Here is a 60,948-nt window from a genome sequence, read left to right on the forward strand (position 1 = left end):
TGAGGCAGCACTGTTAACTGTGAGCCACTATCCTATCTTTGACCGGTAGCACCTTGTCAATTTCACAGAAATGGGACAATTGAAGGTGAATAATTATCTCTTTTACCCTGAAAGCAAAATCCTAGTAGCTCCTGACATTTACCTCTGTAGTCAGTATGCCAATGTCTGTGTGAGAGGTGGAGATAATGTGTATATTCAACTTCTCAGGGAATTTCTCCCCCATTAGCAAGACCTTGAACATCATCCACCCTCAGGCTCCCACTGCCTCCTCCACTCTCAAACCCGCACAGTGTTGCAAAGCTGTGGAGAATTGCTTTCTCTTTCCCTCACCTCTCGGAGTTGTTTCCCATCGTAACTGCTCAACACCAATAATATTTAACTGAGAGTGCGATAGATAGATGGAGGTAGGGGTAATGGTGATAGATCAGAGGGGAGGGTGGATAGGTGGGGAGGAGGATGGACAGGTAGGACAGGTCATGAGGTGCCACGTTGGAAGGTTGGAACTGGGGTAAGGTGGGGGGGAGGAGAAATCGGGAAACTGGTGAAATCCACATTGACCCTATGTGGTTGGGAGGTCAGAAGATGAGGTGTTCTTCCTCCAGGCATCGGGTGGTTCGGGTTTGGCGATGGATGCAGCCCAGGACCTGCATGTCCTTGGTGGAGTGGGAGGGGGAGTTAGTGTTCAGACACAGGGCGGTGGGGTTGGTTGGTGCGGGTGACCTAGAGATGTTCTTTGAAATGATCCACAAGGTGGTGTCCTGCCTCCCTGATGTAGAGGAGGCCACATCGAGAGCAACGGATAGAGACAATGATGTATGCGGAATTGCAGATAAAACTCTGACAGATGTGGAAGGATCCTTTGGGGCCTTGGATGGAGGTGAGGGGGGGAGGTGTGGGTGCAGGTTTTTCACTTCCTGCATCGGCAGGGAAAGATGCCGGTGGGGAGCATGGATTGGTGGTGGAGGCGTGTGGACATGACAAGGGAGTCGCAGAGGGAATGGTCTCTCCGAGACCACTTCAACTCCCTCTCCCACTCCAGTAAGGACATGCAAGTCCTGGGCCTCCCCCGTTACCAAACCCTAACCACACGATGCCTGGAGGAAGAACGCCTCATATTCTGCCTTGGGACCCTCCAACGGCAGAGGATCAACGTCAATTTCACCAGATTCCTCATCTCTCCTTCCCCCCCACCTTATCCCAGTCCTAACCTTCCAACTCAGCACTGCCCTCATGACCTGTTCTACCTGTCCATCATCCTTCCCACCTATCCGTTCCACCCTCCTCTCTGACCTATCACCATAACACCATAACCCCCGACCCTCCCCACACCTATTGCAGTCTCAGCTACCTTCCCCACAGCCCCACCCCCCTCCCATTTATCTCCCAGTCCCCTCAGCTCACATGTCTCATTCCTGATGAAGGGCTTTTGCTCGAAACGTCGATTCTCCTGCTCCTCAGATGCTGCCTGACCTGCTGTGCTTTTCCAGCGCCACTCTCTTCGGTTCCTGTCAATCAGCCAATTGCATGTCTGCGTTGCTATCGTCCTCCCCACTCCTTGAGCAGCCAAACCTCAGCTTGCAGGCAAAATGGCAGGAATATTTGTGTCTTCAAGAGGAGTGCTCCCTCAAGGAAGTATGAGGTTCTTTGGGAAACAGTGTGAGACACTGCACCTTGGCAAAGTGGCATTCAGTGCATGCAGGATGGTGAGAAACTTGACCCATCTCGCAGAAGGGAGATGGTCGAATTGTGGTCATTGTGGCCCCTTGACTGAGAATCAAGTGTTGTGACCATGGTTAAAATCCCACCTCCACAGCCAGAGGATTTTAAATTCTGGGAATGAATCTGGAAAATAAAGCTATTTGATTTATTGGTTTATAAATTGACATAAAACTGGTCTCAGTATTAGACAGGCAGTACCTAATCCCCATATGGCTCACTAATGTGGTTGAAGGATGGCAGATCTCCTTCCCTCTCGGTCTGAGTGTGACCCCATAGTAACAGGATTGACTCTTAACTGCACTCTGAGGCTGAGCAGTCAGTCAGTCACCTCAAAAACAATTGGGGATAGGCAACACCCACAACCCAATCCATGAAATAATTCAAATACATCTTCAGTGACAACTTCAGACTGGTCCAATATCCATGATAACTAAAGCAGGCCTATTCCCTGGATCCATGGCTCCCCGATGCAGACCTTCTCTAGGACCTGACAGCTCAGGCAACAGGGAAGAGCAGGAATCCATCAGGAACCTTACAGCCACATGGGGAATGGCCAAATCGGCAAGACCGCGGGGAGAAATAGACAGCGTTGCATGACCTTACCAAGCACAAAGGGAGTTGGGAGCCCTTGTTTTGGATTCTCTTCAGATTATCATGGAGATTCAGCTGGCAGCTAGGAAGGCAAATGCATTCATTTCAAGACAACTAGGATACAAGAGCAGAGATGTCCTGCTGAGGCTGCATAAGGCTCTGATCAGACTGCATTTGGAATATTGTGAGTAGTTTTGGGCCCTGTATCTAAGGAAGGATGTGCTGCTGTGAGAACAGTCTAGAGGAAGTTTTTAAAAGAATAACTCATGGGTGAAGGGCTTGTCATATAAGGAATGGCTGAATACTCTGGGTCTGTACTCAATGGAGTTTAGAAGGATGAGGGAGGGATCTGGTTGAAACTTACAGCATACAGAGAGGCCTGGACAGAGTGGACGTGGAGAAGATGTTCCTGCTTTTAGGAGACACTGGGATCTGAGGGCACAGCCTCAGGATGAAGGGACGACCCTTTTGAACTGAAATGAGGAGGAATGTCTTCAGCCAGAGGGTCGGGAATCTGTGGAACTCATTGCCACAGGGGGCTGTGGAGGGCAAGTCATTGACTGAGATGGGGAATCAAGGGTTACTGGGAGAAGGCAAGAGAATGGGATTGAGAAACATATCAGCCATGATCTAATGGCAGAGTAGAAGCGTTGGGCCAAATGGTCTAATTCTGCTGCTGTACGTTACGGTTTATTTTAGGTCAGTTTCCTCATCCCAAATCCACACATAACTTCAAGGAGCAACAAGTAATGATCTACTTTGAAGATCTGACAATGGTGACCATCACTTACATGCGAGATCACCAGCAGCGTCTTTGTTAACTTCTGATCCACTGGCTCTCCTTCACACGGCAGAGAGCTCCATCAGTGATTTGTTCTGTCGGACCCTGAAACTGACATGTTGGAAGAATGTCCCTCAATCGTCTTCAATAGAGAGGAACCTCCTCTGGGACATCAACCATCCAACAGGGCAAGTGTCACAAGGTGAAGCCTCCATCATGGCCCCAGGAAAGCTGGTCTGGTTTAGAACCTCACCATGCAGCAGGCCACTCAGCCCTTTGTGAAGCATCTATCCAATTCCATATTACAGTTGAATCAACTTGCATCAGACCATTCCAGATCACAATTCACTTGATGAAAACAGTTCGGATCCTTTTCGCTTTTAAATGGTGGCTCAGTGGTTAGCACTGCTTCCTCACAGTGCCAGGGACCTGGCTTCAATTCCAGACTCGGGTGACTGTCTGTGTGGAGTTTGCACATTCTCCCTGTGTCTGTGTGGGTTTCCTCCGGGTGCTCCGGTTTCCTCCCACAATCCAAAGATGTGCAGGTCAGGTGAATTGGCCGTGCTAAATTGCCCATAACGTTAGGTTCATTAGTAGGGGAATGGGTCTGGGTGGGTTACTCTTCGAAGGGTGGGTGTGGACTGGTTGGGCTGAAGGGCCTGTTTCCACACTGTAGGGAATCTAATCTAATCTAAAAGCCAAATTATCTGAATTCTTGAGTGCTCTGGTTACTGATCCTCCCCATAAATGAGAACAGTTGATCAGATCACAATCCTTTGCAATATCAAATTCCTCCAATAAATCTACCATTCACCCTTCCTGTCCGAAGCCAGTGGTTTTCATAAATATGAAGTAATGGTAGTCTAAAAATAGTATGCAACTCTAAAGCCAAGACCCACGGCGAAGGTGATGACATGGCGGTGATGTCGGCAATCAAGACACCCAGGTTAAGGTTCTAGGGACACAGGTTCAAATCCCACCACAGCAGATGATGGAATTTAAATTCAGTTCCAGAATTAAGAGTCTAATGATGACTATGGAACCATTATTGGATGACAAGAGATATTGAGGCTTTGACCAGAAAAAAAGGTGTGGCTCAGGTATGGGCAGATGGGATCAAGGGAATCCCAAGAGCTATACAGAGTTAATCAAGAAAGAAATCAGGAAGACAAAAGCGGGTACGAGATAACCTTGGCTGAGAAGATTCAGGTGAATCTGAAGAGGTTCTTTAAATATATTAAAGGAGAAAGATTAACTTGAGAGAGAATAGGGGTCCTCAAAGACCAAAGTGGGCATGTATGTGTAGAACTGCAGGGGATGCCGAGCTCCTCAATGAATATTTCTACTTTGTGTTTACCGTGGAGAAAGACGTGAACACTTGGGAACTTGAGGAAGTTAGTGATCATATATTGGTGACAGTCCAATTCACAGTCAGAGAGGTGTTGGATGTGTTAGAATGTATGAAGGTGGATAAATCTCATGGTCCTGACCAGATATATCCAAGAAAACTGCAAGAGGCTAGAGAAGAAATTGCGGGAACCCTGGCTGATATTTTTGCATCATCATTAGGCAGGGGTGAGGTGCCAGGAGACTGGAGGGGAGCGAACGTTGTGTCTTTATTCAAGAGGAACTGCAAAGAAAAGCCTGGGAACTGTAGGCCAGTAAGTCTAACATCTATGGTGAGTAAGTTACTAGAGAAGGTTCTGAGAGATAAGATAGACATACATTTGGAAAGACAAGGTTTGATTAGGAGTAGTCAGCATGGCTTTGTGCATGGGAGAACATGCCTCACAAAGTTGTTAGAGTTCTTTGATGAAATGACCAGGAAAGTTGATGAGGGCAGAGCAGTAGATGTAGTCTAAATAGATTTCATTAAGGCCTTTGATAAGGTTCCACATGGTGGGCTGCTCTGGAAGGTTAGATCCCATGGAATCCAGGGCCAGCTGGCAAATTGGATCCACAATTGGCTTGATGGTAGGAGGTAGAGGTAATAGTGGAAGGATGCTTGTCGGACTGGAGGCTTGTGACTAGTGGAGTGCCTCAGGGGTTGGTGCTGGACCCATTGCTGTTTGTTCTAATATCAATGATTTGGATGAGACTATACAAGGCATAATTAGCAAGATTGCAGATGACACTAAAACAGGCAGTATCCTGGACAGTGAGGAAGGTTATCAGCAATTGCAGCAGGACCTTGATCAGCTGGGGAAGTGGGCCAAGAAATGGCACATGGAGTTTAATATCGATAAGTGTGAGATCTTGTGTTCTGGAAAGTCAAATCAATGTAGGAGTTTCATGGTGAATGGTAGGGCCTTAAGGAGTGGAGTGGAACAGACGGAGTTCATATGCACATTTCTCTGATAGTGGAGTCCCAGGTGGACAGGGCACTGAAAGCGGCTTTTGGCACACTGGCCTTCATCAGTCAGGGCATTGAGTATAGAATCGGAGATGTTATGCTGCAGTTAGAACGTAGAACATAGAACATTACAACGCAGATCAGGCCCTTCGGCCCTCAATATTGCGCTGATCTGTGGAACCAATCTGAAGCCTATCTATCCTACATTGTTCCATTTTCATCCACATGACTATCCAATGACCATTTAAATGCCTTAAAGTTGGCAAGTCTACAACTGTTCCATGCTCTTACTACTATCTGAGCAAAGAAACTACCTCTGACATCTGTCCTATATCTATCATTCCTCAATTTAAAGCTATGTCTCCTCGTGCTAGCCATCACCATCTGAGGAAAAAGACTCTTACTGTCCACCCTATCTCACCCTCTGATTATCTTATATGTCTCAGCTAAGTCACCTCTCTACCTTCTTCTCTCTCATGAAAACATCAGGTCCCTCAGCCTTTCCTCGTAAGACCTCCCCTGCATACCAGGCAACATCCGAGTAAATCTCCTCTAAACCCTTTCCAAAGCTTCCACATCCTTCCTATAATGCGGTGACCAGAACTGTACGCAATACTCCAAGTGCGGCCGCACCAGAGTTTTGTACAGCTGCAGCATAACCTCATGGTTACGAAACTCAATCCCTCTACCAATATGCCTTCTTAACAACTCTATCAACCTGGTGGCAACTTTCAAGGGCCTATGTACCTGGACGCAGAGATCTCTCTGCTCATCTACACTACCAAGAATCTTACCATTAGCCCAGTACTCTATATTCCTGTTGCTCCTTCCAAACGAATCCCTCACACTTTTCCACATTAAACTCCATTTGCCACCTCCCAGCCCAGCTCTGCAGCTTATCCATATCCCTCTGTAACCTACAACATCCTTCTGCACTATCCACAACTCTACTAACCTTCGTGTCATCCGCAAACTTACAAACCCATCCTTCTACGCCCTCGTCCAGATCATTTATAAAAATGACAAAAAACAGTGGACTCAAAACAGATCCATCCAGTACCCTACAAGTGACTGAACTCCAGGACGAATATTTCCCATCAACCAAAACCCTCTATCTTCTTTCAGCTAGCCAATTTCTGATCTAAACTGCTAAATCACCCTCAATCCCATGCCTCCGTATTTTCTGCAATAGCCTACCATGGGTCATCTTATCAAGTGCCTTACTGAAATCCACATACACCACATCAACCATTTTACCCTCATTCACCTGTTTGGTCATCTTCTCAAAGAACTCAGTAAGGTTTGTGAGGCATGACCTACTCTTCACAAAACTGTGTTGACTATTTCTATTCAACTTATTCCTTTCTAGAGGATTATAAATCCTATCTCTCTTATAACCCTTTCCAACACTTTTGCCATAATCAAAGTAAGGCACACTGGTCTATAATTTCCAGGGCTGCCTCTACTCCTCTTCTTGAACAAGGAAACATTTGCTATCCTCCATTCTTCTTATGCCAGTCCTGTAGATAATGACAACATAAGGATCAAAGCTAAAGGCTCTGCAATCTCCTCCCTGGCTTCCCAGAGAATCTTAGGACAAATCCCATCTGGCCCTGGGGACTTATCTATCTTTATGCTTTCCAGAATTGCTAACACCTCGTGAACCCCAATCCAATCTGGTCTAGTAGCCTGTATCATAGTATTCTCCTCAACCACATTGTCTTTTTCTAGTGAATTCTGACAAAAAATATTCATTTAGCACTTCCCCTATCTCCTCGGACTCCACGCACAACTTCCCACTATCCTTGATTCACCCAAATCTTATTCTACCCATTCTTTTATTCCTGATATACCTACAGAAAGCTTTAGGGTTTTCCTTGATCCTATCTGCCAATGATTTCTCATGTCCCCTCCTGGCTCTTCTTTTCTCTCTCTTTAGGTCTTTCCTGGCTAACTTGTAACTCCCAAGCACCCTAAACCTTCACATCTCATCCTAACACAAACCTTTTTCTTCCTCTTGACAAGAGATTCAACTTCCTTAGTAAACCACGGTTCCCACCCTCGACAACTTACTCCAGTACATACTTAGTAACTGTAGCTGGTCCTTGAATAAGCTCCACATTTCAATTGTGACCATCCTCTGCAGTTTCCTTCCCCAGCCTATGCATCCTAAATCTTGCCGAATCGCATCATAATTGCCTTTCCTCCAGCTATAACTCTTGCCTTGTACTATACCTATCCCTTTCCATCACTAAGTTAAATATAATTTAATTGTGATGTACTGGATTTTGGTGAGGATGCACTTGGAGCATTGTGTTCAGTTTTGGTCACTTTGCTATTGGAAGGATGTCATTAATCTAAAGTGTGAAGAAATTTCCAGGGAATGCGCCAGGACTTGATGGTCTGAGTTATAGGAAGAGGTTGGATAAACCAAGACTTTCCTCGTTGTAGTGTAGGAGACTGAGGGGAGATCTTGTAGAAGTGTACACGATCATGAGAGGCATGGATAGGGCGAGTGCATTGCATCTTTTTCCCAGGGTTGGGGAAATCGAGGACTAAATAGTTTAAGGATAGAGGGGAAAGAATAAACGGGAACCTGAGGGGCAACATTTTTACACAGAGGGTGGTACGCATATGGAATAAGCTGCTAACAGAAATGGTTGAGGAGAGTCCATTAACAATAGTTAAAAGGCATTTGGACAAATAAATAGATAGGACAGGTTTGGAAGTATATGGGCCAATTGCAGGGATAGTGTGGATGGATAGTTTGGTCGGCGTGGACCAGATGGGGCCAAAGGGCCGGTCTATGTGCTGTCGGACTCTATAACCCATCTGATTTCCTAATGCCCTGGCTTCAGGGAAGGAAATCTGGCCTACACGTGACTCCAGGCCCACATCGACGTGGTTGAATGCCTTCTGAAACAGCCAAGCTGCTCAGTTATAACTTTCAGTTCAAGTCACAAATGGTTGGCATAGCTCACCGTTACCTTTGCCAGGAGATGGGCATGACTCAGCCAGCGATGCCTACATTCGGCAAGTGAATATTTCAAAAAGGTGAAAATGGAGCAGACTGCTGAGAGCTCTCCTGGTCTCCAACACTGCATTATTGTTACATAATTATAGCATCACCCCACACAACCCGAGAGACCCTAAGCAGCAATGAGACAGTTTTATAAAGACCATTTAAATGCCCCCAATCATGCTGCTTAATACTGAAGCAAACATTTGTCTCTCTAATCCACTCATGTCCTTCAAACAATTGGACTGTAGCATTAATTTTATAATTTTTACACTTTCGCTTTAGCTGAACAATTCACCGATATTGGATTTTAAAAAGGTGCTAAATGCTCACATTTAGAATTGGAAAACCAGCAAAATATAGCCAGGGTCTTTTCCCCAGGGTGGGGGAGTCCAAAACTAGAGGGCATAGGTTTAAGGTGAGGGGGGCAAAATTTAAAAGGGACCCAAGGGGGGGGACAACTATTTCACACAGAGGGTGGTGCCTGTGTGTGGAATGAGCTGCCAGAGGAAGTGGTGGAGGCTAGTACAATTACAACATTTAAAAGGCAACTAGATGGGTTTATGAATAGGAAGGGTTTAGAGGGATATGGGCCAAATGGGACTAGATTAGATTAGGATATCTGGTCAGCATGGACAAGTTGGGCCGAAGGGTCTGTTTCCGTACTGTGCAGCTCCGAGAGTGAAACTCCGATGGGTTTTATTTTGCAAATGTGGAATGGAAGCTACTGGAGTGGAATGAGTGGATGGTCTCTGGGCTTCTTAAACCCCAGTGTTACTCCAGGTAACTTCACCAGACTCCCTCATCCTACATCAGCAAGCTCTGAGGTGACCTGACATCCATCTTAAAAAGCAAGGAGCTAAAATGACAGTAAAAGGCAAGGTGCAGTCAGACTGAGGTGACGGGTCAGCCCAAAGAGATTGCAACTCACTAATCCCTAAAATTAATACACTCGAAAGATGAACTTTAATGTCAACCCGCGATGTCAGTCAGCCATCCCTACCACAGTTGCATGAAACCAGACAGAAAGTTTATTAAAAATGTACTTTTAATTATTCTGATTGACATTTACAGTGAGGGGACTACACCCCAGCCAGTAAAACACATTGTACCTCTAACTGTACATTAAAAGCCAGTATCTAACAATCGTTAAAGGCAAATTATTCAAATTATACAGACAGCAGCCAACGCCATTTACAGTCACTGTGCATGAGTACACTGCTGTAGGAACAGACAGACAGTGGAGTTGTATCTCCAAGGTGAGGGTGTTCCTGGGTGTGGAGTGACTTACAGAAGACTGTATCTCCCCATCGCACAGATGGAGACATTCCCTCTTGTCACCTTCCTCTCTTGCACATGGACAAGCTTGGGTTAATCTCAGAGCTGGAGACTGGCAGATTCTCGCCCCTCAAGCCTTCACACTTCTTCTGCCACTTCCTACCACTGGAGTGGCCTCACCTTTGAGCAGAAAACAACCATTGTTGTCCTGCAGGAGGAGACCAGGGCGCTGGCTTTTAAGGGGAGGGGTTGAAAGCAGGGGGGCAAGGGGGGAGGTTGGAGCTTGGACATGTGTTGATAGTTGGTAAGGCCATTGAGAAAAATGAACCAGTAGTTCCTCACGATTCCTAAATTCCAAAGTTTTGTTCTTTAAAAGACAAACAAAAATCCCCTCCCACTTGACGCCAATGAGAACTTTCAAAATGGTCCCAGTTATCAACTGCCAGCTCAACGGAGAAGTGATACATCCCCATAACAGCGATAGCTCTCCATACAACTACCAGCAGTACCACAGTCTCCAGGGCATGGGGCTGAACATGGTTCCAGACACACAGAAGCGGAGACCCAGACTACACACATACACACACACACACACACACACACAGAGACCCAGACAAACAAATACAAACTCACCCAGATAAACACACACACACAGACAGAGACGAGACAAATATGTACACAGACCGATAAACATATACACACACAAGCCAAGATTCAGACACACATGCAGAGACAGAGACACATGAACTGACACACAATCTCTCTGGAGGTGATGGTTTCCTTGGCTGTCTCGTGGAGAGTGAGCAATTGCAGCCTTTCTATAAAGGAGCATTAAGTGACCAATCGATGGCCCGTGCTGCCAAGAGACTGTGCAGAGATTGTCACAGCTCCCCCACCCACTCCACAGAGGGTCTCAACCCAGACTTGTCAAATAGAGAGAGACAAAGAAAGTCTTCCTCACAGAAGACAGTGAAAGTGTGTTAATGTTTAATATCTCTCACCATGCAGCAGCACACTCACCTGAGGGACACTGCAGCTGCACAGCCCCCTGACCAGCAAACACATCCAAACAGTGGTGTGTGCACGTGTGTGTGTGTGTGTGTGTGTGTGTGTGTGGGGGAGGGGGGGGGGGGGTGTGGGGTGCGGTAAGAGATAGTGTATACTATGCATGGACCCCTCGAGCTCACGTGGTCAGCACTCCTCCTTCTATTTACAGGTCTATGGATAACAGGGTTAGACAACACCTCAATCAGACAAATTCAGGGGAGTGTGGCCCCAGGGACTGAAACACAGCCAATGCTCAGCGGCCCTGTCATTCACCTTAAAAGAAGCTGTTACAAAAACATTCCAAGAATGTCAGGAATTTGAACAGGGATACTCCTCAATCTCCATGCTGCTGACTGACTGGTTCCACTGCCTCTGTCTGGATTGTTTCCCCTAGCAGTGAGAAACATGAAGGAAAACTGCTCATTGTTGGCCAAGCAGAGAGCACAGCTGACTCCAAACAGGCTGGAGGTCAAAATTCAGGTAAACCGTATTGGGGCAGACAGGTGAGGGGCAAGGAGGTGGGGGCAGACGGCTGGAGACAAGGACTTAGGGGGTGGTTGGGAGAAGGGAGGAGTGAGGAAGGGGTGTTTGATTGGGAGTTGGGGGGAGGGGAGGTACAAGGGAGAATATTGAAAAGCAAGTGCAGGAAAGCTGACACATGATCACACCCAGTGGGTGTACAGGACACTGCTGCTGGTTTGGGTGAGGGGTGAGGGGATAGACATGACTGACAACATGTCTCTCCGATCAGGGAGAAACATCACGTTGCTGCACGCCACAAGGACAAACCACAGCCACAAGCTCAGGAAAAAGTAACCCCGGCCAGTTTGGACCAACTCCCGTGGCCCTGACCTCAAACCCGCATCCCCCTCCCTGCGACACCCCCATCCCCCCACACCTCAGCTGGGAAAACCAGGCTGAGAGACACATGACTCACAGGACACGAGAAAGCTCAGGCAATTCCTCAACTCCACTTCCCACCCGGATAACCAAACCAAAGGCCACTTAAGGATGGCACGGTGGCTCAGTGGTTAGCACTGCTGCCTCACAGTGCCAGGGATCCGGGTTTAATGTCACCCTTGGGCAACTGTCTGTGTGGAGTTTGCACATTCTCCCCATGTCTACGTGGGTTTCCTCCGGGTGCTCTGGTTTCCTCCCACAGTCCAAAGGTGTGCAGGTTAGGGCGGATTGGCCGTGGGAAATTGCCACATGGTGCCCAGGGATGTGTAAATTAGGTGGATTAACCGTGGGAAATGCAGGGTTACAGAGATGAGGTGGGATGTTCTTCAGAGGGTCAGTGTGGACTCGATAGGCTGAATGGCCTACTTCCACATTGTATGGATTCGATGATTCTATGCACACGTCCACTGTGATCCCCTTCATCAGACACAGACACACACACAGACACACACACACACAGACACACACACACACACACACTCTCTCCTTTAAGTATTGATTGGGAGGTTCCTCTACCCAAAGATGCTGAGGTCAATTGTACTGCCCAGCCTTGGCCAGGCACAGCCCAGTGTCAGTACAGAGACAAACCTGGTGCCTGTAAAGTCTTAAAAAGAAACAGAACAGGAAAATGCTGGTTGCAGAAACTGGAATAGTTTCAGACACCCATATGGCACAATGGGCACAGAGGAAAGCTCTCTCACTGCTCTGTGCCAGAATCATGCCACAACCTCATGGCAGCCCCAGTGCCCCCACTTTCCACATGGTAGCTCCCAGGGTGACCCGGAGGTCAGGTCGCGATTCAGAAACCGTTTTGCACCCTGGGTCGGTATCGATTAGGAGCTGATCTGGAATCAGAGTCTCTGGTTGGTCTTTCACCATCAGGTCCTGGCAGAACCCATTCCCCAAAGTCCAGCCCATCCAGTGACCATGGCCCTTCCAGGAAGAGAGTAAAAGATTGGGACACCCCCACCCTACCCCCCACCAAACCCCCCCACCGTACCCAAAGACAAATTAGAAACACAATGAACATGTACACCCGTAGTGTCAATTCCAGTAGGACATCATCAACCCCAGCAGGCACCTCCTCCCTCTGCCCCAATCCTCCACACCCTCAACACAGTTGGTGCTTAAACGTCTACCCTCTCCTGCCTGGATGGTACCCACCATTCCCCACCAGGGCTCTGCAGCGTTGCACCACAAAAAGAAAAGGAAGATCAAACAGGCATTTTCCCTCCCCTACCACCCACCCACTCACCCCCCCCCCCCACCCAGAGATAGAAATTCGTGAAAGGTTTAAGGAAGACAATAAACTAACTCCAGCAACAAGTTCCTCAGTTCCTTGACGGAGCGGCAGCCATCTGACGAGGTGGTGGTGAAGGTGCGGATGGCAAAAGTCTTCACGGTGGTTCCACAGTGGTCAGGAAAAGAGAGGGGCGAGTGAAGTCAGTTATGTTGTGGAGGGGAGGAGGGAGGGGACCAGATTCACAGAGGGAACCCAACTCCCGGCGAAGACAGAGGAGGGGGAACGTCACAGGAGAGTACAGGGACAGCCGTTGGACTCTTTCGAGGGCTTGGGTTGTGGGCTAGGTGGACCCTCCAACTCCTGAAATTTCCTGTTGGGAAGGATACAGAAAGGAGTTAACATACTCAACTGACATCATCAAACTTGGGGTGGGGGGGCTGGTGGTGCCAGAGAGACTAGAGAAAGCATGCGAGGCAGTGACTCAGTGCTATTATGCTAATCCAAAGACTCAGGTAAGTTCTGAGGTCCCAGGTTCAAATCCCACCACAGCAGATGGTGGAGTTTGAGTTCAATTAAAAATAAAATCTGGAATTAAGAGTCTAAAGGTGACTGTGAAACTATTGCCATGGGGTGGCATGGTGGCTCAGTGGTTAGCACTGCTGCCTCAGTGCCAGGGATTCCAGCCTTGGGTAGCTGCCTGTGTGGAGATTGCACATTCTCCTCGTGTCTGCGAGGGTTTCCTCCCACAATTCAAAGATGTGCAGGTTAGGTGAATTGGCCATGCTAAGATGACCATAGTGTTCTGCGATGTGCAGGTGATGGGCATTAGGTGGGGTAAATAAAGGATAATAGGGAAATAGGTCTGGGTGGGTTACTCTTCAGAGGATCGGTGTGGACTTGTCGGGCCGAAGGGCCTGTATCCACACTGTCGGGATTCTCTATGAAGAGGAAAAGTCCCATCTGGGGCACTAATAACCTTTAGGGAAGAAAACTGCCATTCTTACCTGGTCTGGCCAACACGTGACTCCAGACCCAGAGCAATGTGGTTGACTCTGAAATGCCCCCTGGGCAATAAATGTTGTACAACTCGGTGGCACCCTTGGCATAGGCCAAACCAGCAAAACAGACCATCCCACATTCAATCCTGGCAGCAGAAACAGCACCCAAGTGTTTTTAGCTGTAGTGGGGACAAAATTCTGGAAGGGGGGGGGCAAGGGATTCAAAACCCCAGCAACAGCTGAAAGCTAAAACTAAAAATCCTGGAACCACCCATTCATGCTGCTTCTATTGTTTCTTCTGCACTGCAATGATATAAAATGGACCCCCTTGACCAAGGTTTTGGTCAACTCTCCCAATGTCTCAGATTTGGTACAGTGACACATCGGAGGTGATTTAATGACATTAAAGGCACTAAAGCAACTTCCTGATAGATACCAACATCTAACCGAGTGAGAGTATAGCTTGTTCCTGAGCGAGTGCTGAAGGAGCTCACCGTATGGCCCGCACCAGGCTGTGAAACGCGTTGTCTACATTCAATCGGATTTTTGCAGAGGCCTCCAGGTAGGTTACCTTCAGCTGCCTTGCAAGACTCTCAGCCTCCTCTTTCGTGACCTATCATCCGAGCACAGGACAGAGGGTTATCCACTAATCCACTTCCCGCCTCCATCTCCGCCTTGCTCCCCCGACCCCAATCGCGCCTTGACCCCCCCTCTCCCCCAACACCCGCTCCACCTCACCTCCCCCCCCACCCCCACCCGCCCCCATCTCCCCCTCTCACCTGTCGCTGATGCTCAAGGTCAGCCTTGTTCCCGATGAGAATCATGGGAAATTCGTCCCGATCCTTGACACGGAGAATCTGACGGTGAAACTTACTGATTTCATCAAAACTGAGGGGGGGGGGGGGGGGGGGGGGGAGAAAAGAGGAAGAGTTTTAGTTTTGAATTTCATTCTGGAAAAAAGTGTGAGCACCACTGAAGGGTGGGCAGTGACCACTGACTGGGCACTGATCAACTGGGCGCCAATCAGGCACTGAAGGGTGAGATCGCTCAACAAGCCCAACCCTCTCCCTGTCTAACATCTCACACAGGCATGAGGCTGGGGCATTCCCTACACTCCAGGGAGAGGGGACCAAGGGCTGTCAACTCTTCAGAACAAAGTCTACAGTCTAGAGGACTTTGAGATTCACTTCCTGGACAACTCCTAATCAGCAATACCCTTGGGAGAAACATCATCAGATCATTAAGGGAAAAAAAACAACTTTGTATTTCCCCCTCTCCTTTGTTACCAGCCCTAATATTGATTGATTGTTGAGAGTGTGGTGCTCCAAAAGCACAGCTGGTCAGGCAGCATTCGAGGAGCAGGAGAGTTGACGTTTCGGGCATAAGCCCTTCATCAGGAAAAGGGCTTATGCCCGAAATGTAGACTCTCCTGTTCCTCAGATACTGCCTGACCTGCTGTGCTTTTCCAGCACCACACTCTCAACTCTGATTCCCCAGCATCTGCAGTCCTCACTTTCCCTCCTGATGGATTTATTGTCGCATGTATCTAAGTACAGGAACAGCTTTGTTTATGAGCAGTACAGGGAGACCATAGTAAGCAAGTTGAGAAGATTTGTAGAGATTCCTTGAGAGAACCCAAGGAAACTCAAACATACAAACAGAAAGCAGGCTACACCACCAGAGTTTCATTTGGAGCTCACTGAAGATGTTACCGAGTAGGGTGATGAAACATCTGAAAATGAACCTTCCAGCTCAGCGAGCAAGCCTACATCCAGATCATAGTAAGCAAGGATGTACAGATAGATCAGAGAAACTTAGATATTGTACGGGGTGTTACACTGCACGGAGTGCTACACTAGGCAAGAGCAATGTAAGCAAGGACAGCATTATTTAAGGCTCGAGTGTCCATTAAACTGTCTAATGGAAGCTGAGAGAAAGCTGTTCCTGACCCCGCTGGTGCGTGTGTTCAGGTTTCTGTACCTTCTGACTGACTGACTATTGAGAGATAGCAAAAGGCCTCTTTTTTTTTCTTTTTTTTTGTTGTGTGTGTGCAGGTGTAATCCCCTGTTTATTTTTTTTTCTTCTTTTTTTCTTTTTTCTCTTTTCTCTTCTTTTTCTTTTTTTTTCCTTTTTTTTTAAATTAACCCCCACACTACCACCTAACTGCGGTAGTGCTTATTATTTTTAACCCCAGCACCCATGGTGTGTGTGTGCACAGGTGTGAGACACAGTGAGAGACAAGGTGTACAAATCTTTATTCAATTTCCACCACCAGGAAAAGTAGGAAAACACCCAAGTGGCCTGTGACGAGCAGTGCCCTTCACATCAAAGGGCAATGCTGTGTGATCAAAACAGTGAAGGGGAGGGCAGGGACTAAATCAAAATAGAGTTGGAGGGGGAAATGATGCACAGCAAAAGGCCTCTTGACTGAATCAAGCACTATTCCATTGGGTGTATCTTGCCAATGAGCAGGAGATAGCAAGCGAATGGATGGCCAATAGCAAGGGGGTGGGGGCAGGGCAATTAGAGGCTTGCAGTCATGTGATGACACCTCCAGGAATGCAGTTGGCCAGATTTGGGAACCTAAATCAGAAGTTCTAACTGGTTTTATGACATCGAAAGCACAGGCTGTGGCCATTTTGTCAGTGAGCAGTCAACACAACACCTAGTATTTTTGTTCAGCCCTTTCAGTTCCTCATCCTTGGGTTCTCATCAAACATCATTTCGGAGTTATTTCTGAAGTCAAACTCCTGCACTTTTTCACACACAGTGTATCAGGCCCAGACATCTCCAGCAAAAATAAAGGAAGCTCCAAAACCATCTCCCTCTGCCCAATAAAACCAGGAGGAGACAAGGCAAATGGACAAATGTTATGGGTACAGTCCAGTAAACAACATAATGACCAGCCAGGACTTTGTCAAATCCTCCTTGTAGTGCTGTTACAAAAAGGGCTTGAGTTATAAGGAGAGGTGGCTGAGGGGTGACCTTATTGAGGTTTATACAATCATAAGGGGATGGATAAGGTGAATAACAAAAGTCTTTTCCCCAGGGTGGGGGGGGGGGGGGGGGGGGGGGGGGGGGGGCTGGTGGTGGTGGAGTGGGGAGTCCAAAACTAGAGGGCACAGGTTTAAGGTGAGAGAGGGAAGATTTAAAAAGGGACCTGAGAGGTAATGTTTTCACACAGAAAATGGTTTGTATGTGGAATGGACTGGCAGAGGAAGTGACCAATGCAGACATAGTTCCAACATTTAAGAGGTATTTGGACAGGTACATGGATTAGATTAGATTACTTACAGTGTGGAAACAGGCCCTTCGGCCCAACAAGTCCACACCGACCCGCCGAAGCGCAACCCACCCATACCCCTACATTTACCCCTTACCTAACACTATGGGCGGTTTAGCATGGCCAATTCACCTGGCCCGCACATCTTTGGACTGTGGGAGGAAACCGGAGCACCCGGAGGAAACCCACGCAGACACAGGGAGAACGTGCAAACTCCACACAGTCAGTCGCCTGAGTCGGGATTTGAACCCGGGTCTCAGGCGCTGTGAGGCAGCAGTGCTAACCGCTGTGCCACCGTGCCGCCATACTGACAGAATGGAGAGGAAAGGTTTAGAGGGATATGGGCCAAACACAGGCAAGTGGGACTGGTTCAGTTTGGGCAAGCCTGGTCAGCATGGACAAGTTGGACCGAAGGGTCTGTTTCTGTGCTATAGGGCGCTACGAACATCTTACCTTCCCCGATCATTGATGGCAAAGACAAGGAGAAATCCTTCACCCGAACGCATATACTGCTCCCTCATTGCTCCAAATTCTTCTTGACCAGCAGTGTCCAAAACTTAAAGACAAAAAGAGAGAGAGAGCAGGAAGGAGAGGGAGGAAGGGAGGGAGAGGGGGAGGAGGACAGACATCAGTAATTAATGAGGTGAGCATCGAGAGATACTTTCTCATTAGAAAACTATTTAATACAAGTAAGTCTGCAGGGTCCTTTTCACAAGTTTGCACAGCGTGTGCCAGCCCAGGCAAGTTTCAGTCAGAGTTGCCATGGTAACCAACTAAGGAAGTTACCCCATACTGACAGAATTAAAATTCTTTCATGGTTAAGCTATGCACTGTGTGAGGAGGCACTAGGACCACACCAGAATCTCCCCGATGACTAACAGCCTGTTGCTCCGTGGGGCCTATAGTCAAGTTTGAGCCTGACCGTCCGTTCGGTCCTAACCCTGGCCCTTCCCCACCCTGCATGCCACCTTTAATCCTTCCCCCACTCTCTCAGCTTCCCAAACATCAGCCGGGGGGGCCAGAGAGGGGGGTGAGGGGGGAGGAAGAGAGAGAGAGAGAGACAGAGGCGAGAGTGGGGGGGGGAGGGGGGGAGAAAAGAAAGAAGCATGAAGACAGAATAAGAGAAGGTAGGCTCAAGAGTGAGAGAAGATAAGTGTAAGTGGGATAGAAAAGGTCAAGAGACAGAAAAAGAGAGAATTAGATTTCTGTTTTAAAAGAGGGAAGGTCGAGTTCCCTGTCATTCTTTCTCTTTCCAGCTGAGGGTAGTAACTGTTGGAGGAATACAGACCCTGCGGGCCCAGGGGCACTCTGGTGTCCCCTGTGAGTGGTCATCCATCTCAAACAAGCCCAGACAGGAACATACTCATGGATTAGCAGGAAAGACTGGCTGCGAGCAAAAGATTTCCTTCAGAATCCACCTAAGATTCAGGCTTTTGGAGAATTATGTATCTTTAAAGGAAAGAAACCTAGTTTATGGTCAAAATACCCCCCTGACATTTATACCAGGACCACTCAAGACCACTTTCCTTCCATTGGCAAAAATGAAATTGATTAAGTGCGCTGTAAAGTTTCAGAATGTGTTCAAATCCCCCCAAGGCCACAGCCCTCCCTAACGCTAACCTTAGCATTCTTCCAATTTTGCCCCCTTTCCCATCATGCACTACCTTTGTCCCATCAGATGTAGAGACCCCAAACTCCGGAATTTCCTCCGAAATCCTCTCCATGCATCTCTGTCCACACCACCCTCCCATGAGTGTAACCAAGCTTAAAACAGGCCATTCCCTCAGTTGGCCTAACGTAGGGTGACACCAACAGCATGGGTTCAATTCCTTCCAGACCAGGAGACCCGGGTTTAGATCCCACTTGCTCCAGAGGCGTGTCATACCGATTCTGAATAGATTAGAAAAATATTTATCACAAGCGATAACCTTCTGGCGCCAGACTCTATCTTATGACACTCCCCTGAAAGGCCTGGGGGATGTTTTGCAATCAATGCCAACTTTTATTGGCAAGGTCTAGCAAGCCCCCAACATCAGATGATACTTGAGCAGTTTGAGATGTGCAGTCAGCTGGAGAGGGCTACCTTCTCCGCGCAGACTGAGAAAGGGATGCTGCTTCACAATGTGGGTGACTTACTGTCCAGTCTCGCTGCCCGGTCATCAATGACACATTGCTTGGTGTAGGAATCCTCAATGGTTGGGTCATAATCGGATACAAAATAAGACTGAAATCAAAGAGAGCAAGAGATCCACAGTTAAGCAATAAATGAATAAAGCTGAATTAACAAAAGATAAATAAAGCTTGTAATAAGAGAGAAAATCTAAAAGATACTAAATTATATCCACACCCTTTGGGACTTCCTGGAAGAAGGGTTACACCCAAAACGTTGACTTCTCCCCCTCCTGATGCTGCCTTTCTTGCTGTATTCTTCCAGCCTCCTGCCTGTCTACTCTGGATTCCAGCATCTGCAGTTTTTTTCCTCTCATAGAAATTTACGAAATAAATTCAAGAGTTGGCCATTCGGCACGTCTCACCTGCACCACCATTCAATACGATCATAGCTGATCGTGCAATCTCAGTATCCCATTCCTGCTTTCACCCCATAGCCCTTGATCACTTTAGCTGTAAGGGCCATGCCCCGCTCCCTCATGAATATATCTAATGTACTGTCCCCAACGGCTTCCTGTGGGAGAGAATTCCATGGGTTCACAACTCTGAGTAAATTCTTCCTCATCTCACTTCTGAAATGGCTTACCCCTTATTCTTAGACTGTGACCCCTTGTTCTGGACTTCCCCAACATCAGGAACACTCTTCCCACTTCTAGCCTGGCCAGTCCCATCAGGACTTTGCATGTTCCCCTGAGAAACGCCCTCCCTCATTTCTTCAAAAAACAGACGAGTCGAAATCCACAAAAGTGATAGCGACTTTCAAAGGGCAGTGCTGCGTTAAAAATGAAATATGACCAATTGAAGACACAGAGGTACTCAAAATCGCAAGAGGAAAAGAACTTGGAAGAAAATGGCCACGTGTTCAGCCATTTGATCAGAGTGAGAAAACGACAGGTCTCTTCACGAGGGCAAAGTGGAGGGACAGCCAAACAGGGGCAGGGTGTCGCTGTGATCTAGTCAAGGCAGATGATGGACATAGTGGTTGCAGACACATGACCGTTAGTGTTGTGGGGGGGGGCAACTGGGCAAGACAATGACACAATGACCCTAACAACAGGGAGGCAGGTTCAATTCTAGTCTCAGGCGACTGTCTGTGTGGAGTTTACACATTCTCAAAGATGTGCAGGTCAGGCGGATTGGCTAAACTGCCCCTAGTATTCAGAGATGTTTGGTTGGGTGCATTAGTCGGGGTAAATGTCAAGTAATAGGGTAGGGGAATGAGTCTGGGTGGGATATTCTTTGAAAGATCGGTGCGGGCAGGTTGGGGCAAATGGCCTGCTTCCACACTGCAGAGATTCTATGATGAAAACAAAGTTCCCTTTCTATGATAAAAACAATGAGCTATCATCTGAAAGCAACAGATGAGGAATTAAACCCATTTCTTTCCTGTTGCACCTTTAAGGGAGTCAATCAATCAATCAATCACTTGCCCTGGAACACTCAGCTCAACACTGACACACCAATAATGTGCTACGCTAACAGGCATTCCAAATGTTAAGAAAGATTAATTCTTGCTCCAAGGATTCTGCAGTCCGGTCACGCCCCCAACAAGATCTCATTAATGCTGATCTCTCTTAAACACAATTATTTTTTGAGATCGTTTCAATCAGCTTGTTCTGATGTATTTTGACAAACATCTGAAGCAGGTGGGACTTGAACCAGAGGCAGGGACAATACCACAAGAGCCCTCCACAATCATTTTTATAATCTATTTTTTCATAGGATTTGGGTATTGCTGGTTGGGCCAACATTTACTCCCCCTCCCTGACAGCCCAGAGGAGAGTTAAGAGGTAACCACGTCACTCTGGGTCTGGAGTCACATGTAGGCCAGACCAGGTAGAGGATGGCAGATTTCCTTTCTTAAAGAACATTTCACCATCTGCCAGAATGAGATTCGAACCTTTTTAATTCACTCAGGACATGGGTTTCACAGGCTGGACCAGAACTTAAGTCTAGCTGCCCTTGAGAAAGTAGGGGTGAGCTGCCATCTTGAATCGCTGCAGTCCATGTGCTGTGGGTTGACCCACAATGTCCTTAGGGAGGGAATTCCAGGATTTTGACCCAGTGACAGTGAAGGAACAGCAATATATTTCCAAGTCAGGGTGGGGAGTAACTCAGAGGGGAACTTGCTGGGGGTGATGTTCCAGTGTATCTGCTGCTCTTGTCCTTCCAGATGGAAGCACACATAGGTTTGGAAGGTGCTGTCTGAGGAGTCTTGGACAATTGATGTCCCCAGAATACTAGAGGTTATTATTCAGTGACATCACCACTACAGCACCACCTCCCCCTGAACAGCCCAGGAGGTTACATTGCAGCTGCTGGGGTGGGATTTGAACCAGTGGCCGCCAGAACGTTTGCCTGATCCTTTGGATTACGAGCCCATTGACGCTGCCATTGCAGTAAAATACACAAGAGGCTGCAGGATAACAAGGGCCTTATAATTTTACCATAGCTTCAGAGCTCAGGTTGTCCCAGAGAGCTTTACAACCTCCAATGAACTATGCGTGAACATAAAAACGTAAGAAAGAGGAGGAGAAGGCCATTTGGCCCATCGAGCCTCCTCCTCCATTCAATAAGATCATGGCTGATTGTTATCGTGGACTCAGCTCCACTTGCCTGCCTGGTCACCATAACCCTCAATTCCTTTGCTGTTCAAAGAGAAAATCTCTCTTTTCCGTAAAGACAGTCAACAAGTTGGTCTCAACTGCCTCACTGGGCAGAGAATCCCTCAGATTCCCAAATCTCGGTGAAGCATTTCCTCCACAACTCAGTCTTCTACCCCCTCATTTTCAGGCTATGCCCCCTAGTCCTAGTTTCACCCGCCAGTGGAAACAATCTATTCCCTTCAGAATTTTATATGCTTCTCCAAGGTTCTTCTAAATTCCAAAGAGTATAGCCCCAATCTACTCAGTCTCTCCTCATTAGGCAACCCTGTCAACTGTGGGGCTACAGTGCACAGTGAGATCCCACAAACAGCACCATGAGAAGGGCTGGTTATCTATTTATTCAATAAAAGATGAAGGAACTTTTGCCTGACACATTAACTGTTTCTCACCACAGGTGCTATCAGACATTCCAAGATTTTTCCAGTATCTTCACTTCTATTTGAGATTTACACAATATTTAATGTTGCGTTTTCAAAAAGTGCCTTGTGTTGATCGATAAAATGCACCGGGGAGAACAGGGTTTGGTGCCCTGTGCTGTTTACCCAAAAGGCAGCACCTCTGACAGTGTGGCACTCCATCAGGACCGCACCAGAAAACCAGGCCGAGGATGTGCGCCGCAGCATGGAGCTCAAACTCTTGACCTTTGGGACTCCGAGGGGATAGGGTTGACCCCTGAATCTGCAGCTGACGTGCAGTCTGTAAATGACGCATCTCTCAGTAGCCCACGCAGAAACACATGTACAAATGAGCCAAACTGAGAGCAAGGCTTTCGTAAGCATTTAAATGACAGCTAAATGAGCAGGCATTCCTGACACAGCCTTGCTGTTAACTAAGTGACTATTAATAATACTGTGAGAACCTAAATATCACTTTCACATTTTCCAATCACAGCCCTTTTTTGCTGACTCATTTCCTGGTGGTGGCTCAATGCCAGGGTGGGGAAGTGGGAGGCTGTTTCCCTTCATGGGCAGTAAGCTGATGCCCAGTGTCGTCCCCAAACTTATCCTCCCACATGGATCAGGACTATCGTCACCGCCCGTCCCAGCAACAATTAACAATAAAGATCCTAACACTTAGGAACCTGCTCAAAGAAAAGGGAAAGCAGTTTCCATTATCCAAATGACATGGAGCGAGAGGCAGAGCTTTTAAACAGGAGCTAGGCCCCTCATCATATCATGACTATGCCAGCTATCAAGCATCCATCTATTCTAAGCCCGTTTTCCAGCATTTGGACTGTAGCCTTGTATGCTATAGTTATTTCATGATTTGGAGGTGCCGGTGTTGGACTGGGATGTACAAAGTTAAAAATCAAACAACACCAGGTTATACTCCAACAGGTTTATTTGGAAGCACTAGCTTTCAGAGCTTTGCTCCTTCATCAGGTTGTTGTGGAGCAGGATCACAAGACACAGAACTTACAGCAAAAGATCAGTGTCATGCAACTGAAATAATAACCTTTTGTGTCTTTGATCATGCTCCACGTCTACATGACGAAGGAGCAAAGCTCCGAAAGCTAGTGCTTCCAAATAAACCTGTTGGACTATAACCTGGTGTTGTGTGATTTTTAACAATTATTTCAAGTGATAATCAAAAAATGGTTCTTAGGATGTCTTGAGGGTTCCCACTTCTATCAGCTTTCCACCTCTGGGTGAATTAATTTCTCCATAAATCCTGCTGATTACCCAGAGACTGTGCCCACTGGTTACTGACTCCTCTGCAAAGGGGAACATTTCTCCCAGTCTATGCAGAAGTGTGCATGCCCCAGACTCTCTCTAAGGGACAACAACAGCCTATCTAGTTTCACTTCATCGCAGAGTCACTCCGGACCAGGCTAGAAACTGGTGCTGCCACTAAGGCAATCTTTTTCATAGAATCCTTACAGTTTGGTTTTAGGGAGGTAGGAGGAATTATTCTCTGCAGGATTCCCAGCCTCTGACCTACTCTTGCAGCCCCAGTGGGTCCAGTCTAGTTTCCGGTCAATGGTAACCTCCCGGTTGCTGATAGTACGGGATTTATGATGGTAATGTGCGAGAGGCGTATGGTACATTAATTTTTTCTGTTTAAGAGCTTGAACTTAAAACCAGTAGCATGTAGGTATCAATCTATCTTTGTGAAGAAATTTAATAATTAACTGGATGAATTGCCTTGGAACCATGATTTCAAACCAGTACATGGCCCCTGGAGTGTTAATGCAAGTTTGTTTACATTGTGGGGATTGACAACAGGACAGGGAAAACATTGACAGAGAGCTTGCTTTCGGGTTTAGAATAATCAAGGATTGATCTTTAACTTTGTAAGAAGAGTAGTTGGAAAGAAATGTGACTGAAGACAGATATTGGTATAATCTCGCTTCATAAGTAAATCACTCAGAGCAATTGAGGGAATAGTTTACCTCAGGGAGTGGTTTAGTTTGTGAACCTTTCATATCAGGAGTTTTTGAATAACCGATGCAGATTTCTAACTAAAGCTGAGTGTGTGTAAGAACTTAGTCATGTGAGGATTCAAGAGACAGGTGAGCTGTCAGAGCAGGAACACAGGACGAAACAGTTAAGTTAAACCTACAAGTTTAATTGGGAAGGGAAATTTCTCTGGGGTGTTGACTAACTGAGAGTGATGGCTTTAGGGTGGAGATGTGTATTTTTTGATCTTTCAAAATGTGCTATATTTATATAACTTGATGAGCTTTATTTTATTTTTATTTCTTTTGTGCAACCAACTTCTGCTTTATGTTAAAACCCAAATCCTCAGCGTGGCTTGCCTATCTGTCAGGGAGAAACAGCCAGGTTAGATTGAAAAAAAAAGTGATCCATCCCCTGGCATGACTCAGTGGTTAGCACTGCTGCCCCACTGCACCAGGAACCAGAGCTCGATTCCAGCCTCGGGTGTGGATCTTGCACATTCTGTGTCTACGTGGGTTTCCTCTCTCATTCCTAAGATGTGCAGGTTAGGTGGACTGGCCATGGGAAATGCAGAGTTATAGCAAAAAGGTAGAGGATTGGGTCTAGATGGGAAACTCTTTCGTAGGGTTAGTGTGGGCCAAATGGCCTGCTTCCACACTGTGGGGATTCGGATTCTGGTTCTAAGCCAGATTTCATTCTGGGATCTGGGTTGTCCAGTATTAACATTACCTGGAATCAGAACAGTAAGGCCATGGATAATGAAGGGGTGATGGTTAGATTCTGTCTTGTCGGAGATGATTTGGCTCTGCCTGGGACAAATGTGATCCACTACTTATTAGTCAAAGCCTGAATATTGTCCAAATCTTTGAACATTGGCTGCTTCAGTATCTGAGAAGTCATGATTGGAGCTGAACATTGCACAGTGAACATCCCGACTTCTGACCTTGTGACAGAGGGAAGGTCATTGGCGAAGCAGCTGATGGTTGGGCCTAGGATACTCCTGAGGAAATCCTGCAGAGGTGTCCTGGAGAGAAGAAGGTGTCTGACCTCCGTCAACCTCAACTTTTTTTCCGATGTGCCAGGTATGTCTCCAATCGGCAGACTATTTTCCTCTCAATACCCACTACCTCCAGTTTTGCCAGGGCTCATTGAAGCCACAGTTGGTCAAAACAGCCTTGATGTCAAGGGTGGTCACTCTCACCCCACCTACGGAATTCTGTTTTGTCCATGCCTGAACCAGGCATTGACGTCAGGAGCTGAAGGACCTTGGCAGAACCTAAACTGACCATCAGTGACTTCACTTGCTTGATTTTCTGTGAACCTCTGGACATCAAGAGATTACATGCAGCACTATACAAATGCAAGTCAGAGTTATAGAGATGTACAGCACGGAAACAGACCCTTTGGTCCAACCTGTCCATGCCAACCAGATATCCCAACCCAATCTAGTCCCACCTGCCAACACCCGGCCCATGTCCCTCCAAACCCTTCCTATTCATGTACCCATCCAGATACCTTTTAAATGTTACATTGTACCAGCCTCCACCACTTCCTCTGGCAGTTCATTCCGTACACGTACCACCCGCTGTGTGAAAAAGTTACCCCGTAGGTCTCTTTTTATATCTTTCCCTTCTCACAAGTGTCTATCAAATAATTTACTGCATATAAAAGATTCAAATCATTGAGACAAACAACTTGTATTTATATAGCACATGACAATAAAGGGTTTTCATAACAGGACATTAATCTAACAGTATCTGACATTAGGCTGAAGCAGGAGAGATAAGTGAGCGTCTGGTCAAAAAAATAGGTTGCAAACAGCATCTTAGAATCATAGAATCCCCAGAGTGTGGAAGCAGGCCATTTGGTCTATCGAGTCCACACTGCCCCAAAGAGCATCTCACCCAGACTCACCCTATCTATGCTATTCTTGTAACCCGCATTTCCCATGGCCAATCCACCTAGCCTACACAGCTTTGCACCATGGGAGGAAACCCACGCAGACACGGGGAGAATGTGCAAACTCCACACAGAGTCGCCCGAGGGTGGAATCGAACCCAGGTCCCTGCTGCTGTGAGGCAGCAGCGCCCCCTTTCGTCAAAAGGGAAAGCTGGTGAGAATTCCAAAATCAGAATTCTCAAGTTTCGGCTTCTGGACAGTGAATAGTTTGGAGTGGAAGTGTCACAGTGGAAATGGGAAGTGACTGGGAGATGCATAGGAGGGGTGAATCGGAGGTCTAGCAATCTCAGGGACTGTAGGGGCTGGAGATTGTTCAGTTTTTTTTTCTTGCTCCTGTGGAACTTTGGACAGAAACCTTGAAACATGAAAAATAGGAACAGGAAAAGGGCCATTCAGCCCATCAAGCCTGCCCCACCATTCAAGAGCTGATCATCCAATTCAGCACCATGTCCATTTTCTCCCCATGCTCTTTGATACGTTTAAACCTAAAGAATTCTATTGAACTCCTTCCTGAAAACTTTCAATGTATTGAACTCAAGAATTTTCAAAAATTTGAAGGGTTGCTGGTAAATCAGCTGGTATCATGGGGAGGCTGAGAGGTGACCTTGTAGGGGTTTAGAAAATCATGAAGAACATGGATAGGGTTAACAGACAAAGTTCTTCCCTGGGGTGGGGGAGTCCAGAACGAGAGGGCATAGGTTCAGGGTGAGAGGGGTAGAGATATAAAAGAGACTTAAGGGGCAACATTTTCACATAAAAGGGTGGTGTGTGTATGGAATGAGCTGCCAGAGAAAGTGGAGGAGCTGGTACAATTACAACATTTAAAAAGCACCTGGATGGGAATATGATTAGGAAGGGTTTTGAGGGATATGGGTCATGTACTGGCAATTGGGACGAGATTAGTTTAGGATATTAGATTAGGTTAGATTAGATTAGATTACTTAGTGTGGAAAAAGGCCCTTCAGCCCAACAAGTCCACAACGACCCGCTGAAGCGCAACCCACCCATACCCCTACATTTACCCCTTTACCTAACACAACGGGCAATTTAGCATGGCCAATTCACCTGACCTGCACATCTTTGGACTGTGGGAGGAAACCGGAGCACCCGGACGAAACCCACGCAGACACGGGGAGAATGTGCAGGTCCCCTGATAGACAGTCAGCACTGATCCTCCGACAGTGCCCACTCCCCCAGCACACAGACAGACAGTCTCCTAAGTCGGGAATTGAACCCGGGTCTCTGGCGCTGTGAGGCAGCAGTGCTAACCACTGTGCCACCCATATCTGGCTGGCATGGACGAGTTGGACTGAAGGGTCTGTTTTCATGCTGTACATCTTGATGTGTGGATGACTGGAGTTTGGGACTTCCCCAAAAACAACCCCAAATCTGGGTTGCTTTCTCCGTTTTCCTGAGTCCATGAAAAGAGGGTACAATTTATTTCACAGAAATTCGACAAAACGTGCATTTGCTATGAGTCTGTTTCCTGTTAAGATTCATTGGTTGCTCCTGATCTGAGGTTTATAGTTGGCTGTAGTACACACTGACACACGCTGTTTCACAACAGGACAGGGTGGGGAGTTTACAGAAAAGCACCTTTTCCTGCCAGTGTCGTATAGCAAGCCCCAACAGGTTTGACTCCAAAGTTCTTGCAAACAGGCCCAGTCTGTGCCTACAGGGCCTTTATTAGACAAAGCACAGTAAAGAACAGAGCTAAAATACACGCAGCCAGCTCAGTAACACGCCAACCCTACACCAAACACCAGCAGCCATGTTTCAACGGGCAGCACGCTCAACATTTTTAAGAATACATTCACAGGATGAAAACATCGCTGGCTAGGTCAGCATTTCCTGCCCATTCCCAACAGCCCCGAGGTGAAAGCGAGCCCTGCAGATGCTGGAGAGTCAGAGGCGAGATTAGAGTGTTGTTGGAAAAACACGGCAGGTCAGGCAGCATCTGAGGAGCAGGAAAATCAATGTTTCGAACATGAGCCCTTTATCAGAAATGTTTTCCCAATGGCACACTTTAAACTGCCCTCTAGGCAATTAGTGTCAAAGAGTCAACCACTTTGCGGTGGGGTCTGGAGTCACATGTAGTCCAGGCCAGGTGAGGGTTTTTTTTTTAAAAAAAGATTACTTACAGTGTGGAAACAGGCCCTTCGGCCCAACAAGTCCACACCAACACGCAACCCACCTAACATTTACCCGGGTGACAGTTTCTTTCCCGAAGGTCTTTTAGCGAATCAGATGGGATTTTCCAACACTCGACAATGGATTCACAGTCAGCTTGAGACTCTTAATTCCACATTTTTATTAAATTCAAACTCCATCTCCCATAGTAAGATTCAAACCCAAGCCCTCACAGCATTAGCTGGGTCTTTGCATTAACAGCCTATGGGCGTGATCACTGGACTATGACCTCCCTGAGGTGGATTCTGGGTTCAGCATAACAACAAAAGAAACAGGAGCAGGAATAGGCCATTTGGCCCATCGAGCTTGCTCCACCATTCAATAAGATCATGGCTGATCATTTCAGGGACTCAGCTCCGCCTACCCACCTGCTCACCATAACCCTTAATTCCTTTATTGTTACTCTCCCTGTCTTAATAACATTCAACAAGTTGGTCTCAACTGCTTCACTGGGCAGGGAATTCCACAGATTCACAACCCCTTGGATGAAGTCCCACTCCATCACCCAGGCTGATAACACGGCCCTGTACCGAGAGATTGTGATTCTGTCAAACGCAGAGTTAAACACAGGCCCTGTCCACCCACCTCAGACAAACAACCCCACAGCAGGTTTCAAAACAGGTAAGGGACAAAAACTGCAGATGCTGGAATCCAAAAGTAGACAGGCAGGAAGCTGGGAGAACACAGCAAACCAGGCAGCAGCAGGAAGTGGAGAAGTCAATGTTTCAGGTGTAACCCTTCTTCAAGTCCCAGAAGAAGGGTTACACCCGAAACTGTGACCTCTTCACCTCCTGATGCTGCCTGGCTTGCTGTGTTCTCCCAGCCTCCCGCTGGTCTACCTTGGATTCAAACAGAGCACCCAGCACCCCCAAGCCAATCCTTGTGCCTCAAGACACCACCACGCCTCTCAATTGCTCTCCTCACTTTCTGTGGGATCTTGCTGTGTACAAATTGGCCTTTCCTTTCATTGAGCCAGTGACCTCACTGCAAAAAGTACATCATTGGCTGCAAAGCATTATGGGAAGCCCGGAGGATGGAAGAGACGCTGTAGAAATGACAGTAGAGTCTTCCCTGCAGAAGGTGGACGGGAGCTGTGCAGGAAACTACTCTCACAGGGTGGGGCCTGTCGGTAACTGGAAATAAGATGGGAATGGGAAGGAATTAAAGTCAGTTCCTATTCACTGTTCAAACACAACATCACAAAGTGACAAAATTCTCTATTCCTGAGATGCAATTCCTGATGAAGGGCTTATGCTCGAAACGTCGAATTCTCTATTCCTGAGATGCATATCACCCTCACCTTGACCTCCTTCCACCTATCCCACCTCCATCGCCCCTCCCCCTAGTCCCTCCTCCCTACCTTTTATCTCAGCCTGCTTGGCTCTCTCTCTCTTATTCCTGATGAAGGGCTTATGCTCGAAACGTCGAATTCTCTAATCCTGAGATGCTGCCTAACCTGCTGTGCTTTGACCAGCAACACATTTGCAGCAGACATGAGAAATGAATCAACATTACCCTGTAACTACCAGCAGCTTCTCTGGAATTATCCTGACAAAAGAAACCAGAAGCATGAGGCCATTCAGCCCTTTGAGCCTGCTCACCATTCAGTATGATCACAGCTGATGCACTATTTTCAATGCTACATTCAATGTCTTTATAATCTAAAAGTTTACAAATCTCAGCTTTGAATATAGTCAGTGACCTGGCCTCCACAGTCCATTGGGAGCGTGGGAGTGGGGGTTAGAGAAATTCCACACTTTCACTACCCTCTGAGGGAAGAAATGCTCCCCCATCTCAGTCCTAATGGTTTGCCCCATTTCCTGAGACTGTGTCCCCCAGTTCCAGGCTCCCCCACCCAGGGGGAACATCCTTCTAGCATCTAGCCACTCCAGTCCTTTCGAATTTTATACATTTCAATCAGTTTCCCACGCCCCCAATCTTTCTGGACCTCCCACACCTGGCGCTGGGGGGAGGGGAGGCCAGGAGATAATAAGTGCTCCCAAACCCACATCACAGTCCCAACGTGCATTGAGATCAGGCCCCAACACTGGTCCTCCAAGTTCATCAATACCCCATCCACCCATTTCCTCCCCCTGCCCTTTCTCCATTGGTCATTCAACATGACCATCACTACAGCACTTGGTCTAAAGGCCAATTGGAAACTCATATCACCTGCTTGATGATGTCAGTCAAACAGCCTGTTTATTCAAGATGCTTTTCTCTCGATAAAATAAAGCCCAACCTCAGCTTAAAACATCGACAGGTTCAAAGTGAGACCTCATGCCTGAAGCATCTAACCTGAGATATCACCTCTTGTACACGGATGACGCCTTTCGTTATAAAAGGGACAAAGACTTCAGATGCATCTGGATTTTGCATTTTAAATCAGCAATCTACCTCCTACCTGACTAAAGGATTCAACAAGGGCAGAAAGTTTTAAAGTTAACTTTTTGTTTATAAATACTGTGTCTTATACCTCGCTATCATACCATGTCTGAGGAAGGAGCTGAGCGGTGAAAGCTTGTGATTTCAAATAAACCTGTTGAACTGTAAACTGGTGTCGAGTCATTTTTGACCCTATTCTATCTCCAATATAGGAATGATCCCCAACTTACAGACACTTGTACTCCTGAATGAGATCCCATACAGGTGTAATTTTAAAGACCCATGCTGGATGGCACGGTGGTTAGCACTGCTGCCTCTCAGCACCAAGGACCTGGGTTCGATTCCAGCCTCGGGCAACTGTCCGTGTGGATTTTGCACATTCTCCCCGTGTCTGTGTGGACTTCTTTCCACAGTCCAAAGATGTGCAGGTTAGGTGAATTGGCCATGCTAAATTGCCCATAGTGTTCAGGGATATGTAGATGATAGAATAGGGGAATGGGATACTCTTCAGAGGGTTGTTGTGGACTTGTTGGGCCGAAGGGCCTGTTTACACACTGTCAGGGTTCTAACACTTCTAAAACAAAATGATACGTACAAACAGCGTCTTGATTAGATTAGATTATTTATTAGATTCCCTACAGTGTGTAAACAGGCCCTTCAGCCCAATCAGTCCACACCGATACTCCAAAGAGTAACCCACCCAGATCCATTTCCCTCTGACTAATACACCTAACACTACGGGCAATTTAGCATGGCCAATTCACCTGACCTGCACATCTTTGGATTGAGAGGGGAAATCGGAGCACCCGGACGAAACCCACGCAGACACGGGGAGAATGTGCAAACTCCACACAGAGTTGCCTGAGGCGGGAATCAAACCTGGGACCCTGGTGCTGAGAGGCAGCAGCGCTAACCACTGAGCCACCGTGCCACCAAAAAAAAAACCCAAAGAACTGCAGAACATGGACATCAGAAGCACAAACACAAATGAAAGCTTTTGCCAATAATTTTAGTTTTTAATCCTTTATGTCGTCCTGCATTGGGTATATAGAATCAAACAAAAACATCCTATAGTGTGGAAGCAGGCCATTCAACCCATTGAGTCCATACCAACCCTCCAAAAAGCATCCCAATCTGACCCACCAACACCCCACATCCTGGTAACCCTGCATTTCCCTTAGCCAACCCATCCATCTTGTACATCCCTGATCACTTCACGCAATGTCCCATGGCTAATCCACCTAACCTGCACATCTTTGGATTGAGAGAGGAAACAGGAGCACCCAGTGGAAACCAACACAGACACGGGGAGAATGTACACATTCCACACAGACAGTCACCCGAGGGTGGAATTGAACATGGATCCCTGGCACTGTAAGGCAGCAATGCTAACCACTGAGCCACTGTGCTGCCCATGTTCTGACTTGTGTACAAATTGGCTTTTGAACAGTTTCCAGAATGGAACTGATTCTCAGCCTGGAGACTGCCCGTACTTACAGCTAATTAAAATTAAGAAACAGCTAAGTGAAATGCAATATTATCCTTGATCTTTCTAAAGTTTCCTCATGCATCTGGAGTCTCAAATTCCAGGGAAATCCTGGAGACTGGGTAACCTCGTTTTTGATAGTTTTCTAGTGAGCTCTTTGACCCTTGCTATGGGGTCACATTCAAATTAAGTGCATTAACAATTGACTATTGCATCCATACTCCACAACTACCTTCAAGACAGTAGAATAATAGACTCACAAAGGATTCATGTCAGGACTGACCAAGCCCTTCTACAGGTCATCTCATGAGGAAACGTTGAGCAGGTTGGGCCTAAAACCATTGGGGTTTTAGAAGAACGAGAGGCGACGTTATTGAAATGGCAGAACCGGAGGGGCTTTGATGGAGCAATGCTGATAGGGAGCATTCCCTCTTCTGGGAGGGATCTAGAATTGAATGACAAGGTTTAAAAACAAGCAGTGGGGTCTTCAGTTTAAGACAGCTCAGAATAAATTCCTTCTGAAGACCCAGTGTGTTCAGAATTTCTCCCTCAATGATTGGTGCAGGCTGGGACCTGAGTATATTCCAGGCAGTGTTAGATCGCTGATTGACAATGCAGGCACTGGTTGTGGAGGACTATTGGAAGGACATTGTGAAACTTGAAAGGGTTCAGAAAGGATTTATAAAGGGGGTTGCCAGGGTTAGAGCTATAGGGAGAGGCTGAACAGGCTGGGGCTGTTTTCTCTGGAGCATTGGAGGCTGAGGGGTGACCTTATACAGGTTTAGAAAATCATGAGGGGCATGGATAGAATAAATAGACAGGATCGTTTCCCCTGGGTGAGGGAGTCCAGAACTGGAGGATAAGGGTGAGAAGGGAAAGATTTAAACAGGACCTAAGGAGCAACTTTTTTTTTTTTTACACAGAGGGTGGTGCGTGTGTGGAATGAGCTGCCCGAGGAAGTGGTGGAGGCTGGTACAATTACAACATTTAAAAGGCATCTGGATGGGTACATGAATAGGAAGGGGTTGGAAGGATATGGGCCAATTGCTGGCAAATGGGACTAGATTAATTTAGGATATCTGGTCGGTATGGATGAGTTGGACCAAAGGGTCTGCTTCCATGCTGTACATCTCAGACAGACAGACAAAGTCAGGCAAAATTCAGATCTTATTGTATAGAAGAGCTGGCTCAATGAGCTGAATGGCCTGTTTCTTATACTCAGTGACACCTCAGATTCTCGGAAAGAGGTTTTGGATGTGTTGCTCAATGGCATCAAGATCTCCATTGCCAACTCCGGCTGAAAGGATTTGGCAAGAGCAGCTTCTGAAGGGAGTGAACCTTTCGAAACACAACACGACTATTTATCCACCACAAAGGCAACTCAGAGCAGGGCACAAGTGAAAAAAGACTACACACCCATGTCATATCATCTTTAAAATCAGACACAGCTCGACTTTTGCCAGTGAGGGACTTATCGTTCTGCGTTGCCATCACCTCGACAGATGACCAAAACCATGCTCAGTGTCAACTACGGCACCTGAGGTGACAGGGGACTGGGAGAGGGAGGCTTCAGGGCACTGGAGAGGGTTGACAAATGCAGGACCCACCACCTTTGCACAACTGTCTCACCCAAGGGCAGAACGCCCACAGGATGGCTAATTCAGAGACCGAATCCAAGTCCCACCATGGCCATCTCACTTTGCAACAAAAAGAAAAATTGGAACTGGACGTAGGTTTGCTCACTGAGCTGGAAGCTGAGCTGCAGCAGATGAGAAACATTTTGGAATCAAACTGGGAGCCATCAAAAGAGTCACAGAGATTTACAATAAGGAAACCGACCCTTCAGTCTAACTCATCCATGCTGACCAGATATCCGAAACTAATCTAGTCCCATTTGCCAGCATTTCGCCCATATCCCTCTAAACCCTTCCTATTCAGATGCCTTTCAAATGTTGTAATTGTACCAGCCTCTACCACTTCCTCTGGCAACTCTTTCCATACACACACATCACCCTCTGAGTGAAAAGGTTGCTCCTTAAGTCCCTTTTAAATCTTTCCCCTCTCACCTTAAACGTGCCCTCGAGTTCTGGACTGCCCCACCCCAGGGAAAAGACCTTGACTATTTACCCTATGTCCCTCATGATTTTATAAACCTCTATAAAAGGTCACCCCTCAGCCTCTGATGCTCCATGGAAAACAGCCCCAGCCTTTTCAGCCTCCCCTTATAGCTCTAATCCTCCGACCCTGGCAACATCCTTAAGTAAAAAGTGAGGTCTGCAGATGCTGGAGATCAGAGCTGAAAATGTGTTGCTGGTTAAAGCACAGCAGGTCAGGCAGCATCCAAGGAACAGGAAATTCGACGTTTCGGGCCAGAGCCCTTCATCAGGAATGAGCAGGTCATTCCTGATGAAGGGCTCTGGCCCGAAACGTCGAATTTCCTGTTCCTTGGATGCTGCCTGACCTGCTGTGCTTTAACCAGCAACACATTTTCAGCCAACGTCCTTAAGTCCTTTCACAACATCTTTCTCATAGCAGGGAGACCAGCATTGAACACAGTATTCCAAAAAGTGGTCGAACCAACATTGTGGCTACACAGGACGTGACCTCCCAACTCCTACAGTCAATGCACTGACCAATAAAGGCAAGTGTAACAAGTACCTTCTTCACTATCATGTCTACCTGTCCACCTGAGACTGGTGAGCCCGTCATCGGTAGTGGGCAAGTTGTTGGAGGGAATCCTGAGGGCAAGTATTAACACGTATTTGGAAAGGCAAGGAATGATTAGGGATAGTCAAATGGCTTTGTGCATAGAAATCATATTTCACGAACTTGAGTGAGTTTTTTGATAAGTAACAAAGAGCATTGATGAAGGCAGAGTGGTGGACGTGATCTAAATGAACTTCAGTAAGGCGTGTGACAAGGTTGACTATGGGAGAATGGTGAGCAAGGTTAGATCTCAGAATACAGGGAGAACTAGCCATTTGGATACAGAACTGGCTCAAAAGGTAGAAGACAGAAGGTGGTGGTGCAGAGTTGTTTTTCAGACTGGAGGTCTGTGACCAGTGGAGTGCCACAAGGATCGGTGCTGAGTCCTCTACATTTCATTTACATAAATGATTTGGATGCGAGCATAAGAGATATAGTTAGTAAGTTTGCAGATGACACCAAAATTGGAGGTGTAGTGGACAGCAAAGGTTACCTCAGATTACAAAGGGATCTTGATCAGATGGGCCAATGGGCTGAGATGTGGTAGATGGAGTTTAATTTAGATAAATGTGAGGTGCTGCATTTTGGGAAAGCAAATCTTAACAGGACTTATACACTCAATAGTAAGGTCCTAGGGAGTGTTGCTGAACAAAGAGACCTTGGAGTGCAGGTTCATAGCTCCTTAAAAGTAGAGTCACAGGTACTTGGGATAGTGAAGGCGGCGTTTGGTATGCTTTCCTTTATTGGTCAAAGTATTGAGTACAGGAGTAGGGGATCATGTTGTGGCTGTACAGGACGTTATTTAGGTCACTTTTGGAATATTGCGTGCAATTCTGGTCTCCTTCCTATTGGAAAGATGTTATGAAACTTGAAAGGGTTTAGAAAAGATTTACAAGGATGTTGCCGGGGTTGGAGGGTTTGAGCTGAAGGGAGAGGCTGAACAGGTTATAGAAATAGAAAATAGAAAAATAGAAAAATACAGCGCAGTACAGGCCCTTCGGCCCTCGATGTTGCGCCGATCCAAGCCCACCTAACCTACACTAGCCCACCATCCTCCATATGCCTATCCAATGCCCATTTAAATGCCCATAAAGAGGGAGAGTCCACCATTGCTACTGGCAGGGCATTCCATGAACTCACGACTCGCTGAGTAAAGAATCTACCCCTAACATCTGTCCTATACCTACCTCCCCTTAATTTAAAGCTATGCCCCCTCGTAATAAGCTGACTCCATACATGGAAAAAGGTTCTCATTGTCAACCCTATCTAAACCCCTAATCATCTTGTACACCTCTATCAAGTCACCCCTAAACCTTCTTTTCTCCAATGAAAACAGCCCCAAGTGCCTCAGCCTTTCCTCATACGATCTTCCTACCATACCAGGCAACATCCTGGTAAACCTTCTCTGCACCCATTCCAGTGCCTCCACATCCTTCCTATAGTATGGCGACCAAAACTGCACACAATACTCCAGATGCGGCCGCACCAGAGTCTTATACAACTGCAGCATGGGGTTGGGGCTGTTTTCCCTGCAGCGTTGGAGGCTGAGGGGTGACCTTATAGAGGTTTATAAAAATCATGAGAGGCATGGATAGGATAAATAGACAAAGTCTTTTCCTTGGGGTGGGGGAGTCCAGAACTAGAGGGCATAGGTTTAGGGTGAGAAGGGAAAGATATAAAAGAGACCTAAGGAGCAACTTTGTCCACACAGGGGTAGGGGCAGTGGGCCACTCCTCAGCCCATTGGCCCATCTGATCAAGATCCCGTTGTAATCGGAGGTAACCATCTTTGCTGTCCACTACACCTCCAATCTTACTAACTATACCTCTTATGCTTGAAATGTGTGAATAAATTTCAGATCACATAAAAACATAGAAAATAGTAGGAGCAGGCCATTCAGCCCTTCTTGCCTGCTCCATTATTTGATGTATTCATCCAACTCCCTATCCCATTCCTGCTTTCTCCACCATACCCTTTGATCCCTTTAGCCCAAAGAGTGAGACCTAACTCCTTCTTGAAAAAACGTGTTTTGGCCTCATCCGCTTTCTGTGGGGAGAGAATTCCACAGGCTCCCCACTCTCTGGGTGAAGACCTTTCCCTTTATCTCAGCCCTAATCCCTCAGCAAAGGACCGATCATCAATACAAGCAAGAGCAGAAACACAACACTCACACTCATTGGAATCTCAGTACCAAGTTTCACAAATTTCAAGGGCTTTTGATGTGACATTAAATTGTATAAAAAGATCCTATGGTGCTATTGTGAGGAAATGGGAGCAGAGCTCTCCCTGACCAGCACAACGTCACATTTGGTAAATGGCTTAGTTATTGTCACATAGTTTGTGCGAGTTTACTGAATACAAACTGTTCAGTGATTACATCACAGCCAAATACTTTTGCCAGAGCTCAGGTGCTCAATGTCAAGTTGCCATTGTCTTACCAGACCAACAGGGTCTGCTCTCCCCTTGGAGAGACATGACTAGTGATGGTTTAGCTGAGGTTCACCAAGCCTCAGGTGGGGGGGTGGAATAAGATAAGTCCTTAAAATGGTAACATCATCTGGTGATGGGAATTGAACTGACGCCGTTGGCAACAACACACTGCTTCACAAATCAGCCATCCAGCCAACTGTACGGTGGTAACGTCCCTACTTCTGAGCCAAGAGACCCAGGATCAAGTCGCAACTACGTCAGAGGTGTGTAATCACATCGCCAAGCAGGTTGGTCACAAAATTCATTCAAAACAATAGGTCCTTTTGTAAAGTATTTTGGGATGATTTGAAGTCACCAGAGGTGCAGCAGAAATAGAAGTTTCTTTCCTTTGAAGAAGGGACACTGGGATAAGGATTGGGAAGAGAACTGGGATAAGGATTTCTGAGAAGTTTCACTATTAAACAGGAGGTTAAAGGAGCCGCAATGGATCTTGCCAACCCTTGAATCAGATCTTACACAATGTACAGCTCATGGTCCCCATTTCTGTTGTGCCCTTGAACAGTCCAAAAATCCTCCAACCTTCAATACCCAGAGCAAAAGGAAAACGTAAAAACCTCTGGTGTGGGGAATCCAAAAGATTCACACCTGTCTGAGTAAATAAATTGCTCATCATATCCCAAAGTTACGGCACCTTTTCCAGAAACTGTGTCCTCATGTTCAGGATTGACTACCATTGTATCTATCCCTCCAATCCCCTTCAGCATCTTCCCTGTTTCACTGGGATCAACTCAGTTTTCAGAACTGCAGATGGGACAGTCACAACATCTCATCACAGGGTAACCCCCTCAACCTCACTGTGGGTCACACATTAATATGGACAGAGGGTCGGCTAGGTAATAGAAGGTAGGAGAGTTGGGATTCGAGTGAGGCATGTTCAGGATGGCAGCCTGTAACTAGTGGAGTCCCTCAGGGATCAGTGCTGGGGCAACAATTATTTACAAAATACATTCATGACTTGGGCGAGTGAAGTGAATGCACTATTCCCAAGTTTGCAGATGATACAAAAACAGGTGGTAAGCAAAGTGCTGTGGATGGCACCAGAAGTCGACAGGGCGATATAGACAGAAGGCGAGTGGGCAAAAACATGACAGATAGAATATAACGTGGGCAAACATGAGGTTATGCACTTTGACAGGAGCAATAGAGGAGCTGAATATTATTTAAAACAAAGAAAGGCTACAGAAGGAGGATTTGGAACTTTTGTGCATGATTCACAAAAAGTTCACACCCCATTCAGTGGAAAAGCAAATGGATCGATGGTATTTATTTCAAAGGGAAGAGAGTATAAAAATAGAGAGGCTTTGCTAAAAGTATAAAACCACTTGCTAAATCACACCTAGGACATTGAGAGCAGTTCTGGTCCCCTTATCCAATGAAAGATACACTGACATTTGGAGGTGGCCCAGGGAAAAGTTCACTGGGTTGATCCTGGGTATGGAAGGAGCGTCTTACGAAGAGAGGTTGAGTAGGTTATCTTTGAACTCATTGGAGTTTAGAAGAATGAGAGGAATCCTTCCTGAAACACACAGGATTCTAGGGGATTTGGCAGGATAGATGCAACGGTCATTTGCCCAAGTGAGAGACACTAGGACCAGAGGCATCATCTCAGATGAAGTTTGGACTAAAAACGAGGAGGAATTTCTTCTGAGGTTCGTAAATTTATGGAATTCTTCTCAGACTATGGCTGTTGAGGCTGGATCATTAATTATATTCAAGGCTGAGAGATTTTTAATCAACAAGAGAATCAAGGATAATGGATAAAAAGTGCAGGAAAGTGGAGCTGTGATATATCAGATCAGTCATGATCTCATTCAATGATGGACTGAATGGTCTATAAGATGTAGGAGCCCATCTAGCGAATCTTTGCTGTTCTGCCTCAACATAAACGTCTTCTGCTTCAGCCAGGGAGAACTGAACTGAACTGAACTGAACTGAATGTAGTCCCTGATGTGGTCTCACCAAAACCCAAAAGAACCATAGCAAGACTTCTTCACAGTACTGGAAGACCAAGGTGGGGTCATCTACCCAACTGAAGGGCTTGAGGCTGACACTGGGCATCAGAAATGGATACCGTCTTGCACCCTTCACTATCGAAGAGCAGAAATACAGAAATGAAAGAACAACATGCTGTCCGAAAGGGCATTGGAAATAGATTCATTTGTAACTTTCAAAAGGGAATTGAACAAACACTGTAAAGAGGAAACGGATACAATTTCAAACAGCTCTCCCAATGGTCCAACACAGGCACAAGGCCAAATGGCCTCCCCCTGCACGGTGTCCTTTTTCAGGCATTCATTGAGGCACTTGTGAGGAAATGGCCTGTACATATTAAAACCGCAACATTCCATATATTCCACATACCACAAGCGGGGAAGGTTAGATTCACGGAAATCTCGAACTGAAAATGGGAAAAAAGTTCAACAAAGAGCAGCTGAGAAAAACCTTTAAGGAGAAGGATATTAAGAGAGACCCAAGGGACAGCTTTTACATGTAGACGATGGTGTCTGAATAGAACAAGCTGCCAGAGGAAGTGGTGGAGGCTGGTACAATTACAACCTTTAAAAGGCATCTGAAGTACATGTATTTTTAGAGTCTTAGAGATGTACAGCACAGAAACAGACCCTTCGGTCCAACCCGTCCATGCCAACCAGGTATCCCAACCCAATCTAGTCCCACATGCCAGTACCTGGCCCATATCCCTCTAAACCCTTCCTATTCACATACCCATCCAGGTGCCTTTTAAATGCTGTAATTGTACCAGCCTCCACCACTTCCTCTGGCAGCTCATTCCATACACACATCACTGAGTGAAAAAGTTGACCCTTAGATCTCTTTCCCCTCTCACCTTAAACCTTCTATAAACGCGATAGTTGCGTCCTTATGCAACCCTGTGTTATAGAAAATCGCACATTAGAAATAGTGCTTAAAGTGCTGGTGATGTAATCGTGTTATAGCCAACACATTGTTTCTAAAGCACAAACCTTAAAAATGTGTCCCCAGTTCAGCGATCGCGACCAGTGTATGAATAGCAAGGTTTTAGAGGGATAGGGACCAAATGCCGGCAAAAGGGACTAGATTAATTTAGGATATGTGGTTGGCATGGACGAGCGTGTCCGAAGAGTCTGTTTCCGTGCTGTACATCTCTATGACTCTACAAAGAGTGACAAACAATGATGAGTGCCTTCTAGTCAAAATGGGTTGAGAACATTCATTGATTGGAATTGCTGGGGGCGGGGGGGGAAAAGTGATGATGAGTGGACTCACTCATAACTCCAGGAGTGGCCATCACAAGACACGAACTGCTGACCCAGAGCTCTGTCACTCCTTTTTACCAGGAACATATGTTCCCCATCTCAAAGCATTAATGAGTGCCCAGTACCAAGAGGGGCTACATAAAAACCTCGATGGATTACAAGAGAAAATAGTAGTAGGGATTACAGATAGGTACATCCAGTGGAGAAGCTGCCAATGAAAAGAAAACTGAAAACAAAAAAAAGAGATTTGTTGGGTAAGAATTAGGAGCAGGAGTAGGCCATTCAGCCCCTCAAGCCTGCTACCCCATTCCACAGATTCACAACCTTTTGAGAGAAGTAATTCCACCTCGTTTGCCACTATTCGTTGTAAAACTGTGACTTCCCGTTCCAGATAGCCCCACACAAGGAAACATCCTCTCTGCATCTCCTGTGACAATTCCCCTTAGCATCTTATTGACCTCAATTAGATTTTCTCTTGTTCTTCTGAACACTAATGGCATCCTAAACTGCTCAATCTTTCCTCATATGACAAGCCCCTCCCCTCTGGATCTAATCTAGTGACTGTTTTGAAACGCCTCCAACGTAATTACATTGAAGGAAGGAAATCAAAACTGCACCCAATACCCCAGGCGTGGTCTCACCAATGGATAAAGTGAGGACTGCAGGTGCTGGAGGTCAGAGTTGAGAGTGTGGCGCTAGAAAATCATTCCTTCCTGATGAAGGGCTCTTGCTTGAAACATCGAATCTCCTGCTTCTCGGATACAGCCTGGCCTGCTGTGCTTTTCCAGCACCACACTCTCAACTGTGGTCTCACCAATGCCTTGTACAATTCCTCTATTTGTACGCTTTTCCTTTAGCAATAAATGCCAAAATTCCTGTGTTCAAATTCACCAAAGGTCTAGGCAGGTCATTGCGTGCTCTGCTCAGAGGTAGGTTAGTGACTTTTGGCTGCTGATGTTTGGGACAGTTCTTTCCCTCACAGATGGCTCTGTCACGGTCTTCAGCTCTCAGGGGCTTGGGGACATCACAGCTGGAAGTGGAATTGAACCTGTCAACGTTATTCTGAATGAAATGCTAGCCATTTAGCCAACTGTAAATTCCTGGTCTAACAGCAAATTAGTACAGATTCTAGAATCTGTACTAAAAACAAAATAAAATTGCTGAAAATCACAGCAGGTCAGGCGGCATCTGTAGAGACAGAGCAAGCTAACATTGAGTGTAGGTAACTCTTCATCAGAGCAAATCCAAGCCACCTGAACTCTATACATTAGCTTGCTCTGTCTCTACAGATGTCTTTAAAATCACATAGCATCGGACTATATGGCTGTTGCCTGACCCACTGATTTTCAGCCTTTTTTTGTTTTCAGTGTAAATACCGGACCCTCATTTGAGTGTAAATGGAGTTCCCCATGACCAAAGGCTCAATGACCAGAGAGTACAGACTTTTAAAAAAGAATAACCAGGCGTTGTGCAATTGAGGAAATACAATTTTATATAAATAGATGGTTAGGACCTTCCTGAGATACAAATTCAACCTTAGAATTAAAATAGGCATTGGATAAATATTTTTTAAAAGGAAAAAAATATTGCAGAGAAGGGTTTTCAAAAGCACTGCAGATTCTAATGAAGGGGCACTGCTCTTCCCTGGTGTCTTGTCCCTTAGCCTAGAAGCCCATGTCATGCTTGTAGCATCCAAGCATCTCACTGTCTCTGTGGAGGGACGACACTAAAAGACTGGGCTGTCTGGACCGAGACTCAAAACCATCTCCTTCCAACTTAGGCGGGATTGCTTCAATGAGTCAAAGCTCACTCTCACCAGGAGAACCCCACATGCCTCCAATTAACCACAGACCCAACGTTAATGCAAGGAGTAGGAGGAGGCCATTCAGCCCCTCAAGTCTGTTCTACTATTCAATAAAATTATCACTGATCCCATTACAGCCTTAACTTCATTTTCCGACCTACACCAACCCCCGTACCCCTCAAGTCCTTCTTAACGCAAATATCTGTTCAGCTCAAATGATTCCATCTGCACTACTGTCAACGGTAGAATATTCTGGATATTCATGACCCTCCAAAAAGAAATCCCTCCTCAATGCCATTTTCAATGGGAGACTCCTTACTTTGAAACTGGGCCCCCAGCTCAGGATCCCTCTGCTAGGAGGGTCATACATCACAGTCTGTCAAACCCCACTCAAACCTTACGCTCTACAAAAAGTGCACTTCTCACTCATAAATGGTCATGAATTTAGGTCCGACTATTCCTCAAGTCTCAAGAGTTGGCACAGAGATTCTGGATGTATGAATCAATCCCAAAGTCCACAACCCTATCTTCCAATCAATGGTTTTTCACACTCCAGTTCATAAATACATAGTAAAGTGTAACATTCACAAACTTCCAGGTTCTCAGAAATCTAATCTAGGATAGATGTTCTGCACAACATCGTGGGCCGAAGGGCCTGTTCTGTGCTGTATTGTTCTATGTTCTATGTTCTATGTTCTAAGTATTAAATAAAAAGGCCCATATTTGTGGATACTATTTCTTCTTTCATACACGGGATTCATAACACTGAGAACTAATGAAACCCGTTCATAAGCAGGAATCCTGAGAGAGACAGACACTGAGAAATCGAACAGTTGTCCTGCAAACATCTTCAATATGGGAGCCTCCCTAAAGATTAACCCTAAACAATAGACCATGTCCCACTGCAGTGGGGACTTTCCAGTCCAAGTGTTCTGGAGCGCAGTCAGTTCCTAAACCTCGAGCTGGAGATTGGGCATCATTGCCTCATGCCATTTAACAAGCCAGCACAGGCATAATGAGCTGAGTTACCGCCTTCTACACCAATAAACCTCCATCACCTGGACAGCAATAACGCACCCCCCCACCCTCACATGGACAGTCACAACCGAGACAGCGAGAGCCAATTCCCACATTCAATAAACAGATGCTCAACATTCAGGAATCTCCCAACGATTCATATTCCCATGGTCAGGAAGGGGCTTCCAAACAAAGAGGTACACAAGCAGACTGTCTGCATCATTACCATCAAATACTTTAAGTTGACAAATAAGAAGAGATGAGTGAGAGGGTGAGTGAGAAGAGGTGAGTGAGAAGAGGTGAGTGAGAACACGAGTGAGTGAGTGACTGAGAAACGTTGGTCACCAGTGTTTGAAGTCTCCATTCTGACTAACTATTTGTTTACATCATACGTCTAAAAATAAAGCTCATCTCAGGCTCAGAGAGAGAGATAAACAGATCAGTCAAAAAGCTCCACAATTTATCGCAACCTCCCGACTGGGAGAATTCTGCTGACTTTACGCACACCCACCCACTTCCCAAACAAGGAAACAAAAGGGGAATCATTTTCAAAATACAGGAAATAGTTGAATTCTCCCATCACTGGGCACAGTGTTACAGGCTGATACACTTAATGGGCCTGAAGTATGGACAGCTGCAAATATAGGAAGGTAACAGCTTCATTGGGTTACAGGCCCAACTGGGTATCGGAGGAAGTGAGCGTTGAACTCTGGTCAAGTAGAGACCCGTGAGGAGTGGTACCAAACCGTTCTGAACTACAGTCACTATCCACAGCATTGTAACTATCAGCTACAGCTGCACCTTCAGACAGCAAGAACAAAGGTCAACTAGATCCCAGATTAAAACTGCATTTAAAACAAAAACAAACTCAGAGCACAAAGAGTCGGCTCAACCCAAGATGACATCTCCTACCAGTGGGACATCCCCCATTGCAGCCCCAGTGATTAATGGTCAGGATGTGGGCAACATTGACAAGGCCGGCATTAATCACACATCCCTAACTGCCCTGAGAAACATTCGTCTTCCACCAAACATTCGTTCCAATTCGACTGATTGAGCTCCTGCTAGAGGACAGTTGAGAGTCAATCAGGTTGGTGTGGGACTGGAGTCACATATAGGCCCAGAACCAGGCTTCCCTCTTTCCAAATAAAAATAAACAGCACTACTGTTGACAGGATGGATAGGCAAGGTTCAGAAGAACATGGGACAAGTGCAAGGAAATAGGGTTAGTGTGAATGGACATTGACCAGCATGGACTAGTTTGAGCCAAAGGGCCTGTCTTCGTGCTGTAGCCCTCTATACTGGAAGGCCAGGTTTGTTTCATAATGTTAAAAAAAAAGTTATTTCCAAATTTTGGAAACTCAACTGAAATTCTCAAACCCAACACGAGCAATGTTCTCATTTCCCGTCAATCACCAGATTGTTGTTCACCAGTTTCCAAGGCAACGGCCCCCAAAGCTTCAGATTAGCATCGCTCTGCTCCAAACTGCCCACAGTAGGGGTCAGAGGTGACCTGCTATACACTGACCACATCTTCCTGAGCCAAGATGTCAGGACTCTCACTCCCCCATTGGCCGCTTCTGCTACCTATCATACACACCAGATGTCTAGTCAAGAACAAGGCCAACCATGACTCAGTGAACAGCTCGCTGACTTTGGAGTCAGAGGAGTTCGGAGTTCAAACCCCCAATCCTGGACAGGAGCACAAAACGCAGTGCCAGTACTATCTTACAGATAGGACTTTGAGCCATGGCTGGATCTGCCCTCTCAAGTAGCACAACAGATCCCACAGCCACTGTTTTGAAAGGGGCGGCACGGTGGCTCAGTGGTTAGTACTACTGGCATCAGGATCCCAGGTTCAATTCCAGCCTCAGGCAACTGTGTGTGGAGTTTGCACATTCTCCAAGTGGGTTTTCTCCAGGTGCTCCAGTTTCCTTCCACAGTCCAAAGATGTGCAGGTCGGGTGAATTGGCCATGCTAAATTGCCCATAGTGTTAGGTACATTAGTCAGAGGGAAATGGGACTGGGTGGGTTACTCTTCAGAGGATCGATGTGGACTTGTTGGGCCGAAGGTCCTGTTTCCACACTGTAGGGAATCTAATCTAAACCCAACATCATTAAAAGCAAATCATAAAACATAGAACATTACAGCGCAGTACTGGCCCTTCAGCCCCCGATGGTGCACCAACCTGTGAAACCAATCTGAAGCCCATCTAACCTACACTATTCCATTCTCATCCATATGCCAATCCAATGACCATTTAAATGCCTGTAAAGGTGGCAAGTCCACAACTGTTGCAGGCAGTGCATTCCACGCCCCTACTACTCGGAGTAAAGAACCTCCGACATCTGCCCTATATCTATCACCCCTCAATTTGAAGCTATGCCATCTCGTGCTAGCCATCACCAGAGGGGAAGGGTTCACACTGTCCAACCAATCTAACCCTTTGATTATCTTATATGTCTCAATTAAGTCACCTCTCAACCTTCTAACGAAAACAGCCTCAAGTCCCTCAGCCGTTCCTCGTAAGACCTTTCCTCCATACCAAGCAACATCCTAGTAAATCTCCTCTGCATCCTTTCCAAAGCTTTCACATCCTTCCTATGATGTGGTGACCAGAACTGCATACAATACTCAAAGGTCTTAGTGGGTTTTGAGAAGATTACTAGCTCAGGTTGAGGTTCTGGATGTAGGTTTGCTCGCGGAGCTGGAAGAATCATTTCCAGATGTTTCGTCACCTCACTAGGTAATATCTTTAGTAGGTCTTAGGGCAAAGCACTGCTGATGATTCCTGCTTTCTATTTATATGTTTGGGTTTCTCTGGGTTGGTGATGTCAAAACAACATGACCTCTCTCACTCGTATCCTTACATACAGATAAGGAAGGATACCACTTCATGGGGACAACACATCCATCCTAGGACAAGCCAAACAGAGACAAGCACGAGAATTCCTAGAAGCATGGCATTCCAACCCGAACTCTATCAAACAAACATATCGGGTTAGACCCCATCTACCACCCTCTGAGAAAAGAACCGGCAATGACATCACCGCAGGAAATGACATCACAGACACAAAGAAACCCAAACATATAAATAGAAAACAGGAATCATCAACATTGCTTTGCCCGGAGGCCCAGTGAAGGTGTTGCCCAGTAGGGTGACAAAATGTCTGGAAATGAGCCTTACAGCTCAGTGAGCAACCCTACATCCACAATACTCAAAAGGTGCAGACGCATTGCTCCTGTTAGCTGCTTGTGGTGCTCCCTGTGCCCACAAACTGGATGCTGGGTTTTCTACATCACACATCAATAGAGGGTTCACCATTGGCAGGGAACCACTTGGGACTCACCTAGGGTGGGAAGAGGTGCTACAGAAATGCAAATTCTTTCTTGACAGACTGACTCAGATTTCTACAGACAGATAGCAGTCTAACAACCGGGCAAAGCAACCTTATACCCCACCACATATTCCTCCCACAATAAGTGAATTGAAAACAGGAATCTGTAGTTACAATCAACGATTGGCATACACTATGGCACAAGTCTAGGATTGGTGGGATTTGAAAACCTGGAACTTGTAGGTCAGAGGCAGGGCACTTCCAGTGACAAAAGAGCCTTGAACTGAGGGAGTGAACCTGGAATAACAGACAGAAGAAGATCAGCTAGGGACCAGGCAAAGAACAGCTGAAGCATTGTGGTGAAAGGAAATACTGCAGATGCTGGAAATCTGCAATAAACAGAGAGTGTGTTGGAGAAACTTGGCAAAGCTGGCAGCACCTGTGGAGACAGAAAGGAAACAGGGTCCGTGTTGAGTTTGGTATGACTTGTCTGCCGACTCAGTTCTGTAGGAATGAAGGAAAGTCATACCAAACTGGAAAATTAACTGTTTCTCTCTGACTTTCTCCAGCAATTTCTCTCTTTTTCGTAAATACTTCTGTATTTGGGATTATCTGAAGCTGGTCTTCCTGTCCTGTGAACTCTTGACAGAAACACCACAGAGGTCTAATCCCACAGATTATTTCGTTCCCCTCCCCCAAGCCTGCACATCCCTGGACACTATGGGGAATTTAATGTGGCCAATCCACCCCAACCGGCACATCTTTGGACTGTGGGAGGAAACAGGAGCACCTGGAGGAAACACATGCAGACAAGGGGAGATAATGCAAAATCCACACAGATAGTCGTCACCCAGAGGGTGGAATTGAACCTGGGCCCCTAAGCAACTGCAGCGCCCAAAGTATCGATAGGATGGTCTGACTAGGAGGGATCACAATGATAGAGAGGCTTATGCACAAGGATGGATTTTGCAACAAGTTGAAAATTTAAGAATGCATTCAGTCCAGGAGTAACGCCGGTCTACGAACCAGCGGCTGAGAAATGAAGCAGACTTGATCCATGTTAACCCTTCTCTTTATGCATTCACAAGATGAGGGCATCGCTGCCTATCCCTAATTGCCCAGAGGGCAGTTAAGAGTCAACCTCATTGCTGTGGGTCTGGAGCTCATATGTAGGCCAGACCAGGTAAGGACGACAGTTTCCTTCCCTGTAGGACATTAGTGAAGCAGATGGGGTTTCCAACAATTGAGAACAGCAGTAGAATCATTGACAGACTCTTAACTCCAGATTTATTTTCATTGAATTCAAATTCCACTATCTGTTGTGGTGGGATTTGAACCCGGGTCACTGGTGCATTATTAATCCAGAGGGCCAAGTAGTCTCAAGATAAAACCATTAGGCCATTAACTCCATCATCTTTGGGGAAGGCATCTCCAGCTCCAATTGTTGTAATCACAACATTAGTAGGGAGTGCGCTTTGGGGAAGAGGGGTGAGGGGATGGAAAAAGGAGGGGAAGCAGCAGCGCCAAATCCTGCTATCACTATTTTTCTGTTAAAAAAAAAATCACACAAACACCAGATTATAGTCCAACTGGTTTATCTGGAAGCACTAGCTTTCGGAGTTCTGCTCTTCCATCAGGTAGGCGTGGAGCAGGATCACAAGATGCAGAATTTACAGCAAAAGTTTATCATTTCAGTTACATGACACAGATCTTTTGCTGTCTGCATTTTATGATCCTGCCCCACAGCTACCTGATGAATGAGCAGCGCTCCGAAAGCTAGTGCTTCCAAATAAACCTGTTGGACTGTAACCTGTGATTTTTAAGCTTTGTACACCCCAGTCTAACACAGGCTCCTCCACATCAGAGCTACCACTTTTCAGATAATCACTTCAAATGACCGGTCTGTAATATCTCAGACCTTCATGCCCAGAGCTGTAGAGATTAAAAGTGCCTGTTATATTGTACCAGACAAGCCTACACTGGGTTCGAGAGGAGCAGCACCATTTCCCTGAGCAACTTGTTCCACCACAGAGCAGCTCCCGGTGATCATCTGGTCCGTGTCCCAGTTCTAGGTTTGTTTAACAATGACCAGCGAATCCCCACCCAAGCCTGACCTCCCAACCCAGTCCCTGGAATTTTACCAACTGTGACGGGATTTAGGCCGAGATCCTGAATGGGTCAAGGGTCGCAACAAGGCTGACCCGACTCTGTGTGTGTACACATATACATTATCATTCAAAAAAAACAACAATAAAAAAGAAAGCCACGCAGCAAAAACAGGAAATGTGCAGCCGTTCTGAAAGTGAGGCAAGGGCTGGCCGGGCGGAGACGGTCCCCTCGGAGCGATCCTCAGCTTTCAGGAGGTTTTTTGCAACTTGAAACTGAAGATAATCAGCGCTTCAGAAACACGAAAACAAGGGGGAAAGAGAGAGAAACAATAAAAAAAAACTTGACATCCCTAGCTCCCCACCCAAAGAATGTGAAAGCTGCCGGTTCTCGCTTTAATTCCAGCACAACATCCTGTGTTGCTAGACGTCATAACAGATCACTTAGTCTGCCCTGGTGTCACCTACCCTGCACTCAGCTCCATGGTTAGCAGAACTCCTGTATTAGTTGGGAGACAATGGAATCAAACTAGATTTTTTTAAAAAAAAATCACACAACACCAGGTTATAGTCCAACTGGTTTAGTTGGAAGCACTAGCTTTCAGAGCGCTGCTCCTTCATCAGGTAGATGTGGAACAGGATCATGAGACACAGAATTTACAGCAAAAGATGATCATTTCAATTGCACGACACTATAATCATTTGCTGTAAATTCTGTCTCATGATCCTGCTCCACATCTACCTGAAGGCGCAGCATTCCCAAAGCAAGGGCATCCAAGTCAACCTTTTGGTGGTATTGAGAGATTTTAAACTGCCCACCCCAGTCCAACACCTCATCAAACTAGAATTGATTTAGCAGCCCCTCAGGCAACAACAACTTGCATTTATTTAGCACCTCCAGCTGAGAAAAGAAAATGCTGGGGAGGGAAATGTTTCGATCATCAAACAAAATTTGACCTCGAGTCTGGTAAGATGATGTCAGGACAGATGCCCAAAAGCTCTGAAGGAGGAACACCGGACTCGAAACGTTAACTCTGCTTTCTCTCTCCACAGACACCGCCAGGCCTGCTGAGTTTCTCCAGCACTCTCTAGGGTTTTGTTTCAGATTTCCTGTGCTTGGTTGGATGACCAAAAGCTCAGTCAGATCATAGGGAGGTTTTGAAGGGGGGGTGGAAAAAGAGAGAGAGAGAGAGAGAGAGAGAAAGGTTGTGCAAGAGAGCTGAAGGTGGTGCTTCCCACAGCATTACCCATCCTCAAGCTATTTCTAAGCATAGCTACTACCCTGACAGACTTGGGGGGGGGGGGGGGGTGAAGAGAGAGAGAGAGGGAGTGCTGTTAGGAGTGGGATCAAATCTATTGTAACTCAGGCCTCCATGGCTTACATTGAGATCAGTGCGCAGCAACAACCCCACACACTTGGCAGTCTCAACCTCTACTACTTTGGGAAACCCTGGCTTAAAATAAAATCACCATTTCAGAAATGTAGAAGATAGGAGTAGGCCATTCAGCCCCCTCAAGCCTGCTAACCCACTCAACATGGTCACCGCTGACCATCGAGCCCAATACCCTAATCCTGTCCTCTCCCATAATCCCTTTGGTCTCAAGTGCTATATCTATCTTCCTGCTGAAATCACATTAGAGTTTGGCCTCAACTGCTTTCTGTGGGAGAGAATTCCCCAGGCTCCCCACTCTCTGGGTGAAGACACTTCTCCTCATCACAGTCCCAAATGGTTTGCCTCTTATCCTCTGGTTCTGAACTCCCCAGTCATCAGGAACACCCTTCCTGTGTTCACCCGGTCTACTCCTGGTAGAATTTTCTAGGTTTTGATGAGATCCTCCACCACCATTCCCACCTCAATCCTTCTCAACTCCAGTGAATAGAATCCTAACTGACACTCTCTCTCTCTCTCTCTCTCTCTCTCTCTCTCTCCCCCTGAACAGTCAGTCCTGCCACCCTCAAGAATCAACTTGGTAAACCTTTGTTGTACTCCCTCTATAGCAAGAACATTCTTCCTGAGTTAAGGACAACAAAACTGCACACAATATTACAAACCGATGAAGAAAAACAAACAGGTATCCACTGGAGGGACACAGGAGAGCGATAAAGTTGGTAAAGGTTACAGAGACAGTTTTACATCTGCCAACTCTGGGCCACTGAATGCCAGCTGGAATATGATGGTACACCACCCAGTCAAATCCCCACACAACATCAGGCACCGCTCACTGCAACAGTTTGAGTTAAGTTACCAAATATACTCTTTCTTTTAAAAAAAAACAAGTTTGCACAGGGCATCCAGAAAGTAGAGAACACACTCAGAACAAGTCAAACCACCAACCTCACTAAATCATCCTCCTGCTCCTTCACAAACCAATCTGACCACAGTTAAAATAATTTTTTAGAAAGTCACTTTGTCACCCTGAAGCAAAGAACGAATCCTAAATTAAAGATCAAAACTCACCTCCTACTTGCAGAAAGACGAAAAATAATTGGATTTTTTTTTGCTGGTTTTAAAAACCCTTAGAGCCCACAAGAGGAGCTGGAACCCTTCAGAGAAAATGTAAATCCCCATCCCAGATAGTCAAGACCATTGACTTTATCAGTAATAAGCTGAATTCTAATAGATTTGTTTGTTTTTAAGAAAGTGAGTCTGGACCAGCTGAGGCATGACACAGTAGATCAGGAGCACTCAGAACACGGGCGGGTCTCTTTCCTCCGGCGCTAGTGAACTTATGTGAAAGTTTTCTAAAAAGTTTGTCCAAACTTTTTTTTCCTTGTTGTCTGCCTGCGCTCGGAGCGGCGCCTAGTTACCTGGATGAACTGAATAGTGAGAGCACTCTTGCCGACCCCACCGCCTCCCACTACGACCAGCTTGTATTTCTCCTGAGGACTGCTGTCTTTACCGCTCATCCTGCTGGCTGTTCACAGCGAGAACTGCAAATGAGGAACCGAGCAAGCGAGCCGGCTGCTTACACTAGGGCTGGACTCAGCCTCGAATTCCGGCGTCCTCCCCTGACTAATCGCTGTTAATCTAGGCACATCCTAGCCTATGAATATTAATTGGGTTTTAGCTCCAGTCACTTCCCTTATTTGGTGAGCTTCTCAGTGACAAGGCCAAAAGGTTCTTTCTGGGTCCTAAAGAACCCAACCAGAAACCAAAACAGTGGAAGGTCACCCAGAAGGGCTTATGCTCGAAACGTCGAATTCTCTATTCCTGAGATGCTGCCTGGCCTGCTGTGCTTTGACCAGCAACACATTTGCAGCTGTGATCTCCAGCATCTGCAGACCTCATTTTTTACTCGAAGGTCACCCAGACTCCAGCTTGCTCTCTCTGTCTCGACTTCAGGAAGAAAGGAAGGGAACACGCCCCCCTCTACATCAAAGGAGCTGTGGTTGAGGTCCTCAAATTCCTCAGGAGTGCTGCTAGCCTACAACCTGTCCTGGACTTCCCACCTAGATGTTACTGGGGGTAAAATATGAGGTCTGCAGATGCTGGAGATCACAGCTGAAAATGTGTTGCTGGTTAAAGCACAGCAGGTCAGGCAGCATCCAAGGAATAGGAAATTCGACGTTTTGGGCATAAGCCCTTCATCAGGAATGGCTTATGCCCGAAACATCGAATTTCCTATTCCTTGGATGCTGCCTGACCTGCTGTGCTTTAACCAGCAACACATTTTCAACCTAGATGTGACTGTCAGGAAGGCACAACAGCCCTCTTTTTCCTCAGAAAATGCAACGTGTCCATAAGGACCCTCACCGACTTCCACAGATACACCCCTGAGAGCATACTGCCTGGGTGTATCACAGCCTCATACAGCAACTGCTCTGCCCAGGACTGGAAGAAACTACAGAAGGTGGTGTGCCCAGCCCAGGACCATCACAGAAGCCAACCTCCCATCCATGGACTCCACTTACACTTCTCACTGCTGTGGAAAGGCAACCAACATCATCAAAGACCCCTCCCACCCTGGTAATGATCTCCTACAGCCTCTTCCATCAGGCAGGAGATACAGAAGCCTGAACACACACACCAACAGGTTCAGGACCAGCTTCTTCCTTGTTGTTATTAAACTGATGAATGGACTCTCTACATTAGTGATGCACTTATAAATGTTGATCTTGCCTCGCACACATCCTTTGTAATGTAAGGTAAGATTCCCTACAGTGTGGAAACAGGCCCTTCGACCCAATAAGTCCACACCGACCCACAGGAATTGCAAAACCTGTGCCCACACCTCCTCCCTCACCTCCATCCAAGGCCCTAAAGGAGCCTTCCACATCCATCAAAGTTTTACCTGCACATCCCCAATATCATTGATTGTATCCGTTGCTCCCGATGCGGTCTCCTCTACATTGGGGAGACTGGACGCCTCCTAGCAGAGCGCTTTAGGGAACTTCTCTGGGACACCCGCACCAATCAACCACACCGCCTTGTGGCCCAACATTTCAACTCCCCCTCTCACTCTGCTGACCTGGTCCTGGGCCTCCTTCACTGGCGCTCCCTCACCACCAGACGCCTAGAGGAAGAACGCCTCATCTTCCGCCTCAGAACACTTCAACCCCAGGGCATCACTGTGGACTTCAAAAGTTTCCTCATTTACCCTTCCCTCACCTCACCCCAGTTCCACACTTCCAGCTCAGCACTTTCCCCATGACCTGCCTATCTTCCTTTCCACCTATCCACTCCACCCTCCTCTCTGACCTATCACCTTCATCCCACGCCCATTCACCCATTGTACTCTTTGCTACCTTCCCCCACCCTCCTCTCTGAATGATCACCTTCATCCCTACCCCACTCACCTATTGTACTCTATGCGACTTTATCCCCACCCCCACCTTCCTCTCCTTTATCTCTCCACCCATCAGGCACTCTGCCTTTATTCCTGATGAAGGGCTTTTGCCCGAAACGTCGATTTTCCTGCTCCTCGGATGCTGCCTGAACTGCTGTGCTTTTCCAGCACCACTCTGATCCAGAATCTGGTTTCCAGCGTCTGCAGTCATTGTTTTTACCTCCGAAGAGTAACCCACCCAGACCCATTTCCCTCTGACTAATGCACCTAACACTATGGGCAATTTAGCATGGCCAGTTCACCTGACCTGCACATCTTTGGACTGGAGGAGGAAACCCACGGAGAATGTGCAAACTCCACACAGACAGTGGCCCGGAGCTGGAATCGAATCTGGGTCCCTGGTGCAGTGAGACAGCAGTGCTAACCACTGAGCCACCGTGCCGCCCTGTAACATGTACACCTGACTCTGTCCAAGATTTTTTTTCATTTTGTGATCTATATTTTCTTGCTTACTATGATCTACCTGTACTGCTCGCAAACAGAGCTTTTCACTGTACTGAGGTACACATGACAACAAATCAAATCAATCTATCTCCATGGTTGCTACCTGATCCAAAGAGCAAAACAGAAGTCATGAGACACCAAGTTATAGTCCAATAGGTTTATTTGAAACCACAAGCTTTCAGAGCATTGCCCCTTCACCAGATGAAACCACTTCACCTGACAAAGGAGCAGCGGTCCAAAAGCTTTTGATTTCAAATAAATCTGTTGGACTATAACCTGGCATCATGTGACTTCTGACTTTGCCCACCCCCCAGTCCAACACCGGCACCTCCACAGTGAATGAACAAAATGGCACAGGAACAGGCCCTTCAGCCCTCCAAGCCTGCGCCAACAGAGTTTGCCCTTCCATACTAAAACTGTCTTCACTTACAGGATCCGTGATGCTCTATTCCCTTCCTATTCCTGTATTTGTCCAGCTGTGATTTCCAGCATTTTCTGTTTTCGGTACAGATTTCAGCACCTGCAATAATTTGCTTCTACAAAAACAGAGATTGCTGGAAAAGCTCAGCAGGTCTGACAGCATCTGTGCAGAGATATCAGAGTTCATTTTTCGGGTGCAGTCACATCGCTTCAGAACTGTTAATTCCGATTTCTCTCCACACATGCTGCCAGACCCGCTGAGCTTTTCCAGCAATTCTGTTTTGTAGCTAGGAAAATGTTGGTTTACATGCAGAAGATAGATTGAATGGTGGGGATAAGGAGTAAATAATAGGATGTGGATGGAGCCAAAGTGAGAGAAAGGAGTGGATAATGATCAGGCTAGGAGACTGAATAGCTATGAATGGGGACTGTTAGTGGCTAACAATGGGAGGTGTGTAACAGTAGACTGTGGTAACAAGACCTGGTGTGTGGGGTTTGGGGTAAGGACACAGTAGAGCTCAAGCTCTAACATTATTGAACTCGATATCGAGTCCAGAAAACTCTCAAGTACCTAGGCAGGTTTGCCAGAGAGCTACAAAGACTTTACAGAGAGAGACTGACAGGTTAAGGGAAGGGGCAAATGGAATATATTAGATTAGATTCCCTACAGTGTGGAAACAGGCCCTCCGGCCCAACAAGTCCACACCAACCCTCCGAAGAGTAACCCACCCAGACCCATTTCCCTCTGGCTCATGGAGCTAACACTATGGGCAATTTAGCATAGCCAATTCACCCTAACCTGCACTTCTTTGGAGTGTGGGAGGAAACTGGAGCACCTGGAGAAAACCCACGCAGATGCGAGAAGAATGTATAAACTCAACACAGACAGTCGCCCAAGGCTGAAATTGAACCCGGGTCCCTGGTGCTGTGAGGCAGCAGTGCTAACCACTGAGCCACCATACCACCCCATGAAAATTTTCATTTTGGAAGTGTCAACATTCGTATTTAAATGGAGGAAAGCTGTGCACACAAAGGGACATAGGGCTGATATAAATGCTGGAAAATTAAAATTAAAACAGAAAGTGCTGGATAAACTCAGTTGGCCAGACAGTATCTGTAGAAAGAGAAAAACAGAGTTAACGTTTCCAGTCCAGTGACCCTTCTGGAGACATTAACTCTGTTTCTCTCTGTACTGACTGCTGAGTTTCTGCAAAACAGCATCTGTTTTCAGAAAGCAAATAGAATGATGGAAGGCTCTGATAGTGAGGTGGCAGTGTGCCTGCCTTTAGACCAGGAGACCTGGGTTCAAGTCTCACCTGCTTCAGAGGTGTGTCATAACATCACCGAACAGTTTAGAAATGGAATGTTGCCCCTTATTTTAAAAAGGATTGGAGTATAAGAGTAGGGAAGTCTAACTGCAATTGTGCAAGGTGCTGGTGGTGTGACCACATCAGGAGTTCTGGGAGCCACTTTAGCTCCCCTGTTTCATGTTACAACTTGCGGCTTCTTTGTACTGATTCTACAGAAAGAGCAGCCTCCTCAAAGGGGTCTACTGGATTGCCTGTGTGCATTGGTATGTGAATGAAAAAGTGACCCATTGACAATTCTGCTCCTGTTTCTCCAATCCTAGAGTCACACAGTATTGAAGGAGGACATTTTTTCAATGTATGTGACTTGGAACAGAGACACGGTGGCTGAGTGGTTAGCACTGCTGCCTCACAGCACCAGGGAACCAGGGTTGATTCTGGCCTCAGGTGACTGACTGTAAGGAGTTTGCACATTCTCCCAGTGTCTGTGTGGGGTTTCCTCCGGGTGCTCCAGTTTCCTCCCACAGTCCAAAGATTTGCAGGTTAGGGTGGATTGGCCATGCTAAATTGCCCATAGTGTGCAGGGATGGGTAAATTAGGTGCATTAGTCGGGTCTGAGTGGGTTACTTTTCAAACGGTTGGTGTGGGCTTCTGGGGCTGAAGGGCCTGTTTCCACACTGTAGGAATTGTTGGAATTTTATTGCTTTTATATAGTGTCTTTCACAAGTTCAAGACACACGGGGGTCCTGCCAATGAAACTGTTCAGAAATGTATAATACCTGGGAAACGTGGCATCTAATTTGTGCACAGCATGCTCCCACTAACAGCAGTAATGGAAGGGTTTAAAATACTTGCGAAGCCTTCGGGTAAAAGTCACATACAAAACGGTTACACTATGCAAAGGAAAAAATGAACGAACCACCGATGCTGGAAATCTGAAACGAAAACACAAATTGCTGGAGAAACTCAGCAGGCCATCCAACATCATTGGAGAGAGAAACAGAGTTAACGTTTCAGGTCCGATGACTCTTCTTCAGAACCAGTGCACTATATGTTGTTACTCAGTCTCTCTCTCTCTCTTCCTTCATTTATAGAATCATAGAGATGTACAGCATGGAAACAGACCCTTCGGTCCAACCCGTCCATACCGACCAGGTATCCCAACCCAATCTAGTCCCACTGGCCAGCACTTGGCCCATATCCTTCTAAACCCTTACCTATTTATATACCCATCCATTCCCACGCACAAAGCCATGTTGACTATCTCTAATTTGTAATTAACTTCGTTCACAGTTCATTCATTCTGTGTGTTTCGTTCCCCTATTCCTGTGCTGCTATTGCTGGAGAGCACTAAGACCCTGAGGGCAGCTGCACGTCTAGGGAGGTGCTGCATTGTTGGCATTCCTGCGGTATGTGGATGAGGAAGTGATTCATTGCCCTTTCTGCCAATCAACCCCGTGTTTGATACAGTAACTTGAACACTCTGTCGCTTGGGTGGCTGAGGGGTTGAAGGAGTGGTGGTCAGGAGAGGCTGTGAGCTTATTATCTTCCTCAGTCACATGGTGGGGGAGTGGGCTGGGCACCAGTCAACAGCCTGCAAGTTTGGACAGGCCTGGCCTTAAACGGACGGAAGGATCAGAGGTTCAGAAAGTCTCTTAAAGCTGCACTGTGTTAGCCGTAACTCAGTGGCTAAAACTCTCTTGGCGAACCAGTGGGTCATGGGCCTTGAGTCCCCTCCACAGATAGGACCCCCGATGCGAAATAGTGCAGGGACAGGGCTGCGAGGGGGCTTCACTTTTGGAGATGCCTTCCCCTGCCTGAGAAATTAAACTGAAGCCGAGTCTTCCTTCTTGGGAAGCTCCAAGGTAGTACTTGGAACACAGCAGGGGTATTCTCCAAAGTTTTCCATCAACTCATGTCACCGAAATGGGACATCTGGGCATTAGAACTTGTTGGTTATGGGATCTTGCTGTACACAATAAGTAGCACGAGGAATATCCCTAACCTAAGCACAACATGTAAACTGAATCAACTTCTGACGCCCAGTGCCACACTTTGGGCAACAGCCGGGCCTCATTTAGATTAGATTACTTACGGTGTGGAAACAGGCCCTTCGGCCCAACAAGTCCACACCGACCCACCGAAGCGCAACCCACCCATACCTCTACATTTACCCCTTACCTAATACTACAGGCAATTTAGCATGGCCAATTCACCTGACCCACACATCTTTGGACTGTGGGAGGAAAGCGGAGGAAACCCACGGAGAACGTGCAAACTCCACACAGTCAGTCGCCTGAGGCGGGAATTGGACCCGGGTCTCTGGCGCTGTGAGGCAGCAGTGCTAACCACTGTGCCACCGTGCACAGTGAGATCCCACAGACAGCAAATGAGATGGACGACTGGCCAAGTCTGTTTTTGATAAGGGAGATGCATCGGCTGATAGCATTTAAAGAACATATGGCTCCTGATTGAAAGCTAACACGTCCACTTCTGTGTAATTGGAACCTGGCCCCAATGAATCATGAAATGTGGATTCTTCATGGTACTGAATCACGCAGGAAGGTGCTGTCAGTCATCTCTGTGTTAATATTACTGATCCATGCCAAGTTGCAAAAACAGCACTACAATGTCCTATGTTAGAGACAGAGAGAGGAAATAGTCTGACTCAGTCCCTACCTCCAAGTCTACCTCTAGAACAGCTTCAATCGATAGTATTTCAAAACAGGCACAATCACATTGAATTACAGAATAAACTGAAAGGGTTGAATGGCCTTTTCCTGTTCCTATGTATAAATGGAAAGTATTTCTCCAATCTATTTAGCCTTTGTTGACCAGCTCCTGGGTGACCATAGACTATGTAGTTCTTCCTGTTTCACAGTCCTCCTTTAAGATGCTATTTAGAACTTACCTCTTTGACCCAACAGATTACCTGCCCTACTATCTCCTTGTCAGGTTTGGTAACAAGTTATGTTTGATTAGATTTCTGTCAACTAACTTGTAACATTTCACTGTGTTCAAGGTACTACAGAATTACAGAATTGTTATGGCACTAAAGGTGGCCATTCAGCCCATCATGCCTGCCAACCCTGGGTACCAGTATAACTGGCCCAGCTCCACTATTGCCCCATTGATCTCTGCACTCGCCCAGTTAACTATTTTTACTCTGGGTTGTCCTGAGCCTTTTTCCTCCATTATCTTAACTCTTATAATATAATGACCCCCTTTTCCCTAAACGGTCCCCAGCTCTCTTGTGCCATGCTTAATCTATCCTGTCCCCGAGAAATGAGTCAGCAGTGTCTCCTCTGTTGTTGAACTGGGCACATATTGATGTACGTACACCGTTTTCCTCAACACTATCCAGGGATGCCCATCTCTTGCTGCTCTTTACCGCTATCTCAGCCTGAATTATGTAATTAAAGTCCCTCATTATAACTAATTTATGATGCTTGCAACTCTCTGTAATTTCTTTGCAGGTGTTTGTTTTCATTCACTTGTGGAACGTGACTGTCACTGACTGGGCCCAGCATTTATTGCCCATCCCTAGTTGCCCCTTGAGAAGGTGGGGGTGAGCTGCCTTCTTGAACTGCTGCAGTCCATATGCTGTGGATAGACCCACAATGCCCTAAGGGAGGAATTTCCAGGATTTTGACCCAGTGACAGTGAAGGAACGGTGATGTATTTCCAAGATGGCAAGTAGCTCAGAGGGGAGCTTGCACATGGTGATGTTTCTGCAGGGGGTGTTTGATTTTGAGTCTATTGTCATGTGCACTCAAGTACAGTGCATATGACAATAAGTGTATATTGTCACCACACAAGGAGTCATCATAGGTACAAGTACCTGGGTACAGAATCATAAGGACCAAGTAAAAAGAATAAAGTTAAAAGTTAAACATTGCAGTAATTATAGTACAACATAAAACATACAAAGTAAGTTTAAGTGTTACATATTATTTACTAATTAAACCTAAGAAGGTCTGTAAAGAAATAAAGCTGGATGTTCAAGCCGTTCTTAACCAGCGGGACCACACTTCAAGGAATCACCTTGAGGTCGGATGTCCATGCTGAAGCCACCCCGGGCCGAGAAACCACCCACCCAGGCTGAGAGATTGCCTCACCGGGTCAAAAGACAGCCCACACTGGGCAAAGAGACCGCTACACCGGGCCGAGAGTTTGGTTCACTGGGGTCTGTGCTGAGTACATGGCCACAAGCCCGTGGCTGGGAGAAGAAAGTGGGTGGCACGGTGGCACAGTGGTTAGCACTGCTGCCTCACAGCGCCTGAGACCCGGGTTCAATTCCCGACTCAGGCGACTGACTGTGTGGAGTTTGCACGTTCTCCCCGTGTCTGCGTGGGTTTCCTCCGGGTGCTCCGGTTTCCTCCCACAATCCAAAGATGTGCGGGTCAGGTGAATTGGCCATGCTAAATTGCCCGTAGTATTAGGTAAGGGGTAAATGTAGGGGTAGGGGTATGGGTGGGTTGCACGTCGGTATGGACTTGTTGGGCCGAAGGGCCTGTTTCCACACTGTAAGTAATCTAATCTAAAAAGAAAGAATAGAGAAGAAAGAAAAGAAACCCCAAAAGAGAAGAAATAAAGGAAAGGAAACAGACTGAGCAGATGAGCTCTTTATGATGCGTCCTACTTCGCCGCCATTTTGAATTGACGTTCCCTTGTAATTCTGAGTAGAA

At 46.6% G+C, this 60,948-nt stretch overlaps 1 protein-coding gene across 1 annotated transcript; it reads right to left on the minus strand.

The window, feature by feature from the left end:
* Positions 1-13,008: 13,008 nt before the first annotated feature.
* LOC132831165 (ras-related protein R-Ras2-like) lies at positions 13,009-52,248 on the minus strand. The gene is made up of 6 exons (XM_060849175.1): positions 52,051-52,248; positions 19,409-19,496; positions 17,726-17,828; positions 14,769-14,877; positions 14,484-14,602; positions 13,009-13,361 (listed from the first exon to the last, which is right to left on the minus strand). The coding sequence occupies exons 1-6, from the start codon at positions 52,147-52,149 to the stop codon at positions 13,277-13,279; spliced, it is 603 nt and encodes a 200-aa protein (XP_060705158.1). The 5' UTR covers positions 52,150-52,248; the 3' UTR covers positions 13,009-13,276.
* Positions 52,249-60,948: the final 8,700 nt, after the last annotated feature.

This window comes from Hemiscyllium ocellatum, chromosome 33 (genome assembly GCF_020745735.1).
Source record: "Hemiscyllium ocellatum isolate sHemOce1 chromosome 33, sHemOce1.pat.X.cur, whole genome shotgun sequence".
NCBI lineage: Eukaryota > Metazoa > Chordata > Chondrichthyes > Orectolobiformes > Hemiscylliidae > Hemiscyllium > Hemiscyllium ocellatum.

Coding starts and splice junctions, on each gene's coding strand:
- LOC132831165 (XM_060849175.1), bottom strand. CDS start 52,149: ATGAGCGGTAAAGACAGCAGTCCTCAGGAGAAATACAAGCTGGTCGTA. Junction 19,497..52,050: donor TCACTATTCAGTTCATCCAG/GTAACTAGGCGC, acceptor CTTTGATTTCAG/TCTTATTTTGTATCCGATTA. Junction 17,829..19,408: donor CCGGGCAGCGAGACTGGACA/GTAAGTCACCCA, acceptor TTTGTCTTTAAG/TTTTGGACACTGCTGGTCAA.